Source organism: Castanea sativa, chromosome 7 (genome assembly GCF_040712315.1).
Source record: "Castanea sativa cultivar Marrone di Chiusa Pesio chromosome 7, ASM4071231v1".
In the NCBI taxonomy this organism is placed as follows: Eukaryota; Viridiplantae; Streptophyta; class Magnoliopsida; order Fagales; family Fagaceae; genus Castanea; species Castanea sativa.
In genome coordinates, this window is record NC_134019.1 from 28288240 (window position 1) to 28338872 (window position 50633).

The window sequence follows — 50633 nt, forward strand, 5'->3', positions numbered from 1 at the left end:
TTTAAAATATTTATTTGCTTGTTTTTTCATAAATGTTTTTTTTTTTCATTTTGATAAAATCAGATAAACAGGTTGACACGACTGACCCATTTAATAAATGGGTTGTGTTAGAGTTGAGGAATCTTGACCCGTTTAATAAACATTTTGGGTTAGTGTTAATTCATATAGTCGGATACGCATGAGTTGACACGAGATGAACACGAATTGCCACCCCTAGTTTGAACGATGAAGGCTTGAAGTTTAATGTGTTATGACTTAAGGTGGGTAAGAAGAGTTTTGAGAGTTGTAAGCTTCGACTAGCTTAATTGGTTTCTCCAAAAAAAAAAAAGAATAATAATAATAATAATTGATAAAGTGTCTTATCATTAAATAAAATATATAAGGTTCAATAGTTCAAACTTTTGATTCTTCAATAATTCAAACTTGTTTACAAAAATATTAACTGAAATCTTAGTTTGATGATTAAAAATAATTATCATAAAATAGACGTTATAGATTAAAATTCTATCGTATCTATCAAAAAATAATTCAAGAGTTTTTTACTTTTCAATTGTGTGTATTTTATAATTATTATAACTTTTTTATTATTGCTATAACATATAAAATCATAAACAACATAAAATTATAATTGGAGCTTAAAAAAAAGTGAAATTCAAAAAGTTATGCATAATCAAATAAAAAAAATATATAATTTTTTAGAGAAAAAAAAAGAATTAAGTTAATGCCTAATATCAGTATACTTTATATATATACCTTTTCATACTTTGAATTAATGACGTTTACTTCATAATAATTATTTTTTAACATCAAGTCAAAATATAAACTGATTTCTATTATAGACAAAATCTAATACGGACTCTATTTATGGGAGAACAAAAAAATTTATCAGTTTTTTTTTTTTTTTTTGATTGGAAAAAAAAAAATTATCAGTTGGAGTTAAGTATTATTAATACATACACAAAATTTAAATTAGAGGGAAACAAAACTTGGGCTAGGACCAGGAGGCCTAAATTTAGCAAAAAAAAAAAAAAATGGAGGCCCAGAAATAAAAGGGCCAAGGCCCTCAGACGGTGGGTGAAAGCTGCCCTAGTAGTGGTAGAGTGGCACGAGTGACATCGACGCCGCCACCGCGGCCAAGAACTTACTCGAAAAAAGCCCTATTCCATTTTCTGCAAAAATTTCAATTTACAATTTACTATTTACAACTATACTAAAATACTAGACGGTGGCCCAGATTTGGAGGACCTTCTTTCCTTCTTTCTTTTATCAAACTACTTCTCTCTTCTCTCTCTCTCTCTCTCTCAGAACTATCTATCGGTAACGCACACACAAACCATTCAAACAAAAGATCCAAACCCCTCTCTCTCTCTCTCTCTCTCTCTAACAGCGTCAGAGAATACTATGGAAGAACAGGCAAGTCTTTCAAATATATATGTATTTCTTTGTTTTTTTTTTTTCTAAAGCATTTGTTTGTTTCCCGAGAAACCGTGGAGGAAAGAGAATGAATCTTTTGCTTTTTTTTAATTTTATTTTATAATGTTTTTATGCTTTTCAAAAATCTTTAAACTTGAGATTTTTGAATCTCTAATGAACAAGTTTAGCTCAACTGGGCCAATATAATAGTTTGCAGCTGTTTCTTTTCTCTGTTTATTTGCCTACATTTTTCTCAGCAACTAAAAGGAGGTTAAATGCTTGGATTTTGAGGATTTAGTGTTTGGATAAGCTTCTGTATTTGGGAAAAAAAAGGGTGATGCTTTAATAATTTGTACATAAGATTATGGTAAAAATAAGCTTGACATTTATGCTAAAACAAAATATTACTGTCTAAAAGAGTTTGAGTCAATGCTCTAGCCTCTAGGTATGAGCATAAACTGCTTAGCTTTTCATGAATGCTCCTGGATTACCTGGCAACTGGTTTTGGCAGGTGGGGTCAGTTGCTCGTAGGTTTTACTGCTAGAGGTAAGCTTAAACTTTAAAGGGCTCTTCTTAGGTTCCCTATGTTCTAAGAAGCATGGACACGAGCAAGTTTTTAAAAATTATAACATGATATGGCTACAGCACCCCAAATGAAGTGTCAGTGCTTCCTAGCCTATGTTACCAAAAAATAATTTGAATCAATAACTATACCATGAAAGATGGATCTATGCTACCCATTGTTTAGGCCCAATCAAACAACCCTTATGATTAATGATTTCAGCTCGACTGCTGGGAGCTCAACATCATTGAATGTAATGTGTTTCTTTCTCTATCCTTTGGACTTGAGACTGACTGTGTACAAAATTTAGGACTTTATGCATTTACACGCCCCAATCAAATTGCTGCAAGAACCTCACTCTAGTTATTTTCTCTATTAGGTGCTGTGTATTACGACGAGCCATGTACCTTAAAGGATTATCCCACCTCTCCTTTTTCAAAAGATTAAAAAAAGAAGAAGCTTTTGATGCCTTTCTTTGAGCTACATAATGCTTCCTTTTGTATAACATATTTAAAAATTGGCTTGCTTTTGTTGCACATTCTTAATTTATAATTTGGTATTCCCTTTTAAATGTTAAAATTGAATGGCTTTATATCTTAAGATCAGCATTTAGTCTTTACGGGCCTGTGTATTAAATTTGAAATTGAGATTGCTACTTAGTTGTTGGCCTGTTTACAATGAATGTACAATTTAGTTGAGATAGTTGTCATATTTTGATTTCTTCTGAAGCTTAATTTAACATAGCCATATAAGAAGATTGACTGGCCTGTAATTTTGCTCAAACTTCTGTAGCATAAATTGTTGACAACTTACGTTGTCTGTTTTGTTAGGTTAAGTTTGCATTTGTCTAATCTTTTCATGTCTGCTGCAGGTTTGTGAAGTGCATATGATGCTACAACATCAAAACTGGTTATGATGTGTTTGATTCATTCTTCACCTTATCAATATTGAGCTGAAAACTGTTGAGGCATTTTTAATTTGTGAATTGTTTGTTTTGAGATTTTGGTTGTAAATACCACAAATAGCATATTGGAGTTTAATATCTTTCTGTCACTGGCCACAATAGTTAACAGAATAAAAGTTTCACCCTTTTTTGTCAGCGTTGAGTTAATTTTTCAGATTTGTTGAGGCAATCAAAACAGATAGGACGGGTGATATTTATCATTATTATCATAATACAATGAATGTAGCTGAAGTTGGGCATATGGAAGTTTCTTCACCTGCAGTTAGTCAGACTGGAAAATCTGCCTGCCCTGAACAAAGTGAATCAGGACAGATACATGGAAGTGTATTTAGTGAAGCATCAGAACTAAGACATCAACTTGGCTCTGAAACTATACGAAATGAACAAGGGGAAATCAGCTTTTCTGAAATTGTGACTGAAAGTTCTCTTACTGAACCACTAGGACCACCTCCTGAAGATGTTAGCAAAAGTGGTCAGGCTGGAGAAGATTCATCCCCTCTACAAATTACATCAGAAAATTTATATGATTCTAATTCTGCAAGCCTTAGCGAACCATCATACCTAAAACATCAGCTTGGCTCTGAACTTGTACATAAAAAACCAGTAGAAACCAGCTCTGCAGTATCCAGTTGCACTGATAAGAAAAAATTGCAACCATCTTATGAAAATGTGACCAACAGTTCTCTTGCTGGACCATTGCAGCTCCATCCTCTAGATGTGAGCGAGAGTATTGAGACTGGAAAAATTTTATCCACCCAACAAATTATTTTGGAGCAACATGATTCTGATTCTGGAGTTCTACTTGGTGAACCATCTGAAGGAAAAGATCAGCTAGCCTCTGGACCTGTGCAGACTGGATCAGTAAAAACAAGCCCTACAGTATCCAGCTGTGTTGCTGACAAACAATTGCAGTCAACTTTTGAGAATGTGCCTAAGAGTTCTCTTACTGAATACTTGGGACTGCCTTCTGAAGATGTTCTCAAGAGTAGTCATGCTCAAACAAGTTTATTTCCTGAACAAACTACATCAGAACAGATACATGAATTTGGTTCTGCAAATGATCTTGTAGAACAAAAACGTCAGCTTGGTTCTGAACTTATGCAAAGTGAACCATTAGGAGCCATTGCTGCAGTGTCTGGCTGTGTTAATAAACAAATGCAATCACTTCCTGATAGTGTGGCCAAGAATTCTGTTACTGATTCTGTGGAACTGCTTTGTGAAAATGTGAGCAGGGATAGTCAGAAGGGAAAACGTTCATGCTCTCAACCATCTATATCAGAACAGACATGTGAATATGGTTCTGGAACTGGCGAATCATCAGAACAATATCAGCTTGACTCTGAATTTGTACATAATTTACCAGTTGAAACCAACACTGTGGTACCCACTTGTGTTGTTATTGAACAATCCGAGCCACACCTTGAAGCTACAAAGAAGAGTTCTCTCAGTGAACAAACCGGCCCACCTCCTGCAGATTCCAACAAGGATCTTGGCACTGAACCACGGGGACCACCTCCTGATGATGTGGCCAACAATTCTACTCTTGAACTGTTGGAAACACCACCTAAAAAGACAATCAAGAATCCTAGGCAGTTGAGTCGCAGGGATAAAAGAACACCAAATTCCTTAAAGAAAAAATATAAGTTGAGGTCTTTGGTAGCAAGCGATAGAGTTCTTCGCTCAAGGACACCAGGGAAGCCTAAAGCTCCTGAATCAAGTAATAATTCAGCACATGTTAGCACTGTGGAGGAGAAAAAAAAGAAGATTAAGAAAAAAAGAGGGAAGAGGGTAGTAGCTGATGAATTTTCAAGAATCAAGTCACGTCTCAGATATTTACTGAATAGAATAAGCTATGAGCAAAGCCTGATTGAAGCATATTCTAGTGAAGGCTGGAGAGGAAGCAGGTGTGTACATTGTATATGCAGTTTGCTTTCTTACATTGTACTACTGTTCTGGGACACTGTTTTAGATTTTTCATGCCATTTAAGATGTTTCTTAGAAAACTTTCATGTCATTTTTTTCTTTTCCATTAAGTAGTTTCTTTGGCAGTTTTGATATGATCACCTGTGTTTTGCTTTATCTTCTAATTTACTAATGCTTCATATGGTTGGCAAGAGGTGAACGGAAAAAATATTAATGGAGTTTTAAGAATATTCAGGACTGAATGGTAGTGCTTAGGCTCATTCTCACTTACACTATAATGTCACTCTTGACATTGCTTTTATTAGACTAGCATTTCTTTCTTTCTTGAGGTCTTCTTGAGGTGTTACTCTATAATCTCATGCTCATTTCCTAGTGGTGGAGGTGGAACCAAAATTTGGTGATAATATAAGTCATTCTAACTTACACAATAATGTCCGAAAATACTTCCCTTGTCATGTCATCCTACCCCTTTTTTAATCATAAATTTGGTGATATTCTAAGTCATAAACAGAGCAAAAACCAAAATTCATGCATCACTGTGCAATGGAGAAGCAAGTGATCCAACAATTAATGGCACCTGTACATGGTAGATCGACAGATCATTTCCTCATTTTCAGTTTTCAATATTCTGCTGTTAGAATCATCCCTTATAGTTCTGTACACCTGACTTTCACTTCAGGAATTTCAGTACAGCACACACCCTTCCCAGGGAAAGCAAGGCTGCTTGAATTTAGATGAAACTAGGTCACTTCTACACCTGCAATGGTTTTATTTTCATTTTTTTTAGTTTCCTTTTGTAGTCAACCATTTCGGTGGCAGATGATTATTGTTAAGCATGTCCATATACAGTTTCTTTTCTCCAGAACGGTCCACTTAAAATTCTATAAAGTAGGACAGGATTGAGAAATTCAATCTTAGAGGTTGTCTGACAGGAGAGAGGTGGTTGGGTGGTTGTAGACACATTTTATTCAGTGATGAGGATTGAAGTATAGGGTTGGATTCACCATTGCGTATTGTGCAGCTCCTGGTAAATAGAGAGAGAAAACTTCCGTTGAAGACTTGTGGGCTAGATTAAGAACACTAGGCAACTTTAACAGTAACCACTGTTAAAGTCTTAAATTTATTTGAGTACAATGAAGCATACCCATATTATGAATAAAATTAAAAGAATGAAGCATATCTCTACCTTCCCAACTTTAAAGCTTTTCCTTATCCAAAAAAAAAAAAAAGCTTTTTAACTTTTCCTTTCCTTGCTATGACTAGCACTTTTAATATGAAAACTATTTAATAAGCGCATATAAGACAAAACTAAAGTCCATAAAAAGAGATGTCTGTGTACTATAAAACATCAGGACTATAATGACAATACTCCTAAAATACTAACTATAAAATTTTGCAATTAATTAGTTCTAATTGATGGCTTTTGGAGTATCTAATGTATACATTCCGTGAATATGGGTTGTGCCCCTTTTGTGCTTTTTAATGAATTTCTTATTTATCAAAAAATAGATAAAATAAAATTTTAAAAAATAAAATAAAATTATGCAATTGACTTATACAAATTTACAGTTCTTCCACTGAGTATAAAAGCATCTATGCACTGAAATTTTCTTTGATAATTCAATAGTTGGGGGTGGGGGAATTTGAACCATGGATGTCTCATTTGGAAACATAAGGAGGTGCCAACCATTGGAGCTACAAGACTCTTGGAAAATCTATGCACTGAAACTTGTTTTAACCTTGCACTCATAATGTCTTGACCTTTAAGTCTTTGTTCCATGAAGCAACAGCCAGTCATAACCTCCATCTAGTGTTGCATTTGGAGTTTGAACCCATGGCAAAATAGAAAATTAAACAATGGCTAAAATTTTGTTCCATGGCTGGATCATATATTGTTCTATGGTGTATTTTACAAACACATATGAGGGTGTTGGTCAAATTGGCTCAAGTTTGATGAACTAGGATTAAGTCTTTAATTGGTTGGTTGCTTATTTGAAAGAGGGTTTTTTCTTTAAATATGTTGGTCAAATGAGCTTGAACTTGTTTTAGTTTTTATCCCCAATTGTCTCTTTTTTGGGTGGATGATTTATGACTGGCTGTTGCTTCTGATTATTTTTGTAACTTTGCAGCCTAGAAAAATTAAAGCCGGAGAAGGAGCTTCAACGGGCCACGTCTGAAATATTTCGACGCAAATTGAAAATAAGAGATCTATTTCAACATATTGATTTGCTATGTGCTGAAGGAACGCTTCCAGAATCTTTATTTGATTCTGAAGGACAAATTGACAGTGAGGATGTAGGAGAATCCTTCAATTAGATACCATGTTCACTCTTTATTTAAAATCTTTCACACCTTATAATATGCCTAGTTCATGCTATTTTACTTATTGAATATATGTAGCCAGTGTCTTCTCACTGTAAATACTAAGACATGGGATCTTTCCAATGCAGATATTCTGTGCAAAATGTGGATCGAAAGACTTGTCTGCAAATAATGATATTATACTCTGTGATGGTGCTTGTGACCGTGGGTTCCACCAGCACTGTTTAGAACCGCCATTGTTAAGTGAAGACAGTAATGTCCACATCACCAATTTGATGGCAGCAATTCCAAGTTTTTCTTTAATTATTTGTCAAATGTGCTTTCCTGGTTCTGTTCTTATCTTACATTCTTTTACTCTTTTTTAAACAGTTCCCCCTGATGATGAGGGTTGGCTATGCCCTGGGTGTGATTGCAAAGATGACTGCATTGACACACTTAATGAGTTTCAAGGAACAAATCTTTCCATTACTGATAGCTGGGAGGTCTGATATATCCTCAAGTATTTGTTAGTTGACTAGAAATACATTTAACTTTTCCATTCCTTATCGTGCTTCTATCCCATGTGCAGAAGGTATATCCTGAGGCTGCTGCTGCTGCTGGACATAATCAGGATCACAACTTTGGACTTCCTTCAGATGATTCTGATGACAATGATTATAATCCCTGTGAACCAGATGATGAGAATGTTGAGGGAGATGAATCAAGTTCTGATGAATCTGAATATGCTTCTGCAGCTGAGGATTTGGAGGCTCCGGCTGAGGAATTGGAGGCTCCACCTAATGAGGAGCAGTACCTGGGGCTTCCTTCTGATGACTCAGAGGATGATGAATATGATCCTGATGCTCCAGATCTTGATGAGAAGGATATGAAGGAAAGTTCTAGTTCTGATTTTACGTCTGACTCTGAGGACTTTGCTGCTGTACTTGACGAGAACAGGCCTTCGGGAGGTTCTGGCGGAAAAAGATCAAAAACTGGTGGAAAGAAGCAGTCTTTAAATGATGAGCTGTTATCCACAATAGACACAGAACCTGGTCAAGATGGTTCTGCACCTGTTTCTGGAAGAAGACAAGTAGAAAGGCTGGACTACAAAAAGCTGCATGATGTGAGTACCCTTTCTTAGTATAATTTTTAAATAATTTTCTACAGTCCTGCATGTGCTCCAGCTGCTTCCTCTTATTTAACAGCGTGATTAACTCATTACGTAATATAATTACTATTCTAATGTCGTTGGTTTTAGTTTCTTTGTGTTTCTATTTAGAATCTCGCCTTTGAAAACATTCCGTAGGTTCTTTATATTACCTCACTATGATTAATCAAAGTAATGCTGTACTCTAGCCAAAATAAAAAATAAAAAGGAAATAAGTAATGCTATACTATCTTATGCATCTTGTCACATATTTAAGTTGTTAATACTTATCTCTCACACACACATTGATGCGGGAAATGCAAAGAAATGTTTAGTTTAATTTATTTTTATATAATTTGGAAGTCAATTTTATTATTATTGGTCAGTTATATTTTATTTCAGGTATTAGTTGTTAATTAGGTCTATTAGTATTTTTATTTAATTTCCTAGAGTCAAGGGTATTTTTGTAACTTCCCAAGTCATTAGAATTAGGTTTCCTTAGTAAATTAGAATTAGGGTTTAGTCCTATTAGTCCATATAAGCATATTATCGTTACTTATGGAGAAGATACAGTGTGATTGATAATAAAATGTTTTTTGGATTCTGCCTATGGTTTGGTGCTGACTCCAACCAACCCTAGGTGCTGACTCCTAGACAAGGTTTTGAATTCCATTCTGGATTTACTATTGGAACGGAATCTTTTGGTACAAGTGCACCGTTTCAGGATTACGAACTGTATATATATATATATATATATATAATTTTTACAACTTCATATTTCATTATATCTAATTAACCAACATAAACTTTTATATATGATATGGGAATAAAATGAGTCAAATGACAAGTTTGGGCTTCAACGTATAAAAAAAATCCAATGCAGTCCATAACAGCCAGAATTTATCCAGAATTTAGACCGATACAGAAATATGGGGGGTTATGGGGGGCAATTGAACCAAATTAAACTCCAAAACAGTTCCGGTCAGAATGAAACGGAATTTAAACCTTGCTCCTAGAGATTCGTTTTCACTTGGTGCTGACACCTAGGTTATCTATCCTTTAGTTTTCTGTACTTCAATTTTGTTGTTGCATCCTGCGTCAAATTTGGTATTAGAGGAAAATTCGATCGTGTTCTCCAGCATCTACATGGGTCACAACTAGAGCCGCAACAAAAAAAGTAAAATCCCATATCATGTCAATCCATCCTTATCGGTACTTAAGATCACTGCCAACCAAGACTCGAACTGCCATGAGTGGACCTCGCTGCCAGCCAGACCTTGATGAGGCCCCAAATAAAAGGAGTCACCCCATTGCCATGAGGACCACCATAACGACCTGTAAATCTTGCCATCAGCTTCATCAATGCATTTCCACCAACTGTTGTACCTTCTCAACACCATTTGCAAGCTCGCACTCACCAACAGTGTAAGAGTCTTAAGTTCCAGTGTCACTATCTTCACCAAGCTTCTATCGGAAGCCATGGTCCCAAGCTTGCTGTCTCCAAACCTGTGCTGCTCAATTCAAAACCCATCTTGAAGGGTGTGCTTTGGAGGTGCTTCGGCCTTGTGTACGAGAGAATAGATGGGTTAAGACATACGGGCTTGGATCCACAACCTTGACTCAGCCCATTAAACTAAAAAAAAAAAAAAGTCACCCAACCTGACCCTCGTTCTATGTAAAAAGTCAACTGCCCCGTAGCCCCGTTAAACTCCTAACTTCCTTCACTTCAAGAGTCATACGCTTGTCATACGTCCATGGCCCAGAGCACATAAGCTATTAAACTATTCGGGTTCTTGTTCCAATTGTTTGTTGAGGTTTTATTCTAGTGCACCATGGTCATATTAGAGGCATCTACTTTTTATGGTTATCAAGACATATGGGATTTTCAACCATTGGTTACTTGAGATGGACTGATTCTTCGAACAACGTTTTACCAGATAACAAAAAACGTTATGCTAAAATGAAACTTATTGGTAGAGCTATATAACTAGAACGATGTCAAGAACCTTCACTTTAGACTGTATGAACCTTAGATTGTACGAACGTGCCATTTCTGATTGGGAAAAAAATGAAAGAACTTCAAGATGAATATCTATCTGAATTCTTCTGAAAAGAATATTTACCCCCATTTCATGATGGTAATATTCTAGATCAAAGAGATAATCTGAGGCAATGGAACAGACTGTCAATTGCACAATTCAAACCAATGGAACAGCCTGTCAATTGCACAATTCGAATAAGGCAAGATTAGTGTGTGCAGTTTCAAGACCTGCACCCACTCCAGCACAGTTGCCCAGAAAAAAAATTTAAAGATCTAGTTAAAGCCTCTCAAGACATGTCTTGCAGAGATGAAACGAATGAATGTGACTTGAGTCAGTACTGAAGTCCTTCCAAAGAAAGACCAATCACTTGGAGGCAAAGCTTCACACGTGAGAAATAATAGTGTTAAGACACCAAAATAGTGTTGAAATAGAGCTACAAGTGCCAACAAACCAATAATATATATATATATATATAAGCAAAGTCCTCATGCGGGAGTGCATGAGCTCCTACCATGTGGCGCTCTAATATATCATTTAGCATTTTTAACCTCTTCTCATTAAGTTTTTTTTACTGTTATCCACAAGATCACATTAACTTTTTTTTAACTATTATCTAAAAGATGGGCTGTAGTTCAAAATTAAAATAAATTCAGACCAAACCTTATGAAAAATCCAAGTCCACTTATTACCTTACATATTATGACCCAGACCGGACCTTCCACATTAACTTTAAAAGACTCTCTCTATAATCTCCCTGATTAGACTCTTATTATTTAGTGCCACATCAATTTGCTCTTTCCTCTTCCTATTGTTGATTGTATTTTTGCACAAAAATGGATTATTTCTACACCATCTTCTTTTATATGGTGGAATCTATTATAAATAAATAAATACTCAATTTATATGATAGAAGCAATAATTCCCTCAATTTGTTTTTTTGTTTTAATTTCTAATGTAGAAGACTCTTGAAGCCAACAAATTATATGCCTAGTTGTCCACTCTCTTTCAAGGAATGTAAAAGATAATTGTACACTTTAATTAGCCAAAATAATCAAATAATTGTGAAATTCATTTAGGCTACATACATTCATATTCTTAATTATGTATATTCATAGTAATTTTGGTTCTTTTTATTTTCTTCCTCTCAATGATACGTATATTTTAATTGAACATAAGATGAGTGTTATAGGGCCATAAAGAATAGTTAGAAATTATTTGAAAATAAAAGTATAAAGTTTCCACGCATCGCGTGGGACATCGACTAGTCTTCAATGTTTGTGCTGCAAGAACTTACCATAGAGCCTAAATATCAAGGTGAAATATCTAAACCCTGTGTAGTAGATTTAATTCATCTTGTTGAAGATTCATAGATTGCTAACTACTGAGAAGGAAGTTTTCCCACTCCTTCATGAGGGGGAAGTTCACGCAATGAGCAACAAATCAAAGGGTTGACGTGAAAATTGAGCTTCATGTATGTGCTACTAGTTACAACTCTCTTCATGGTACATGAAATGGAACAGTTTGATTCAATGATTCATTCTATGGCTCAAGATAAGGTTGCACCATTTGCATGCTGATTCCACAAATTAATTTTGTAATTCCGGACAAATTTGATGATGTGGTTAATTTAAGGCTCCTTGGTTTGCGGTGCTTCCAAATAGGGGAGTATGGCGTGGGAAATGCAAAGGAATATTTATTTTAATTTAGTTTTATTTAAATCTGGATGCAGGTTGTAATTTATTGGTCAGTTGTATTTTATTAGGTATTGGAAGTTAATTAGGTTTATTAGTATTTTTATTTAATCTCCTAGAGTGAGGGGTATTCTTGTAATTCAATAATTGGGATTTCTCAGGTCATTTAAAATTAGAGTGTAGTCCTAATAGTCTTTATAAGCATATTATTGCACTGCTATGGAGAAGACAGAGTGTCCATTTGGCAACACCGTGTTTGGCTTTTTATTGATTGCTTTTTGCTAAAAGTTGATTAAAATATGAATGTACCTAGAAAAAGTTTAAAAAGTTGTACGTAAAAAATAAGCTAAAAAGCTAAATAAAAAAGCTAATGGCAACCATATTGATGATAAAAGTTTTCCTAGAATTCTTCCAACAGTCTAGCGTTGACTCTAGCCGATCGTTGGTGTTGATTCCTAGAGGTTTCCTCTTCTTTACGTTGATTCCTAGGTTATCTATACTTTAGTTTTCTGTTCAATTTTTTGTTGCATTGTTTTGGTTTTGTCCCATGTCACAAGCACGCTGCATTCAAAATGAGACATTGCTGTTTGGTTGTCCATTTTCAGTAACCAAATCAATCATATTTTTCTCTACAGTTTTCTTTTGTACTAGTTGTTTTGACTGAAATTCAATTTTGTGTACAACAAAATAATTTGATCAAACAGATTCACGTATGTAGCTTTAATTGTTGATAGTAGTATATAATGTACATACTGATATTTTGACATAGGATTACCACTGGTTTTCACTACTCAGCTGACATATATTGGACAAAAGTTAATAGACAAAATTAGGAAATGTTTTGCTCTAATTGGCTGTTTCCTGGTCAAGAAAATTTTTGTTTTGTATGATTGCACCAGGAAAAAGAGCTTTCTAAGAGAGAAACAGACCCCATAATTTGCTATCTTTCCTTGTCTAGAACCTGGGGGTTATTATCATATTCGAACAATTTAATGTGTCAATTAACTCTGATTTCTTGTCATTCTAGGTTGGTGTTGCTCTTCAAGTTTGGTATAGTGTCATGAGTTCTTGGTTAGGTTATATTTCGCAATCAAATTTACTTGCACGTTGGACACTCCATTGCACAATATGCTTAGGTTATATAAGTTCAAGGTGGAGAGTGAGGTCATGAATTCAAGACCCATTGAGTGCGCATGTAAATTACCAATAAAAAAGAAAAGAATAACTTAAGCTGATAGGAAAGTGTAATTTAATCATTTAATTATTATTCCAATACGCACCCCTTGGCATCACGTGTGAACCTAAACTCCCCTCAATAAGTGGGACCCAACATTGAGAACTTTTAAATTTAAAGAGAGGTAGAGTTCAACTTCAAGACCATTTGCTTTGATACCATAAAAAATTTCCATTAGTCCAAAAAAGTTAAGCTGATAAAAAATTGTTAAATCAGTTAATAACATTATTAACAAAAACAATTTAAAAAGAAAATTTTTGCTTTAACTAGAACTAAAATCCGTAATGCCAAGTGCATGTGAACTCTCTTTCTACTGCTTGGCAAGCACATTGTTAACCACACAACTCTATGCGAGAACTAGCTTGTTGTTTGATGGCCTTTTTTGATTGGCCTCTGTGGTCCTTTTGTTGCCTGACTTCTTAATAACATAACTTTGCTGTTAGCAAGTAATCGTGCATACTTGTGCAACTTATGCACCTGTATGAGAGAGAGAGAGAGAGAGAGAGAGAGAGAGAGAGTACTGAATCAAATTTACATGCACGTTGGACACTCCATTACACAATATGCTTAGGTTATACTGCATGTAAAGTTTCTTGATTACTGTATTACATTTTATCCACCTTGCTGGTACACTTTTGTCCTCGTCTTGTAGAGATCAATCTCTGGATTTTAATGATTCTTAATTTTTTCCTACAACAATGAGTATAGCTGTATAACTGGGTTATCATTTACTCTCTTACCATTTTCTCTGTCGATCTTGGGCATTTAATTGATTGTTGTTTCACTTTGTCTGGTTTGTTTATCTTTGTTTCCCTTGCTCTGATTTATAAAGGAGGAATATGGAAATATTTCTACTGATTCAAGTGATGATGAAGATTGGAATGGTATTGCTGCACCAAAGAAACGGAAGAGAACTACTGGGGAAGTTGCTCCGGTGTCACCAAATGGAAGGACTCCAAATGGAAAGAATAATAAGGATATAAAGCACAACCTGAAAGAGATTGATCATGCTCCTAAGAGAAATACTCGTCAGAAGGCAAATGTTAAAGATACAAATAATTCACCAATGAAATCACCAAATGGCTCTGGTAAATCTGGTTCTATTGGTAAAAGAACTACATCAGCATATAAAAAACTTGGGGAAGCTGTGACTCAGGTAATTGCAAGTTATTGTCCCTAGCTTCCAAGTTTAGATTGTGGATAAAGTTGATGTAGCATTAATATCCTTTTAACTGAATTTTGGGTTCTATGCTAGTATTTTATAGTTTTATTCTTTGAAAATGAAATGCTGTGCTGTGAAGGGGTCAGGTGTTGTTTTTTAACATCTGTAGGAAAGTAGATGTCCCAATGGCAATCAAGAGATTAAGAGAAGTAGAATAGATCCAAAATTAAGGATGAAAATATATATCACTTTATCTTGTAGATTTTTTTTTATAAATAAAATAATTATTGAAACTTTTTTGTTTAGATTTGATTCCATTATGCCAATCAAATTCTTAGTTGAGTTGGTAAGAATATGAAAGTTTTACTTAATTTTACTTATCCAAAAAAAAGAAAAGAAAAGAAAAGAAAAAGAATATGGCTTTAATTATCATCAGTCCTATACTCTTCATGGAACAGAGCAAAATTGATGCTCTCTCTCTCTCTCATATGGGTGTGCAGGTATGCACATAAAAGAAACAGTCTATCTTAGACTTAAATCATTCTATTTTTGCAGAGACTCTACAAATCATTCAAGGAAAATCAGTATCCGGAGCGAGCTACTAAAGAGAGCTTGGCACAAGAGCTAGGACTCACATTTCAAAAGGTCCTATTTTTTGATCCTACAATGAAAGCTGTTTCATTTTTCTTCTTAAAAAATCTAGTGGATATTTTTGTGTGTTTTGGTTCTCACTTTTTATTTTTTTCAATTCTCATAGGTTAGCAAATGGTTTGAGAATGCTCGGTGGAGCTTTAACCATTCATCACATATGGAAGCTCATATGGCTAATAGTGCTTCAAAGAAGGATACTCCCTTGCCTCAAAAAAACAAAAAAACACTTGAACCAGTACCGGATATGTTTACTAGAGATTCCACTTGCAATGGAGCCCCAAACAAGGCATTACCTAAGGATAATATCATCATGCCAGAACACAGTGGGAATTCGAGGGATAGTGAATTGGTGACTGAGGAAAGAAATGAACGAAAATCTACAACCCGAAGTTCTAGAAAGAGAAAGGGTAGGTCAGAATCAGATTGTCAGGCATCAGGTTTGGATTTGAGAATTGAGGAGACAAAAAAGCCTCCAGCTAAATCGCCAAAAGCAAATGAAGTGCAATCAGGTGGTGGAATGATGACAAGACGAAGGAAGTCACTTACTTGACATTTCCAATTTTAATCCTTGGTTATAATTTTGACTATTCACCTCTTGCAACAGCTGTTTTCTTATGAGAGAGCAACTGGCATATTGAAAGGTTTACTTTCTTCCCAGACAGTAATACGATTACCTATGCCATTGTTCTGTCATTTGATTATAGCTCCCTGGCCTTCCTCTCCCAACTAATTTGCCATTTTTCTGTAATTTGATTATAGTATTATGGTCTTCCTCTCCCAACTAATTCACTTGTGGTGTCCTTAACATAATAAAGCTTCTCTGTAAAATGTAGCTCACTTTCATTCGTAAATTCCTTCGATGTTTGATGTTTGCTGCATTGGTTCACAATTATCACGATATCAAACCTATGTGGCGCCTAATTAGTTATGTGAATGCAGAGCTTGTGGATTTATTTTCCGTGATTGAATGATGGAGCTGCGTAGGTGTAGCTCCGGCAGCCACCCATATACTTGTACCTTGTTTGGGTTTATGCTGAGATCTGCCGTTAATAATATTAAACTGACCTCAATAAGGCGGGTGTAGAGAGGAAAGAAAAATAAAATTTGGTTACTTTACTCGAGCTGGTTGAGGTTGTACTTGGTGGCAATAGAAAAGAAAAAATCCTTTTTTTTTTAAAGGTTTTCAGAGCGTAAGAATGCATTTTGCATTTCTTTTATTGTTGGTTTGGATTTGTTAACTCAACTTTGTTGTAGATTATGAGAATGTATTCTCTCTAACATTTACAAATGAATCAAAATGATAAAATTTTAAACTCATTATTCTCATTCTTGATAATAATAAAAAATAAATAAAAATCATTTGAATGGTTTGGTGAGGTTCTTTTTATGCGTGGACATGTATCAAGAAGATTAATGGCTACGAGCCTGCGAGTACACTTCCAAACCTACAAAAGAAACTAATCTCAGATCCAAGGAAAGGAAATTAGTACAAGAAAATTTTTTTTTTTTTTTTAAATAACCTTATTGTATGCCTTGTGTTATAGTGATTAATTGGTCTGATCCGACGATAAAAAATTAGGACAAAATGATAAACTTCCAGCAATAAGTTAAAAACATAATAACGCTCTCAAGTGGTAAAATAAATAAAAGTAAATCAGAACAGCTCCAACGACTAATATAGTTTTTCATCCAACGGTAATAGATCAATTCAAGGGGTACAAATTCAAGAGTAACAAAAACTATGAATCCAACTGTAGTAAAACTAAGAATCCAAAATAAGTTTTTCCATGATAATTTCATATGAAAAGGGCAAACTTAAAGTGTGATCGGACTAGCTATGCACAGAGGAGGGTTGGCTGAATCGCCTTTGTTGAGCACTAGCTAGATAGAATATGGATCTCTTCAATGAAAATACCTTGCTTTTAGTTAAGAGAGTTTTGGGTTAAGTGAGGTGTGGGATCATGGGTGAGAAGCTTTTCTTTTATGAAAGAAGATTTTTTTTTTTTAAAGATGTTCCTAATTTTTTTTTTTTTTTGAATTCCAGATGTTTCTAGTTTAAGTCATAAGGCGATAAGTTTAAGTAAATTTTAAAAATTAAAAATTAAATATCTATTAAATAATATTTATTTAACTTTTTAAAAACTCAACAAGATCCTAGTTTGCAAATTGTTTCAAAAGTGCCGATTACTCCCTATTGTTGTTGTCATGGGCCCTAATCGTTAATATGATGGTATCATACACTTAGGTGGCGTTTGGTACGGGGTAATATTTTAAAATTCTTAGGAATGTTTAAAGATTCTCATGTTTGGTTGCAAATTATGCTAAGGAATCAGATGCTAGTGGAATCCTTAAACCCCTCTCAGTAGAAATGTGGATTCCCTTTAAAACAGGTGGGAATCCAAATTCTCAAACTTAAAAGAAATTGTATTTTTTATAAATTGACAATTTTAACCCCTTTTCCTTATCATTTAAGAAATTAAGATAAACTATAAAACAAATTATCAATATCTTCTCTCTTGTCTTTATATTTTCCCACCAAAACAACATAAACAGGATAAATAACTCTGCTAATAGTTATTTTTGTATTATTCTTGTCATTTTGAAATGTTAGATCACAGTTTTAATGAATGTGTTGCTAATTGATAGTTTATATAATGTTTTTTTGATCTATTTAGAGTAAGATATTTTTTTAAAGGACTAATTAATAGTTTATATATATTTTTTCATTATTTATTTAAAGGAGGATTTTTTTTTAATGGGCTTGGTACTTCACATTCAAATCTAAGGACAAAATGGGAAAAACAAATAATTCATTTAAGATTCCTAGGAATACACCAAACATTATCATCTCACATTCCTGGGAATCTCCCAATAAAACCAAATATAGGAATAGCTACATTCCTAGGAATCACATTCCTGGGAATCTAGATGTCAGGAGTAATGTGGATTCCCCGTACCAAACGCCACATTATACTGTCAGGTCTTCTCATTGAATTGGACCAAAGTGGACCAAATAGGATTGAAGGGGATAGAATAGACCAAATGCATCAAATGGGACCGAATAGGACTAAAATAAAACTGTAAAAGACTGAATGGACTAAATAAGACCAAAATGGATATAATGGACCGAATAAAACTAAAGTGGACAGAATAGGACTGAAGTGGAAAAAAAGGACTGAATAGGTCAAATGTGGACCTAATAGGGCTGAGTAGGACCAAAGTAAACTGAATAAGACCAAATTGGACTGAATAGACCGAAGTGAACATAATGGACTGAATAGGACCAAAGTGGACCTAGTAAGACCAATGGACCGAATAGGACAGAATGAACTGCATGGAACAAATAGAACCAAAGTGGACCGAATAGGACCAAAGTGAATAAATTAGAAATGGATATAATGGACTGAATTGGACCAAAGTGGACCGAAGTACACAAGAAATATAAGAGAAATACGTTTGTAGTGGTAAAATGTAGTATAAAAATCAAATAAATAAGATTATGATGTTGTGAACCCTTCAAAGTGAGGTAGCAAATATAGGTATAGAATATATATATATATATATATATATATATATATATATTTATGTATGATCTTGATTTTTATTTATTTAATTCTTATTTAAACATGCAATCCATGCATCATATATAAATATAGGACATTCAATGTTTGGCACCTTGTTGTCAATTTGAGTTTCAATGTATTTAACATCATAAAAAATAGTGCGCACAGTTGTTATCGTAGTTGAATTTCTAATTTGATTGTATGGGCTCTACGCATATTTGGTATGTGAAGATTGGATGATCTTCTTGAATTTGGTCATGGTGTGTTTCTTCTTCTATATGTCTCATTAATGTTTCCACGACAGGTTTCCCATGACTTGAAACTTGAAACTACAATCACAATGTTGTTTAATTTTTTTTATGAGGGTTCTTGCTTTTATATAGATGCATGGGTTGAGTTTAGTCTAGTTCTTTCAATTATATATGAGTTTTAGAAGAGTAAGTCAGCTACACGTCCTTTACTACAAAGGAATTTGCATTGCATACAAACATGCTTTGGAAGCAAGTCAAGCCACACTAAGAAAAGCAATTCATAATGGGAGTCAAAATATAAGCTATGAAAAGCAATTCATAATGGGAGTCTAAATATAAGCTATGTATTGGGTATTAAAAGGAACGATTGACATTGGATTGGTTTTTGTCAAATAAATGAGAAATTAAAAAAATTAAAATTATTTGAAAAATTGTGAGGCTACCAAAGCTTATATGGCATAATAATGTTAGGGGTGAAAAACCCTTGGATTATTCGGTAACTAGTTCTAGTGTGTGGGATCAATTGTTCATAGGAGTTTGATTAATAATGAGGATTGTTGTATAGTATACTTTGTAACGTACAACTAATTTGAATGAAGTTCTTTTACGTCAAAAATCAAACAAAAAGTCAAACGTTTTCAGATATTATATACTAGTATTTTATAAATAAGATAATGGCAAAATTGAAAAATTGCCCATGAGGTTTTCTTTAGTATTATCAAAATTAAAAAAAAAAAAAAAAAAAAAAATTCAACTTGCCTGCACAAGCACAATTATCATTTAGCATCTTTTGAAAATTCAAGTGTTAAGTTTTGTTTGGGCTTATAGAACAACTTGAATATATCTTTTGATAGTGTTTATATTATAGATAGTAGATGATATTATTTACTATAATAATTTTTATATTTTACCCTTATTAAAAAAAATACCAAATTTTCTACCTTTAAACTTAAGCTCAAAAAGAAAAAGAAAAAGAAAAAGAAACCGCGGTCCAAGTCCAATTCCAAGCAAGCGCGGTTGAACAAAGATTTTGAAATGGTGAAAATGGCGGCATAAGCATAAATTAAATATTGCACCAACTTCTTCTTCTTCTTCTTCTTCATTTATTATTATAGAGTTCAAGCCATGCGCTCCACCAAGAAGCGAGCCTCCCCAGCCACAAGCTCTCTGCAACTTCAACTCCCCACGCCCAAAAAGCGGGTCGTTCTGAGTGACCTCACCAACTCGCCCGATGTTGGGTCGACTCGTAACTCGGAGGATTTTGCTCCCAACAAACCCAAATGCGAAAACAATGGCGCGTACCGCAATTCCAATTGTGAACTTGATGAACCCACAGAGGCGGAGACTGTGATTAGCTCCACCTCCACCTCCACGGATCTTGATCATTTCAATTCCAATTCTATACACAGTCATCTTCGTGCCCAGGAGGTTCAGCTTGCTTTTTGATTTTGATTTTTATAATTTATATGATTCCCAAGTGAAAAATAAGATTATTGAATTCATGGTTGGAGTTTGTGAGCTCAACTGCTTCTGGATTTTAGCTACTGCTTTTAATTGATGTTGTGCTTCTGGGACTTGATTTTGATTTTGATTTTGATTTTGAGTTTGTTCTGAGAAGTGGGTTTTCAATTTTACTTTTATTTGGTTTTCAAATTTTGGGATTGGTTCAGTGTTTTTTGAAGCTTAGGATTGTATTTTTGCTTGAATTTAAGTTTAAGTTCAGGCAGATGTTATTACATTCTATTTCAAAAATGGAGCTACTTTTGATATTCTGGGTTGAACTTGGGGTTTTGAGATTTCAACATGTTTTGTCGAATTGGTTATTGAGTTATTGAATTCAAATCGAAAACTAGTCTTTTGTTATTCATTTATTTGTTTTTTTTTTCTTTTTGTGAATTTTGATTTTGAGGTTGCCCGATTGATGTTAAGGCTTGTGGTTTTTATTTATTTATTAATATTTGATTTGAGACTTGAGATATGTTCACTGTTAAATTCAATTTGGAAGTTCTGTTTTCCTGTGTTAGGCTTTTATGAGTCCCTTCAGTTTGCTGTTTGTGAAAATGGAGGGAAATAAATTGTGCTTTTGTGTTGAATTGTTTGTTGCTTTATTATTGTTTCTTTCAGAAATATAAGGAAACATCAGCCTATATGGTTGAACTGGTTTTGGTTTTGGGAAAATTAGTCAATACTCCCGGATTAATGCTCTCTCGTTCCACATGAATGATGGGTCCACCATGAATTTAATTAATAAGATCTATTATTACGTGAAAGGAGAGAGCATTGTTCCCGAATAATTGATCTTTGGTTTGACTAGTCTTGTTATTTTTTTACTTTTGATTTCAAGGTTGCCAGCTTGTAGTTTTTGATTGATGTTTGATTTGAGACTTGAGATATGCTCTCTGTGTAATTCAATTTTGTGTTTATGAACTCAATTTGGATGTTTGGTTTTTCAGTTTTTGGCTTTTATGAGTATCTTCAGTTTGCTAAATGTGAAGATTGAGTGCAATAAATGTGAAGCAAATTAGGCTTTTGTGTTGAATTGTTTATTATTGTTTCTTTCAGAAATATATGGAAACATGGACCTATATGGTTGAGTTGGTTTTTTGTTGGGAAAATTATTCAATACTCCCAGAGCAATGCCCTCTCGTTTCACATGAATGATGGGTCCACCGTGAATTTAATTAATAAGACGGTCCTATTATTATGTGAGAGGAGGGAGCATTGCTACCGGAGTACTGAATAATTACTCTTTGGTTTGAGGTTAGATTTTGTTTTCTCTAGTAAAAGGACATCTAGTCTTAAATTCTAATCTGTATTTGCCTGTATTCGTCATTAGTAAGCACAATTGAACGTTAAATTGTTAATGATGATGTTGGTTGGTAATTCAGATGGAGGTGCACAGAAGGCCATTTCCTGATTACATGGAGACTGTTCAAAATGAAGTTTCTACATTTATGCGAGAAATTTTAGTGAACTGGTTGGTGGAGGTTGCAGAGGAATACAAGCTTGTCTCAGACACCATTTACCTCACAATATCATATATTGACAGATTCCTCTCTTCGAATGTTGTCAGCAAGAGCAAGATACAGCTTCTCGGTGTTTCATGCATGCTTAATGCCTCGTAAACAAATGAACCCATATTGTTCTATAATTTTTCCTAATATTTGCATGGGTTCTTATTCTTGAAATATTCACTGCTCCTGTCTTCATGGTGCAGACAGTATGAAGAGATCAGTCCTCCAAATGTTGAAGACTTTTGCTATATAACAGATAATTCATACACCAAGGAAGAGGTTTGATCTCTTTCAGACACCCTATTTTCTTCATTTACCTTGTAAAGCATGTGATTTTGTGCTCATTGTGCAGGTGATGGACATGGAGAGAGAAGTGCAAAAAATTTTGAACTTTGAGATGGGCATCCCTACAATAAAGAATTTTCTGAGGCAAGAATGCTGTAAAATGTTATTGGTCTGCCGCTTTTAGCCGGCCTTAAAATGTTATTTATTATGGCATCTTTGTTAATTGCTTACAATGTATTTGTTCTTGGTTCTTGCTTTTCCTTCCATACATGTGGCTAATATCTAGTACCTATTTGATAAACACTACATTGCTTGTTGGATTTCAGAATCTACACGAGAGCTGCTCAAGAGAATTGCAATGTAGGCTAACAACTTCACCCCAGTATTTCATTTTGTCATTTATTTCTTCAATCTTTAGTTACCAATTCTGTAATGTTTGTGCTTTCCAGTCATCAAATTTGCAATTTGAGTTATTGGGTTGTTATCTTGCGGAGCTAAGTTTGTTAGATTATAGATGTGTGCGGTTCTTACCATCAGTTGTTGCTGCATCGGCAATTTTTCTTACAAGATTCACAATCCAACCTGAGATGCATCCTTGGGTAAGAAAGTGTTTATTGTGTGCAAAGAAATGACTAACCTGAAAATCAGCAATTTTTTCTCATTGTGAATACTCTGATAAGTAAAGAGAATTTTTTTAAAAATTCAAAAAGCAAAGTAGTAACTTCATTGTTTGGTGTTTATTCTGATTTTAATTTGGGAAAAGACTTTTCAGTGAATTTAACCGGGGAGGGGGGGGGGGGGGGGAATGGTAGCATGCTAGGAATAAAAGAATAAAAGTGGGCTTAGACTATGTTATATCATAGATGATAAAATTGGTATTCTATATCATATTGAAGATTGTTTGAGACTCCAGAATTATCTGGAAAGTGTTTTCTATCAGGGATGGACAGTGAATTTGTTTTACATATTGTGCAGAGTTTGGCACTTCAGTGCTATACTGGTTATAGACCATTTGACTTGATGGAATGTGTCCTCACTCTTCATGACTTGCAAATAAATAGAAAAGGAAGCTCTTTACAAGCAGTGAGAGAGAAATACATGCAGCACAAGGTATTTTTACTTTATAAATATTAATTTAGTGATCTCATGATTGTAGCTTCCTTTGGAATTGTAGATTTTGTAATACTGTAAATGGCTGAAGTGAACTGGTTGGGTATGGGATGTGTTGGATTTCTTCCAGTGCTGTCTATATGCTATCCACAGATTCATTTGAGCTCAGTACACGAGATCACTGCTTTGTCGCAAATATTAATTTGATCATAACTGAGTGATATTTTATGATAACACTTATTTGACTTTCTTTGGCCTCATTTTCATAACAGTATAAATGCGTAGCATCATTGACTTCTCCCTCAGAAATCCCTGCATGTTATTTTGAGGTCATCAATGGATAGGCATCCCAACATTATGAATGGCGTCAACTTTGGAGCCAGAACTAGCCTTGTCATAGAATTCCTTTTACTTTCTCTTTTTGATACTTCCATTTTTGCTAAATTGGAGGGTGTAATAAAGGATAAAGCACATGCTGGTTAAGAGCTGCTCGGTTTGAAGTTGGCTTGTATTAGATTGCCTTAAGACATTGTGCTTCGAATGTTTAGCATCACAAGCAGAGCCATCATTGACTACCATCAGCCTTTTGGTTAGTACAGAGATTGATAATTCTGGGTTTGGAAAGACTTTGTACATTGTATGGAATTAAGTGATCTAGGAATATCTATGATTCAATGGGGCTTCTGCCTCCAATTGAAGCCTCAAATAGTTTTATTTTTGTATAGCCAAGTAAAAGATAACATTTTCTAAGGTGTCTTTTTGTTTAGGCTGCATTGGTAAGACTATTATAAATAGATTTTGAATTTTTACAAAATGAATGTTAATGCATTCTTCTAAGAAATAACGTTTGGCATCATGCTGAGTTTTATTAGCATCTTTAATATTATCTGTGAAATCAAATGTTCCTCTCTTTGTAGTATATTTCTTTTAAGTCAAGCCACGTTTATTCCTAAAAATTTTCACAAATTCTGTCAGACTGAAACATTCATAAATCGTTTTTGCTTACTTGGGATATAAAAAAGTGTTCATATTGTCTTTGTTTGTTAGGGAAGAAAAAAACGTTTTCAAATGTTAAGGTCATGTCAAGAAAGTTTTCCTTTTTATAATTGGGTATTTTACATGGTAAATGGTGTTTATTTTCTTAAAATGATGATTTTTTTTTTCTGCTTCAGCCTTCTAGCTTCACAGAAATCGTTGGTTTCGACGAACAAAACAATGGACTTTTCCAAGGTCTTAGAAGTTCTAGAGTTACTGTAGGCTTATAGTTGGATATCCAATACTTTTTTCTTGGATTCCAAGTTCAACCCATAAACTCAGCTGATTGGAAATTCGTTTCCAACTAAATTCTAAAAAAAAAAAAAAAAAAAAAACTTCAAAACTTTAGCTAAAATCAATGTTGACTTCATCTAGGAATGTCCTTTTGATACGATTTAAATAAATACAATTTGAAGTCTAAAAAAAAATGTGACTTTAAAAATTTGTATATAACTGAAATTTTTTTTTAAAAAAGGTAACTTAAAAACCTATGAATCAATATTAAAAATAAAAATAACTCAAAATAATCCTTCCACAAATTATATCAGAAAATCAGAGTATGTTTCTTTCTGGAAGATTAATTACAGGCAATGTCTTTGTAACTTTTGAACTTATGCACTATTTAGAACATAAGAAGGAAGGAAGGGAGGGTTTTGTGGCAATAAAGTTGGATATGAGTAAAGCATATGATAAGATGGAATGGGGTTTTATCAAACAAGTGATGGAAAAAATGGCCTTCCATGAAAAATGTGGCATTGCATTACTACTGTATCTTACTCTATCTTCATTAATGGTGTTGCTTATGGTAGTATTATTCCTACTAGGGGTCTCCGTCAAGGAGACCCAATTTTACCTTATATCTTTCTATTGTGTGCAGATGGTTTTTCCTCCCTTATTAATTATGCTGCCAAGAATCAAAGAATTAGTGGAGTATCAATATGTAGAGGTAGTCCCAAGATCACACATCTGTTTTTTGCAGATGACAGTTTATTGTTTTGTAAAGCAAATAGACAAGAATGCCAAAATCTTATTGATATTCTTCAGCTATATGAAGTTGCCTCGAGTCAGAAAATCAATGCAGATAAATCGTCAGTCTTTTCAGTACTAATTCCCCTGATGATAGAAGATGTGAAGTGTTGAATATGCTGGGTCCAATGCAAGATACCCGACATAAAAAATACCTTGGCCTACCCTTAATCATTGGCAAGTCAAAAGTTGAAATATTTGCTGAAATTAAAGAGAGGGTGGAGAAAAAAATTATCGGGGTGGAAGGAGAAAATTCTATCAGTGGGTGGCCGAGAGATCCTTATTAAAGCTGTAGCTCAAGCAATTCCAACATACACTATGAGTTGTTTCCAGATCCCAAAGAGTCTTTGTGATAAGATTGAAGGTATGATGAGGAAGTTTTGGTGGGGTCAAAGGGGTCAAGAATCAAAAATTGCTTGGGTTAGCTGGAAGAAAATGTGTAAGTCAAAGTTGAATTGAGGAATGAGTTTCAGAAATTTACAGGCTTTCAACCATGCTATGCTAGCAAAGCAAGGTTGGAGGTTGATCTCGAATCCTAACTCTCTGGTGGCCTAAATCTACAAAGCGAAATATTATCCGCAAGGTGATTTTTTAGAGCAAAACTTGGATCCAACCCTTCCTATACTTGGAAAAGCATCTTCAATGGGTTGGAAGTTGTGAAGACAGGTATACGGTGGCGAGTTGGCAATGGCAATAGGATTCATATTTGGGAGCATAAGTGGCTGCCTACTCCAACAACGTACAAAGTAATCTCCCCCCAAAGCCCTTTGATGAGTATCCTAGGGTCTCGACATTGATTGATAAAGACACGAGGGGGTGGAAAGGTGATGTAGTAAGATCTCTATTTTTTGCCTTTTGAAGCAAGAACTATTATGAATATTCCCCTCTGCCATAACCTTCCTGAAGACCAAATCATATGGGTAGGTAATAAAAAGGGAGAATTCAGTGTAAAAAGTGTTTATTATGTTGCTGTTGGGGTACTAGAGACAATGGAGGAAGGTGAAAGTTCTTCGGGTGATCCTTGGAGTCCTTTTTGGAAGAAGCTATGGCACTTAAACATCCCTCCTAAGGTGCGTATATTTGCTTGGAAAATGTGTATGAATTCTCTTCCTTCCTTTGTGAACTTGAAAAGAAGAGGAGTTAATCTATGTGAAATGTGGCTGGCTTGTGGGAAGGAGCTTGAATCAACTCTCCATGCCCTTGTCAAGTGTGAAGTGGCTAAAAGAGTGTGGAGATGTTGGGTGAATGGTCCTGTTGATTTGCTGACTGTAAATATGGATATTATAGATATTGCAATGAAATTTTTTGAATCTAGTACGTCTCAAGATTTGGAGTTATTCTTTGGAGTAGCATGGGCAATATGGTATAACAGGAATAAAATTGTGCACAAGTCCTCATGTCAGCTTCCTAATCATATTTGGAGTTTTGCTAGAAAATAAATTCTTGAATTTAAGAGTGCCTCAATAGCTTGCTCTCAACGTTTGGCTCGGACAGAAAAGAAGTGGGCAGTGCCTCCTCCAGGAGTTTTTAAGATCAATGTTGATGGTACTACATCTGAAAATGGGAGAAACTCAAGTGTGGGAGTTGTAATAAGAGATGCTACTGATACTGTTCATGTTGCTTGTTGTAAATACCTTCAGGGACAATACTCGGTGGAAGAAGTTGAAGCGTTGGCTATGGAGTGTGGTCTAATTCTTGCCAAAGAGCAGAAGCTATCTCAAATCATCTTGGAATTTGATGCATTGACTGCTGTTAATTGTGTCTCAGCAGCTGAAACAAATGGCTGTCTTGGTCATGTGTATCAAGGAATTCTTAGTTTGCTTTCTTCTTTTAGTAGCTGGAAAATCAAGCATGTAAAAAGAGATTACAACAGGCCAGCTCATGAGCTTGCACAGTATGCAAGGCAAAAGGACGAGTCTCATGTCTGGAAGGGAGTTTGTCCTCCTATGGTGGTTCACGTTGTTCAAGAAGATTGTATTTAGTTTGCATTGTGTTGAGCTTTTCTCTTTTACTTAGTTGTACTCCCTTTCCTGTTTGGCAATGAAATTTTTCCAGTTGCTTTGTCAAAATAAAAAAAATAAAAAATAAAAAAACAAAAAGGGGAATTTGATTTAGTTGCAAAAACACGTCCTAGAGTTTCAATCCTTCCTTAAAATTCCATAAGGTTTCTCTATTTGTCAAACTGACCTCTAAAACTAACTTTTGTTAGCTTTTATGAATGAAAAAAATCACGCGACCATCATATAATTACATTAAAAGAAGACTTACCAATTGATCCATGTTATTCCTTAGGTAATAGTCACGTGATTTTTAAGCTCATAAGAGCCCGAAAAAATTAGTCACTGTAGGGACACAATTTCACCTAAGCCCACAAATGGGAAGGGGATAGGCCCAAAGAGCGCAATACAATGAATTTGTAGAGAATGAGCTAGAAATATAGGTTTTAATGAGTTTAGTTAACAATAACGTTGGGCTAAAATCACAATAGGAGGAAGCTGGAATAATTTGTATAGTGAAAACTGTCCTTGGACTTAAACTGAGGAGGTTGGTTCTTATATTTCACTCTCTTAAGGACAAATTACAGATGTTGTTCTTGAGTCTATAGTATTTTCTTTTTCTACCTCCTTCCTTTAATCCCCCTTCTCCGGGACCTTCTTCTATCTTATACTTCCTTCTTTCTCTCATTTCCGCTCTCCACGTGTAAGTCTAGACAGCTAACATTGATACTTGTCCCATCATCACCTTTCTGAAGTCTTTAGGTAATAGCTGTAAGGCTGAAAATCACTGTTCAGATATCACTTTCTCATTAATGCGGCAAGAGATTTGGATACAGAGCATTCAATGCGGTGGTAACAACTTTCTCTTAGATATTTCATAACTGTTCCTACATTCTGTGCCCACATGAAACATATTTTCTTCAACAAGACCTCCCAGAAGATCATTCTGGACAACATGATGTACCATCTGATCTTTACATCGCTTAGCCGAGGAGACACCCCTCCTTGGATTACCTCCCTTAGTTTCCTTGGTCACAATTTGCTTGTGGATCTCTAGGTCTGACATCTTCATTACTATTAATCTGTCCTTGGACAAGTGAACAACCTCGGACAAAACCCATGGCCTAAAATGCATTTTGGGAATTTTATCCCTACAATAGCCCCTTAAAACTTCATTTTTCTCTCATATCCGAGGAGAAAATCGGGGTTTCGATCCAGTACAATTGCTTTTACACGCTTCCTTAACCTCCACACGTGAGAATGTCATCTCTTGCGTTCTGTAACTTTTTCTTATGCCTCAGAGCCCGTGACGCCTCATTAAATGCTCCAGGCGGCGCTCTATCCTCCGCATTCTACAATGGGATGTAGATCCTACGGTTAGAATTTCTTCTTGAATTTTGAGCGGAATAACTCCTACTCAATCCCACCTCCTATATAAAGCGGCTGGGAGATCACAATTTTCCTTTACTTTAAAAATTTGTTATCCCCTAAGAATTTTCGAACTCTCCTGCTTCCAAGAATCCTCCACTTCCCTAACTCTCAAGAAGTTCTTGAAGTGTCACCAATTCTTTTTCTCGTAAGTTTTCATGCTCCTAGGTTCTTTTCTCCTCGGCCGCTCTTCTTGACCTCCTGACCTTTATACATTTTTCAAAATCATTTTCTTTAATTTGTTCAAATGGGTAGATTCAAAGACCTAGTAGACACTCCCGCTGATATAGAGGGCTTTAAAGCCAAATACCACATCCCACAGGGAGTTGCCCTAAGGTATTGTGCCTTAAATCAGATAGTTACTGATAGGAAAGAAGGGGAGATCGTTATTCCTATGATCGCTCATAGAAGGAGGAATGATGCTTCCCATGGGCAGTGTAACTCGAGACTACCTGTACAACCATAGGGTGTGCCCTCACTAGTGCGAGCCCAATGTATTTAGAAGTTTAGGTAGCGTCAATGCTCTCAACGAGCAAATGGGTGGGACTCATATGGCACGACGTCGTCCATATGTACGAGTGTCACTCACTCATTAACTCGGGGTATTATCTCAAGTCTAGGTCCAGCATTGTTAGGCTTATATCGTGTCTTCCCAAGTCCAACAATGGCATGAAAGACGACTACCTAATCACCTCCAGAGAGTGGCACGACGGTCTTCACTGCCCAATTCGGGAGGGAAAGCCAGGTGGGGTACCCTGGGATTAGGTCCCTTAGCCCGGGATTTAGTTCTCTTAGCTTTGTTGTTCATTTTTTTTTACATTCATTTCCTTTTGATGGTGGACTTTATTGATCTGATTGTGATTTGATCCTCGGTTGTTTTTGCAAACAAAAAACACATAGTGCCTTGCTTAAGCTTGATCAACATCAAAGACCTCAACAGAGTCTTAAAGTCCGAGGTGTTCGTGAGTAAGGACGGGCAGTTGAGGGCGGTCCACCTCATCTTGGGCTTTGAATCGATATCAGACGTCTTCCAGGACGTGGGTCAAGCAATTACAGTAGGCGACCCTAGGCGCCGAAGGATAGACGTTTCCAAACCTGGATTTCTTGCCCGAGAGGACGTTGTGCTCGACAAGTTACCTCCCCCTCTTGTTCGCCCTGAAGTAGCAGCTCTAAGGGAAGAATCCATTTCTTCACGCCTTTCACTCGAGGAGGAAATAGATCAATTCCAACTCAAAAAGAAGAAGAGGTGCAAGTTGATCCCATCAACCTCTCGGATTCTGAGGGCGAGCTTGATAGATCCTCAGCAGCTCGTTTCCCTCAATTGATAATCGTCGAGGTAAACAGTGATTCTAAAGAGGAAGAATCAATGGCTTTGAATCCAAGGAAGGGCTTGAAGGACCTCATGGCTGCGAGGCACAAGAGGTCATCATCCAAAGAGGCCCCTAAACCCCAACTACCACTCACCCTCCCCCTTACCCTTCTTCTCCTACAACCACAACTGGCCTGCTTCCCATAGCCAATTTGAAGAAGAAAATGAAGGAGTAGGAAGTGGAGGAGGGTGAGATGGTCCCTCAAAAAGAGGCCAAGCAACAAAAGATGGCCAAGGATAAACGGGTCTCTCCTATGGACAATAGGGAGGACCTATCTGCAGCCGAGGTGCGACAACAATGCGTTTGGGATCCTCGACTAGAATTAGAGGGCGTTGCTATCCCATGGAATTCCTCCATTAGAGAATTCTAGAGAGGGCACTCCGCCTACATTGCTGAAGCTTTGGAGCAGCCCATCCTTCTGCCAAAAGACATGGATGCTCTGAAGCACATGAGGCAGCAAGACCTCTTCATGTCACTGAAGAGGGATCTTGCCATGGTAAATTTTACTATTGTATCTATTAGATAAATGCTAGGGCATTCTTTTCATTCTTTATTCTCTTACCTGCTCTCTTTTTCTCCTTCATGGGACACCTCTGCCATTTTTATGCAGGCAATCCAAGAAGTTTTTATAGTCGAGGAGTGGGTCAAGGACGCTCGGAAGGAGACCCAGGCTGAGGCCCAACTCCACGCTTAGACTATCGAGGCCTTGGGAGCCACGAAGTAGAACCAAGAGCTGGCCAACAAGTTGATTGCTAAGGAGAGGGCGCGACAGAGCGCAGCATCTAGCTTAAAGGGTGCTCAGGACCAGGCTGAAGATTAGTGCAAATAGCTTCATCTTAGAGAAATAGATCTGGCCACACAAAAGCAGCTGGTTCCAGACCTTAAAGATGATTTGGAGAAGGCCAAAGCTGCCACTCGGGTGGCCGCGGAAGCCGCGGAAGCCGCAAGGTAAGCATCTTACAACCTCGAGGTGGAAGAACCTGAGATTCGGTTGGCTGAGGAGCTGGCCGAGGTGTGCAGGGATTACTGCAAGGAGACGTGGGAAAAGACCTATGACCTTGCAGGGGTCCCTGCTTCCTCAGAGTGGAGGCAGGCTGGGAGTGTTTACTACCCTCCCAACATCTGAAAAGTCCCAGCTGCCCCTACTCCCTCTCTTGCCATTGCCCCTGAATCCTCTGAGCAACTCCTGACTGCGCAAGCTATTCCTCCCCTCACTGAGACTTCCAAAGGATCCAGCCAAGCTGGTGATCAAATCCAAGGGGCTGAGGTGAACAAGGATAAAGGCAAGGGCAAGGAGGTCAAACCTCCCTCAAAGGCTAAGGACGCTGCTAAGGCCAAAAATGCTGCCAAGATCCTTGATGCTGCAATTAAAGCGAAAGAGGCAGAGGCCAAATCCAAAGAGGCTGACCCCAAGGCCAAAGATGCTGCCAAGGTCCCTGATGCTGTAGCTAAAGTGAAGGAGACAGAGGCCAAATCCAAAGAGGCTGACCCCAAGGCCAAAGATGATCCTACCCTTCAAACGCGCAAGAAAGAAGACCCTCCTCCTCCAACCAAAAACTAGCTTTTAGGGTTTTATTTACTACATTTTTTTTTTTAATTGTACAAGTAGACCTTTATAAGTAAACTGCCTTTTCCCAAGGCTTAAATTAATGAAGATGACAAGTTTTTCTTTCATGTTTATGATGTTTATATCTTTTCCTTATACAGTTTCTATTTTACTTAGTACTTACTTAGCAGGACAATGAGATATGCCCCACTTTGATATCTACATAAGTGGTAATACTAAGTCAATAACAATAGTAAAACACACTTTTAACTTTGTAATCCATACATCACAACAGAGCAACCATCCACATCATTCCCCATAAGCCTAAAGATCTTGAGGAAGTAATCAGATATTGACCAGGTGATAGATATATTTGATATACTTACAAATGCTTTAAGTGATGCTCATGAACTTCCATTTGTCCAGATCACTGTTGTAGAAATCTCCAAGGTATATGATCCGAGGAGCCAAACGTAACCAAGATCAATTTCAACACTTAGAAATATGTTGAAAAATATCAATTTATCCAAGGTATGTAGTCTGAGGAGCCAGACATAACCAAGATTCTGTTTGATATTTAGAAAAGTTAACCTAAAGTATTAATTTATCCAAAGTATTAATTTACCCAAAGTAGGTGGTCCAGGGAACCAAATATAACTACGGTTCTGTTTAACATTTAGAGAAATAATGAAATATATCAATTTTTCCAAGATATGTGGTCCGAGGAGTTAGGCGTAGCCAATGTTCTGTTTGATACTTAGAAAAGTTAATCTGAAGTATTAATTTACCCAAAGTAGGTGGTCCAGGGAACTAGACATAACTAAGGTTCTGTTTAACACTTATAGAAATAATGGAAAATATCAATTTTCACAAGGTATGTGGTCCGAGGAGCCAAGCATAGCTAAGGTTTTGTTTGATACTATGAAAAGTTAACCTGAAGTATTAATTTACCTGAAGTAGGTGGTCTAGGGAACCAGACATAACTAAGGTTCTGTTTAACACTTAGAGAAATAATGGAAGATATCAATTTTCCTAAGGTATATGGTCCGAGGAGCCAAGCATAGCCAATGTTCTGTTTGATACTTAGAAAAGAAATGAATGTAACGCATGAAGTAATAGGCGATATATAATAGAAAAAACTTTCATTAATAATAATACCTTCGCAAGTTATTTACATTCCAAGGACGTGATACAACATTTTCATCTAGGTCATCAAGATAATAAGCCCCTATTCCAGCTACCAAGGTGGTGCGGTATCACCCTTCCCAGTTTGGGCCTAATTTTCCCCAAGCTGGATTTTTCGCAGTACCCAAAAACCTTCCTTAATACCAAATCCCCTGGCACCGGTGGTCTTAACTTCACAATCGAGTCATAACCTTGTTTGAGCTTGTGTTGATAATATGCTAATTGAACTACGACACTTTCCCTTCGTTTTTCAACCAAATCCAAGCTCTTTTCCAACAACCCATCATTGTTGCTCGGAGTAAAAGAGCTCGTTCTCAGCGTTGGGAAACCGATTTTGAGAGGAATTACAGCATCGACCCCATAAGTCATTGAAAAGGGGGTCTCCCCTATGAACCTACGAGGTGTAGTCCTGTATGTCCAAAGGACATGTGGCAGTTCTTCCACTCATTTTTTCTTAGCATCATCCAATCTCTTCTTGAATCCATTTACTATTACCTTATTAACAGTCTCGGCCTGTCCATTTTCTTGTAGATAAACCAGGGTGGAATATCTGTTCGTAATGCCTAGATCGCAGCAATATCTTCTGAAGGCCTCACTATCAAACTGAAGGCCATTATCTAAGATAAGGGTATGAGGAATTCCAAATTGGGTGACAATGTTTTTCCAAACAAATCTTTTTGCATCCAGGTCTCTGATATTTGACAGTGGCTTGGTTTCAACCCATTTAGTGAAATAATCCATACCGACCAACAGCCATCTCTTATTCCCACTGTCTTCAGGAAGAGTCCTACAATATCTAGGCCCCATTAAGAAAAAGGCCAAGAGCTGGATAGAGGATTGAGGACGCCTCTTGTTGATGAATGTTGGGAGCAAACCTCTAACACTGGTCACACTTCTTCACATACTCTAGTGCTTCCCTCTGCATATTGGGCCACCAGTATCCTTGGGTAAGGGCCCTAAAAGATAAGGATCTACCTCTTATGTGACTTCCACAAATCCCTTCATGTAATTCTTCTAGAAGTGGCTCTGTTGCTTCAGGGTGTATACACAGCAGGTATGGTCCAAAAAAAGAGCGCTTGTATAACTTTCAATCCTTGGACAACCAAAATCGAAGAGCTTTTCTACATACTTTGTCAGCCTCGGACTTGTCCTTAGGTACTCTTTAAGGTATAGCACAATGGGGTCCATCCAGCTAGGACCCACCCTAATCTGATGGACACAGATTGTACCCACATTAATCTTAGTAGGCTTAAACAAATCTTCCACCAAGATGACCCGAGGTAAGCTCTGTACTGAGGACGTTGCCAGGGTGGCTAGAGAATCAAAATGAGTATTTATGCTTCTGGAAATTTGCACTAAGGTGAAAGACTCAAACTTTGATTATAAACGTCTAACCTGACTTAAATACTCCTGCATCCTCGGATCTTTGGCTTCCAGCTCCCCTTCTACTTGGCCTACAACGAATCTTAAATTCGAGAACATCTCCACAGTCTTCCCTCCCATCTTCTGAACCATGGTCATTCCTACTAGTAGAGCTTCATACTCAGCTTCATTATTCATAGTCAAGAAATCCATCCTCAAAGATTTCTCAATAACAATCTTATCCGGAGATATTACAACTAGCCCCACTATTGATCCTCTTTGATTTGCCACACCATTCACGTACACCTTCCACGACAGAGATTCCTTCAGGGAGATTATGCTAACTGATTTTTCATCCATGTCCGACTTCTTAGTATTTTCTTCTAACAAGGGCTCAGCGAACTCGGCCACCAAGTCGGAGAGGACCTGGCCTTTTACAGAAGTGCGTGGCATATACTTGATATCAAAAGCCCCTAGAATTGTACCCCACTTGGCAATCCTTCCCGTATAATCAGCACTCCGAAGTAGAGACCAAAGCGGGAGTTGGGTTAAGACCACAACTATGTGGGACTAGAAGTAGTGGGGAAGCTTACGCGTAGCATGCACCTCTGCCAAAATAGCCTTTTCTAGTGGTAAGTAACGAATCTCAGCTTCATGCAATGATTTACTCACATAATAAACTGGCCTCTGTACACCATTGTCAACTCTTATTAACACCAAACTAATGGCATGGAAAGCCACAACAATGTAAGCAAACAACACCTCATCCTCATCGGGCCTGGACATAACAAGTGGCTGAGAAAGATATTCCTTAAACTATTGAAAAGCCAAAGCACACTTCTCAGTCCATTCAAATCCCTTCCCTTTATTCAGCAACTGGAAGAAAGGCCTACATCTGTCCGCAGACCGAGAGATGAATCGGTTCAAGGCAGCAGTCATTCCTGTCAATTTCTGAACTTCTTTAGGATTACAAGGTGGTTGCAAGCTGTTAATCACCTTAACTTGATCAGGATTGACTTCGATTCCACAATGTGTGACCATAAAACCCAGAAATTTAACGGACCCTACGCCAAAAGAGCATTTGGAAGCATTTAGGAGTAATTTATGTTTACTTAGTATCTCGAAGATGTTCCCAAGGTTCCCCACATGCTCGGACATCATCTTACTCTTCACCACCATGTCATCTACATAAAACCTCATTGTTTTTACCTAGTTGCGATTCGAACATCCTGGTCATCATCCTTTGGTAGGTAGCTCCCGCATTCTTTAAACCAAAATGCATTACTTTGTAGTGATAGTTTCCTATAGAAGTGACGAAGGTTGTTTTCTCTTGATCATCCAAAGCCAAAGGTATTTAGTGATAACCTTGAAAATCATCTAGAAAACTCATCCGAGGATGCTCAACAATGGCATCCACCAACTGATCAATACGGGGCATGGGAAAAGGATCTTTAGGGCACGCTTTGTTCAAATCTGTAAAGTCTACGCATACCCGCCGTTTTCCATTCTTCTTTATGACCACCACTATATTGGTCAACCATTCAGGATAAAATACTTCTTTGATAGCCCCTGCCTGCTTGAGCTTGATTACATCTTCCTTGACAGCCTCAGAATGTTCTTTAGATGATAGCCGAGGTGGGTGCTTCCTTGGTACGGCAGTTAGGTTGACATTCAAATGATGACAAATGAAGCTTGGATCTAACCCAGGGGCCTCGTAAGCATTCTAAGCAAAGACATCAATGTTCTCCTTAAGGAACTTCATCAACTCTTCCTTCTCCTAAGGAGGCAGTTGAGCCTCTACCTGAAAATACTTCTCTTTATCATTACTTATAAAAACCCTTTCCAAACCTTCACATTCTACTTCCTCCACTAGACTCTCAGATAACATCGGCTCCTTTGATTGCTACAAACCTTGCTCATTTGATGCCGAGGACTCTCCCTCAGCTTGATGTTTAATTGAGGCCACTAAGCATTGCCTAGCCGTAGATTAGCTCCCAATCAGCTCCTCAACCTGGTCACCAGAGGGATACTTCACCTTTAAATGCAATGTGGAAGGGATACTTCACCTTTAAATGCATGAAGCTAGGGCCTTGCCATTATGGCTGTGTAGGGAGAATATGCATCCACCACTATGAAGTTGACCTCTGCCACTTTTGACCCCGTTTGCACTGGTAACTTGACTTGCCCCATTAATATAACCATCTTTCCATCAAAATCTACTAGGGGTGAATCATAGCTAGTCAAATCCCTTGGTTTCAACCCCAACCCCTTATACAAGTCGGGGTACATAATCTCCGCCCCACTACCTTGATCAACTAGTACACGCCTCACATCGTACCCCTTATCCTAAGCGTGACTACTAAAGCATCATTTTGTGGCTGTATAGTTCCAAACTTGTCCTTCTCTAAGAAAATCAATGCCAGTTGGATTGCAACTTTAGCCTTCTTTGGCTTATGATTAGAGTCCTCAAATGGCGGCCGAGCTATAGTCATTACTCTAGAGGGACATGAACCCGTCCTCCCGGGAGCAGCAAAAATGACATTAATTGTGCCCAAAGGAGGCCTTGAAGAAGTGTTCTCTTGAGTCCCTGAGCCTGCATGGTCTACTTGCCCATTAGGCCGATATAAAAATTGTTTTAACCTTCTATCTCAGACCAATTGCTCTAAATGATTCCACAAAGTCTTGCAATCCTCGATAGTGTGGCCTTGTTCCTGGTGATATTGACAATGAAAATTCTGATTGGGTCTTATGGGGTCTCCCCCCATCTTATTAGGCCATTTGAAGTATGACTCATTCTTGATCTTTTCTAGAATCAAATGTACTGGCTTTCGGAACACCGTGTTGACTGCTTATGGCACAACAGTAGCCCCGGTCTTCCTAGTAAAATCTCGCTGAGGATGATTATCGTTGTACTTATCCGACCTGAAGTCCCTCCTATCCTGAGAGACCACCTTCACCTTTCCTTTACCTAATTGTTTTTCCTCCTCGACCCGTTTATACTTATTGATGCGGTCCATGAGCTGGCGTACATTGTTAACTGGTTTTCCCGTTAACGATTTCCTTAGACCATGCTCGGCAGGTAAGCCGACCTTGAAAGTTATTATGACCACATCATCAAAGTCCCCATCAATCTCATTGAAATCTCCTAGTACTTGTCTAAGTATGTTTTTAAGGTTTCACCCTCTCGCATAATCATAGACAACAGAGAATCCAAGGGCCGAGGGACTCTACTGCATGTAATAAAGCAAGATCTGAACACCCGGGTGAGTTCCTTAAAGGAATCAATAGAACCTGATCCCAGGCCGTCAAACCACCTCATCGCGACAGGCCCTAACTGGATGGGAACACTTTGCACATCAAAACCTCATTCTTGGAGCGTACAGCCATCTTTTGATTAAACTGGCTTACATGCTCCACAAGGTCAGTTCGACCATTGTACATGGTGAATGTTGGCTGAGTGAAATGCCGAGGAAGTTTTCCTCTTTCAATTCTATGCGTGAAGGGTGATTTAGAAATTTGATTCAGTGCTCTGCTCATGGCATCATTTCCCAAGCCTCTACAGGTCGAATTCCTATTCCTGCGGTTATGAGGGTTGCCATCTTCATACAAGAATGACTCACTAAGGGGAGTTCTTGACCTAGGCCTGTAGCTACCATCCCCGCCTTCATCAAAAGAAGAGTTAGAAATGGACGAAGTTCGCTTCTGTCGTTCGTGACACAACTTTCTCCTCAAATGATCAATCTCTAACTGCATGGCTTTGGCATTCTCTTTATGGGAGACTTTGCTCCCACTTTGTGACGGACTCCTGCTAGTATGGGTGGTATGTACACTTCCCTCCCAGTCTCTACCTCGTTCAAGATTGAGAAAGCAATGTTGACGCTGGGACCCCATGGACTCTGTCTGGTGTGGACCTGAATTTACCATAACTAGACGTTAAGCTCACTGAAACACAAGATTTCCCACAGACGACGCCAATTGTAGGGACACGATTTGCACCTAAGCTCACAAATAGGAAGGGGATAGGCCCAAAAAGCCCAATACAATGAATTTGTAGAGAGTGGGATAAAAATCTAGATTTTAATGAGTTTAGTTAACAATAACGTTGTGCTAAAATCACAATAGGAGGAAGCTGGAATAATTTGTATAGTGAAAATTGTCCTCGGACTTAAGCCCAGGAGGTTGATTCTTATATTTCACTCTCTTAAGGACAAATTACAGATGTTGTTCTTGAGTCTACAGTGCTTTCTTTTTCTCCCTCCTTCCTTTAATCCCCCTTCTCCGGGACCTTCTTTTATCTTATACTTCCTTCTTCCTCTCATTTTCACTCTCCACGTATAAGTCTAAACTGCTAACGTTGATACTTGTCCCATCATCATCTTCTTAAAATCTTTAGGTAATAGTTGTAAGGCTGAAAATCACTGTTCAGATATCACTTCATTAATGCGGCCAAAGATTTGGATACAGAGCATTCATTGCTGTGGTAGCAGCTTTCTTTTAGATATTTCATAACTGTTCCTGCGCTTTGTGCCCCCATGAAACATATCTTCATCAACAAGATCTCCTATAAGATTATTCTAAACAACAGGATGTACCATCTGATCCTTACTTCGCTTAGCTGAGGAGACACCCCTCCTCGGATTACCTCCCTTAGTTTCCTCGGTCACAATTTGCTTGTGGATCTCTGGGTCTGACATCTTCATTTCTATTAATCTGTCCTTGGACAAGTGAACAACCTCAGACAAAGCCCATGGCCCAAAATGCATTTTGGGCCTTTTATCCCTATAGTCACAATGCTCAATTTAGCTGGTATGGAAACTGATGATGCGATGAAAATCAGTAGGCTGGATGCTTCGGACTTGAAAGGACTACTCGCTGTCTTTTGATGGCCTGAAAAAGAAAGAAATGCGATCAAAGGTGATCGGGGTCGCCAGCCAAGAACCCTCCAATGTCAAAGTTAGTTTTCTCTCTATAATTTTGGAGTTTCAACTTTTTAGGAAATGTAAAGCGTACCTTTGTTTTGTCTGAATGGGCGTTTATATAGTGTCCTAAAGACAGTTATCAAACTTGTAACCTCCCCTGGATTCGAGGAGGTGTGAGGGTTCAAAAATAACTTCCACAACTGCTTAGGAGTTATATACTTCTTACATAACAGTCACTGGAAGTTATACGTGTAATAAAGAGTTGTAACACACACTCGGGAATTTTCCTAAATGTGAAGGTATCGTCCGAGGATCTTCCTATTAAGCGTACCACACTTAGGAACAAAGGTCATTCCCCCTATGGACAACCTTTGTTCAGGACGAGGTTTGTGGCTCTTCAGGACGAGACAATGTAGTTTTGCCCCCTGATCATATGAATCTCTTCCAAGATTCTTCCTCCATGGATGAGATAGTTATTGACGAGGTTTCCATAATCCTTGCTCTGCTGGCCTTGTCCTGGACGACCTCTATGGACAATATCGGGGTTGGTACTTCATCATACCCTATCAGAAACCTCAAAAAGTTATAAGAAATAATTAAAACCGTAGGGGGTATTTTTGCAACTAACTTAAACACCAGTTTTTTTTTTGGTGGCATTTAGACCTAAAAAATATATTGATTTTGTTTTCCAACAACAATTCATGGGCAAAAGGACAATGAAGGAATATGGCGTGGATTGTAATTGGGCTTAAATTATGGGAGGCGGGTCAGGGTCCAAAGTCAAAGAAACAACCCATTCTCTGTTCTCATGTAGACAAGACAACACCGAGACCGAGTCCGAGACCCAAATGAAATCACAATTCACAGAGGAGAAGAGAAGGGAATAAACCAAAGAGAACGTACAAAACCGAATAAAACCAAAAGAGAAAAGAAATGGAAGTAGAAGTAGACGAGAAGGAACTCAAAGCCGCCGGCGCTGAACCCTTGCCCGACGGCCGCCGCGGTCTCCGCATCCATGGCTGGGAGATCGAAACTCGCAAGCTCTCTATTCTCACCTCCTCCAACCTCCAGCTGTCAGTCTCTCTCTCTCTCTCTCTCTCTCTCTCTCTTAAAGCATGAACAGAACCATTTCATGTAATGATTTTGTTGTTGCGTTAATTTTAGCTTGTGCAAATTTAAATTTGAATTTTGCTATATTATATATATAGAGTCGAAAGAAAGTGGTGATCAGTCAGGTTCTCTTGAATGTTAGGAGAAGTTTTTGAGTAGTTAATAATGTGTAAAGTCTCTTGACAATTTGTCATATTGTATATACTAGGATCAATTGCCGCCTTCACCGGGATCAAAAACTAAACTAAACTAATGTGACAATTTAGATTATTTTATTTGGTCCAGTTCGGCATCAAAAACAAACAACAGGTCACGGGGCTTATTTGGTGGTAGTTATGGAAAATTGGAGATCTTCATGTTGCCAGAAAGAAGTTTGATTATATATATGTTAGGGGTCTATGACTATGAGTCATGATGGTTATGTTATGTGGTATACAGGTGGGAAGAAAAGCTCCAGACTTCTCACTTGCCAGAGATGGTTTTCGGGGACAGTTGTTTAATTCTTAAACATCTGGATAGTGGCACCAGAATTCATTTTAATGCATTCGATGCTCTAACTGGCTGGAAGCAGGAGGCGTTGCGGCCAGTTGAGGTCCCTGCAGCAGCACAATGGAAATTCAGAAGGTAAGTTTGGTGTGTGGACAGCCGGGTCTATAAATTTCTTCAAGTTTTAGTCTTGAAGGATTACTACATGTGGAATTGAATTTCAGTGTGTGTCCCTGATTTTGGGTCTTAAGTAGTTAAATTCCTTTTGTGAATTTGTAGCAAACCCTCTGAACAGGTGATACTGGACTATGACTATACATTCACAACACCATATTGTGGAAGTGAAACAATTGAGATAGATACTGAGAAGGTATGTGCTCCCCCTTTCTCTATCCCTGTAAACCCTTTTCTAAAATCAAGATTTCAGCTGTAGTGAGTTCTCTAGGCTCCTCTTTTAGATTTGGCTTTGCGTTTGCGATGAGTATCTGTTACATAACTTGATGGTTTAACTTTCCCTTTTACTGCATTCCTTAATTATGGGGTTGCAAATTTCAGAAATATTTTGCTGAAGACAGAAAAGTCTATTTGTGTTTTTTAATAATAGTGATATTGTGCTGTTTCATATGGCCAGCATGGAAGAGAGGAAATCTCACAGGGGGGGACATATGGTCTCCATTGGGATAACTGTGAGGAGAAAATTGACGTGGTTTCACTAGCATCGAAAGAGCCTATTCTCTTCTATGATGAGGTGGGCATCTTGATGTATAGACAAAGTCAAATTCTTTTTCAGGAATATATTTCCATGCCATGACCAAAATAACCCTTGTTACTGAACAGGTAGTCTTGTATGAAGATGAATTAGCTGATAATGGAGTATCGCTCTTAACTGTAAAAGTGGTAAATTTTCCATCTTCTGTTAGATGTCAATCTTCTTCTGCACAACTTTGAGATGGTTAAAGACTAATAATTTTTTGTTTTTTGGGGATTTTTCTAGAGAGTCATGCCAAGTTGTTGGTTTCTTCTCTTACGATTCTGGGTGAGTCAACTTTCTTTCTTCGCTATTTTTCCACAAAATTATATTAAATAAAGGAGAATTTATTACATCATACCTTATTTTTAATAACAAAGCTTACAAAGGGGATACTCTGTTCTAGTGAATCAGACAATTATATTGGAAAATATATATACTTTGGTTCTTTTGTTTGGTAAAAAACTCCCAAACCCTGTTGGATTTAAACCATTTACCTCACTCATTACTCTGTACATATTTCGGGTGGAAAGTGTCGTTAGGGCCAGAGGCCATATCTCCACCTTCTCTTTCTGTCTTTTGAACTATAAAAATTTTGTTTAGTCTCTGAATCAGTTCTTCTTATAGCTTAGAGTTGATGGAGTGCTTATGAGATTAAGGGACACTCGCATGCATTGTGTCTTTGGAGTTGGTGAAAATCCCATTATCCTTAGAGAAAGTTGCTGGAGAGAAGCCACATTTCAAGCTCTATCTTCTGTAAGTTTTTCCTCTTCATGTATGTGCATATGTGCATTTGCATGCTTGCAAAATCATGTCATTCTTTGATCAAGTTGGGATAATAATCTTGTTATTTTTGGTTCCCATTCTTTAGAAAATTTGGCACTTGTGCAAGACTTGACCTTGATGTTAGCTTGATAATGTTGTTTTGTTTTTTTGTTGATATTAGCCTGATAATGTTATTATCTAGTTGCAAATATATTAAAAAAAATTCTTATTTTGTTTGTGATTGGAGTCAAAGAGGTGCTTGTGCATTTATGGGTTTTATTACTTTGTCTCTACCAATAATGTCTACGCTCTCAACTCATTCTAAAAAAATCAGATTTCTTGTTATAAGTTTTTGATATTCAGTAACTCCTGTTAAAAAATAATCACCGAAATTCAAATATTTTTCTATCCAGCCATAAGGTAGATCAGCCACTACTCCGATACGAAAATAATTATGCATCATTATCATACCTGTAAATTTGGTTGCTTTATAATATGATGCTGCGATGAAATATTGATTTGTTATTACTTTGTGAATTCTTCTATTCAAGATATATTTTATGGGACCCACATGTGAAGCCCAAATAAAGTAAAAGTTGCGTTGTTTTAAAGTTCTAGTTATGTGTGTTTTTGGGTTAAAAACAACTTTTTTCCAAGAGCCTTGTCCAAGGTCCAAATCCCCCCCTCCCCCATCGTAACTATCGAAAAAAGGGTTAAAATAGTTTTTATTTGGTTTTTATTAAAAAAATTATCGTCAATTTTGTATTCAAGGGAAATTTGTAATTTCTGCAAATTGAGGGTATTTTATTAGTTCGGTTGAGTTTAGAATTTTCTAGGAAATGTTTAGTATCTTAGGTTATATGTTCTTATTGTCCAAATTTGTCTTTCATTAGGTTTTTAGTTTACTAGTTAAACTAAGAGTTCTGATACTACTATTACAAGAAAGTCTATATATATATATATATATATATATATATATATATATATTCATGTTCAATGTACTCAAAGGAGAGATGAAGTTGATTAATAAAAATATGGAGTGTTTTCGGCATTGAGGCAAGTTGGCCTTCATGTGTTCTTTTCTCCTTTTCTCTTTTCCTGTCTTCTGTCTTGTGGTACTGTTTATAAATCCACTGAACATCGTAACTTCTCTCTTGCCATTCTTCCATACAACTCCAAATCAAGCACTTTCTTTTACCTTCTAAAACCCTAAAAATAAAAAATAAAATACCTGAGGCTCTCGCCTTAGCTTCTTTTTCATGGCTTAAGGTGTTTTCCTTGCTCGCCTAAGCTATAAAGGCGAGCGCCTAGAAGAGCACCTAGCTTGCCTTTGACTACAATGAACTCCACATACTTTCTTCTACCAAATACCCACCAAATAACTCATTCAGCCAATTTTCAATTTCTATCACAACCCCAAACCCTTTCTTCAACAATTCTAAACCCTAGATCCACAAATTCTCCTAACTATAAAATTCCCCACAAGTACCCGTAGACAAATTCCCCATTTTTTTCTTCGTCAATATAATTTCCTCAAAGGAACTCTTGAAGAGTCATTATATACATGTGTGTGTATTTTCTAGGACTTCTTTACAAAAAATTTATTTCTTTGACAAGTAATAAATTTTATTGAAAGAGAGACTACTCTATAGAGGGGGACTTACGAGATGACCCCAACGACATACCAAGATAAGTCATTGGCGAAGACCCAACCCTACAGCCCAATATCTTTGCCAGAACATGCACATTATTCACCTCCCCTGTAGGAACCATTTCACTCTTAGATACATTAACCTTCAAGCCAGTCACAGCCTGAAAACAATTGCGTAACAATCAAACATGTAGGAGCTGCTCCACGTCTGCATCACAAAAAAGAATAGTATTATCTGCAAACAACAGGCGCGAAACACATTCCCCTCCACCCCTCCTACCATCAGCCCTAAAGCATCTGAGTAATCATGCCCCCTCCATTCTCTTCACCATCCTACTAAACACCCACATCATCACCCAAAATAACATGGGAGACAACGGATCCTCGTCTCAAACCCCTTGAACTACCAAAGAAGTCAGCTTGAGACCCATTGACCAGCATAGAAAACTGAACTGTGGTTATACAGGTGTGAATCCATTTACACCATTTCTCCCCAAAGCTCATTTTCTTCAACAAATTCAGAAGAGCCCCCCAATTCACATGGTCATAAGCTTTCTCAATATCTAGCTTACAAATCACCCTCAGAATCTTACTCTTCACCTAACTATCAACACATTCATTGGTAATAAGAACTGAATCAAGGATTTGTCTTCCTCCCACAAAACTATTATAAGATTCTGATATTAACTGGTCTAACACCACTTTCAAACGATTTGCCAAAACCTTGGCCAAGATCTTATAAATACTCCCCACTAAGCTAATAGGTCTGAAATCTCGAATATTAGAGGGGTCGTTCTCCTTAGGAATTTAGACTATAAAGGTAGCATTAAGAGATTTCTCGAATTACAGTGCTGATAGAACTCTTCAAAAACTGCTAAGACATCTCTTTCCACAACTCTCCAGCAATGATGGAAAAAGGCCATAGAGAAGCCAGATACTTGGAGCTTTATCTCCTTCCATTTCTATGACAACTAACAGTATCTCCTCCTTCTCGAACCTCCTTTCCAGCCAGCCCCTCTCCATCCCTCCAATTTGATCAAACTCCAAACCTTCCACAAAAGGCCTCCACTCCTCTGATTTCGGATACGAGGTTTTATAAAATTGAACAACCTGAGCAGTCACTTCAGCTCCCTCCTCATAAATCACCCCATCTACCTCTAAAAAACTCAAATGATTATACCTTCTATGGGAATTAGCCACCTTGTAGAAGAATTTAGTACGATTATCGATCTCCTTGATACACAACATCCTCGATTTCTGTCTCCAAGAGATTTCCTCCAAAGAAAGAAAATTCTCTACTTGAGACCTCACTCCATTTCTCTCATTGAACTCCACCTCAAAGTGTCCAAGATCCACTTCCTTAGCATCTAAATAATCTAAGGCCCCTAGTTGTTCTTTCTTTTGACGACTTACATTGCCAAACTCTCTACAGTTCCACTGAATAATATCTTCATTCAAAGCCTTCAACTTTTTAGCAAACACATAACTAGGTGCGCCCGAGAAAGAATGGCGATTCCACCATGAGTAAACTCTATCAACAAACCCATCCGTCTTCAACCACATGTCTCAAACCGAAAAGGATTCTTCCCCCTTGCCATACGCCCTGCCTCCAAAAGGTAATCAAAGACTAACTTGAACTGAATGAAAATAAATCTGTGAACACTTTGAATCTCCTAAAAAATTCTAATTTGAACTCAATTACCAAATTGTCCTTAATCCACAGAAGTTGCATAAGATATAGTTCTAACGTTGGTTATGAAAGTAACCATAATTTGTAAAATAAAGATACCTAAATTAAAAGTTATTTCACACTAAAATTCTAATGATATGACCTTCAAAACCATAGGACTTCTGCTTCAATTGGAATCACATGTGGCCTCCATAAAGTAATCTTGAATGGACAAATTTGCGAAGTACCAACAAATTAATCTTCAATTCTTGCATCACTCCAGACCATATTAATTTTTGAAATAGCATGAAAAAGTTTACAGACAACCATAAAAAGTCCTAGAACTCCTCAATGAATGACAATTTAACTCTAGCTCTAGACTCCCTGTGACACAACCGTGAAAAATATCAGACTTTTCTCCACTATCTCATTTGTGATCCACATAATAAAAGTTCAGAATGCCAGAATTGGGAGGTGAACACAGAAGCATTCTGAAACCAAAGCTTCAGTTTCATTTAGGTTTCAGATTGAGTCATGTGTTTTTGTGAATTTTAATTTTGGCAGATGATTTTTGACATGGCCTTTAATATTTTATGTTGAGTTATGGCAGTGAAAGTTTGATGTAATAAAACTTCACTGACTCTCACTGCAGAAGTGGAGTATGGTAAACATTAGTTTGAACTCTACTCTATTTAGTGAGTGCAAAGTCAGGGCATTGATATCATTGAAATTGCGTAACATAATGTTTTAAGTTTTTTGACTGCTTGTGCTAGGTGTAGATTTTGTACTATCAGTCAGTCATACCAGCTTGCATTCTCAATCTGTTCCCTTGTTCTGTTTTTCCTCTTCACATTGGCAACTCATTTAGATATTTAAGAAGATATACAGTTTTACCTTTGTATTGTCATGATTTTGAAGCTTTTCTTTTCTCAATGCATTGAATGATTAAATGTGGTGCAGAAAGGACACCCTTCGGATTCTGCTGCCTATAGTGATCCAAGTATCATCAGCCAGAGGCTTCCTGTCATCATGCACAAGACCCAAAAGCTTAAAATTCCCGGTAATTTGTAAGGTGATAATTGTCTTCATACAAAAAGGACTCAATTGTTTCCTTTGTGGTGGTTGTAGAGAATTTAAACATCCTAAACTCTGATACATATTCTTGTTGCTTATTCTCTCATGTTTTATTTATTTATTGTTATGTTCACCACATTTACACAAATTATGGCTTGAGAAATTTTACTGTGATGTTTATACCATAGCTTCAATGAAAAATTTGGGGAGCAAAAGCAATGCAATATAAGTTGATAATGCTTATGTATGTTTCGACTTCCATGGAAATTTAACCTCAAGGGGTAGCACATTGGTTGGGGACCATACCTCATGATGAATTCACTAGTTCAAATCTCCCCCTTCCCTCTCCCATTGGTGCCAAACTTGCTTATCAAAAAAAAAAATCCACATGGAAATGCCCTTGGTTCTTGTACATAACACCCAAGATGATGAAACGCAAATTGCTGAAATCTAAGCTCCCGCACTGCCAATTTAGAAAATTTGTGATGTGTGATCTTGTCTTGTAGTTCTAGATCCCTGAAATTTGTCAAGAGCTCAATTTCATATGAAGAAAGTAGCTAGAGGCGAATACATTGTATTTAGACTTCGTAACTGAGAGTGGCATATTGGCTGGTGCATTCAAGTAAACCATGTGCGCATTTTTTAACCAAAATTAAGTTGTTCGATCTGATAGATAAAATTTATCCCACAGGATTATCAGTCACAATCTTACCAATGAGTGCTCCAGCTCAACTAGAATCTCCTCCCCTTGTAAGTTGTAGGGGGGGGGGGGGGGGGGAGGTGTGGTCATTGGTTCAAGACCCATGACCCACGTGTGTAACTTACTAATAAAAAATTATTAGTCATAATCTTAGGACAAGATATGTACCGAATTCTTGCTTCTTTATTTTCCAATCATCTTTTTCTCTACTTAGTACACCTTGTAGGCTAAGTTAGGACAAGATGTGTACTGAATTCTTTATTTTCTAATCATCTTTTTCTCTACTTAGTACATCTTGTAGGCTGAGGACAAGATATGTGCTGAATTCTTTCTTTCATAATCATCTATTTCTCCACTTAGTACAGCTTATAGGTGGAGTTAGGACAAGATGTGTACTTTGTTCGTAGATCTTTTAACATTATTATTATCAGGAAAGCTGACTTTTTGCTAATTTGGATTTTTTCCCACTTCATCAGAAATGCATGGCGTCACCAATATGAATTGTAGAGTTGGTAATACTGATCACCTTAGGTACTTCATTACATTTGAATCATTATCACCATAATGCTGTTTGAACATATATAAAGCAAAATAAAATAAAAATAAAAATAAAAAAAAAAAAACTTGAAAATTGATAATTAGGATTATAGGCACTCTCTAAAAACTTTGTAATGTGTACTGCACCGGGAATTATTTTAGGCATCGACAACGTGGGATAACTTAGGGTTGCTTGTGCTACATCCGGCATAAGTGGTAGGAAATTCTTGGTTATTCTTCTAGTTTCATAAGGCAGAACCACCAACCAGTATTTGAACTTTGAACTTTGGATCCTACCTTGGTTAGTTTCTGTACTTGATGGATGAAGAAAATCAAAAGCTGTTCCAACAGAAAAGAGTGGAAAATAAACCAAACTGAGGTAGGATGGATGGGTCAGAGCCGCAGATTTAAGTCAAGCTTCTGTGGCTCTGGTAGTTGCGAATCCAAATGAAAGCTGCCTGGCCACATCGAATCCATTGCATCCTCCAGCGTGAAGGGCATCCATGCCATTCCAAAACCTGTGTTGGTATCATTAAATCTTGCTCCAATTGTAGTTACATCTCTGCTTGGCTTGTGCACAAGTGAATGGGGCCGAATGCCAAGGGATCGCGAAATGGGAGTGCTGATAGGCAATCCCATCATCGCCATCATCCTATGAGACTGGTACCTTCTGGCTGCACCTCTTTCCCTCTTGTGAGCATTCTGATGGCCCCCTAATGCTTGTGAACTAAAGAACTTTCTCATGCAGAAGTTGCATGAAAAAACCTTGGTAGCAGTTTTTGGTTGCGGTTCAGAGTCTCCTGCTGTTGAGAGCAAATTCCTCCCTAGGCTCAGGTTCAGCCACTCTCCTGGCTTATTATCTTCAGTTCCATTGTTGTTGTCATCGTCATCGATCACTATTTCACTCTGCCGTTTTTCTGCTCTTACTTCAGTTGCTTCTTCTCCCTGAAAGATCATGTCTCCAGACTCTCCAATTTCAATTAGGTGACAGGTGATGGAATGAATAGAGAGGCTTTGTGGATTGGTTATGATTGAACTCTTCAAAGAATTAGATCAAAGAAGAAGAGTAAATAAGTGGGGAGAGGTATCAGAATGTATGGGAAGTGAGATTGGAGGGTTTTATTTTATTTTATCTTATCTCCATTCAGTGACCCCACCAAGTGATGCTTGGTGCTTCAGGGGACATTGCTTATGTCATCTTTACTGTTGTTCTATAGCTTTGGATTCCCCACTTTCATCTTTTGCCTTTCTTTCTGTCCTCAAATCACTATAACTTTACATGGTTCTCTTTATAGTAACAAAAGAAATACAAGGTTGGCAATGATGAAACAAATCCTCGTTAGTCAAAACCATAATCTTACCAATTTATTTGAACTGCCTGCCATTAGTGCTTCTTACCCACCAAGCAAACAGTACAATTGGCTGAATTCTTGTGACTTCAGCATGGTGCTTGTGCATGTGTATATTGATTTTGGTAATTTCTGAAACCATAGGATCAACCCAGGTGCTTGAAAGCTGAAAATTTTTGACAGAGGAAACTGTTTATGGCTCTAGAAGGGCTGATTGTTTGGTTGATAAACCCAAATCACTAGATTGTGGAGCATGAAGTGATGCAGGGGTAAGCTACTGATGCGAACTTCAATCGACACGCTTTGAGACCCAACAAAAATATTGGAATATTTAACCCAGGAAAGCTAAAAATCAGATTTATGATAGAAACCCTGACTCAACGTTTATAATCGAAACGCGAACCAAAGGTATAAGTTGACCTTGACCCAATGATTATAAAGAATCACGAACCAAAGGTGTAAAGCTTGAACGCCACAAGGAAGAATCCTTGATAAGTTCACAGTTCTTGAAGAACCAAAAGAGAGCAAAGCCTCACCTTTTCTGAATTTTATTCAATAATTTTCTAAAAAACGTTTACAGACTTCAGGGCCTATTTAAGGACTCTACAAAACTTGACAGACAAGAAAATATATTCTAAAATAACTCCTAATTGATACCTTACCATATCAGGAATCAAGTTTGACCTAAAAAGCATTAAATGCACCTAAAAACAAGGGAAATACCTAAAAAATGTGCTAAATAATAAAACCCTAAATAAAAGTTGATTTGGTCTGAAATTAGCAGATCCAAAATAGGAAAAAATCTGCCTTAACTGATACAGAGCTGGAAAGTCAATCAGCCATTAATTCATGCTATAAATCACTCCCAATTAAGCCAGATCAGCCCTAAATAGCTTGAATTAAATTTATTACACTTTCATCTTCCTTTGGGCCAAGCTTGGAATATCCTGGGTTAGAATCAGCCCAAATCTCTTGAATCAGCCCATTAAGTGCTTCTTGAATCTTCTTGGATCTTGCTCTTGTAATAGGCCCAACTGGAACATGCAATGGATCCTTGAATGCTTGTTGATTCTCATCATTCCCCCTCTCTTCAAAAGGATTCGTCATCGAATCGTCACCTACATCAAAAGGAGAAAGATCAGAAACATTAAATGTAGCACTAATGTTATACTCACCTGGAAGATCCAACTTGTATGCATTATCATTGATTCTCTCAAGGACTTGAAATGGACCATCCCCTCTAGGATGCAGCTTAGACCGCCTACGAGCTGGAAATCTTTCTTTTCTCATATGCACCCAAACCCAATCACCCGGTTTAAAGAGGACTTGTCGACGGCCCTTGTTGGCTTTAGTCGCATATTGC

General features: G+C 37.2%; 5 protein-coding genes across 5 annotated transcripts; 3 read left to right on the plus strand and 2 right to left on the minus strand.

Annotated features, from left to right (window-relative positions):
- Positions 1-1221: 1221 nt before the first annotated feature.
- LOC142642959 (uncharacterized) lies at positions 1222-15980 on the plus strand. Its single transcript, XM_075817428.1, has 9 exons — positions 1222-1413; positions 2847-4843; positions 6992-7157; positions 7313-7436; positions 7554-7666; positions 7753-8286; positions 14110-14433; positions 14995-15084; positions 15197-15980. The coding sequence occupies exons 2-9, from the start codon at positions 3156-3158 to the stop codon at positions 15638-15640; spliced, it is 3483 nt and encodes a 1160-aa protein (XP_075673543.1). The 5' UTR covers positions 1222-1413; positions 2847-3155; the 3' UTR covers positions 15641-15980.
- Positions 15981-19942: 3962 nt separating this feature from the next.
- LOC142643637 (cyclin-A3-4-like) lies at positions 19943-24166 on the plus strand. The gene is made up of 8 exons (XM_075818337.1): positions 19943-20332; positions 21793-22025; positions 22122-22197; positions 22271-22347; positions 22530-22563; positions 22653-22802; positions 23179-23313; positions 23586-24166. Exons 1-8 carry the CDS (start codon positions 20030-20032, stop codon positions 23655-23657), a joined length of 1080 nt encoding a protein of 359 aa, XP_075674452.1. The 5' UTR covers positions 19943-20029; the 3' UTR covers positions 23658-24166.
- A 9178-nt stretch (positions 24167-33344) lies between these two features.
- Positions 33345-36150, minus strand: LOC142644264 (uncharacterized). The gene is made up of 6 exons (XM_075818913.1): positions 36064-36150; positions 35755-35985; positions 34856-35078; positions 34296-34735; positions 34030-34109; positions 33345-33687 (listed from the first exon to the last, which is right to left on the minus strand). The coding sequence occupies exons 1-6, from the start codon at positions 36148-36150 to the stop codon at positions 33345-33347; spliced, it is 1404 nt and encodes a 467-aa protein (XP_075675028.1).
- Positions 36151-39963: 3813 nt separating this feature from the next.
- Positions 39964-46903, plus strand: LOC142643401 (TIP41-like protein). Its single transcript, XM_075818014.1, has 8 exons — positions 39964-40254; positions 40730-40915; positions 41057-41147; positions 41409-41525; positions 41615-41674; positions 41772-41813; positions 42153-42281; positions 46571-46903. The coding sequence occupies exons 1-8, from the start codon at positions 40115-40117 to the stop codon at positions 46679-46681; spliced, it is 876 nt and encodes a 291-aa protein (XP_075674129.1). The 5' UTR covers positions 39964-40114; the 3' UTR covers positions 46682-46903.
- Positions 46904-47881: 978 nt separating this feature from the next.
- Positions 47882-49023, minus strand: LOC142643402 (zinc finger protein 7-like). Its single transcript, XM_075818015.1, has one exon. The coding sequence runs from the start codon at positions 48876-48878 to the stop codon at positions 48315-48317; it is 564 nt and encodes a 187-aa protein (XP_075674130.1). The 5' UTR covers positions 48879-49023; the 3' UTR covers positions 47882-48314.
- Between the last annotated feature and the right edge of the window lie 1610 nt (positions 49024-50633).

Excerpts from the sequence above, each read along its gene's own strand:
- LOC142644264 (XM_075818913.1), bottom strand. The coding sequence starts at position 36,150 with ATGTTATCTGAGAGTCTAGTGGAGGAAGTAGAATGTGAAGGTTTGGAA. Across the intron at positions 34,736-34,855 it reads GGCAGAGGTGCATGCTACGC|GGGCTTTTGATATCAAGTAT; the intron begins GTAAGCTTCCCC and ends GTACAATTCTAG. Across the intron at positions 33,688-34,029 it reads ACAAGTCCGAGGCTGACAAA|GACTCTTCCTGAAGACAGTG; the intron begins GTATGTAGAAAA and ends TAGATATTGTAG.
- LOC142643402 (XM_075818015.1), bottom strand. The coding sequence starts at position 48,878 with ATGATCTTTCAGGGAGAAGAAGCAACTGAAGTAAGAGCAGAAAAACGG.
- LOC142643637 (XM_075818337.1), top strand. The coding sequence starts at position 20,030 with ATGCGCTCCACCAAGAAGCGAGCCTCCCCAGCCACAAGCTCTCTGCAA. Across the intron at positions 22,026-22,121 it reads TCATGCATGCTTAATGCCTC|ACAGTATGAAGAGATCAGTC; the intron begins GTAAACAAATGA and ends TTCATGGTGCAG. Across the intron at positions 23,314-23,585 it reads AGAAATACATGCAGCACAAG|TATAAATGCGTAGCATCATT; the intron begins GTATTTTTACTT and ends TTTTCATAACAG.
- LOC142642959 (XM_075817428.1), top strand. The coding sequence starts at position 3,156 with ATGAATGTAGCTGAAGTTGGGCATATGGAAGTTTCTTCACCTGCAGTT. Across the intron at positions 4,844-6,991 it reads GAAGGCTGGAGAGGAAGCAG|CCTAGAAAAATTAAAGCCGG; the intron begins GTGTGTACATTG and ends GTAACTTTGCAG. Across the intron at positions 8,287-14,109 it reads ACTACAAAAAGCTGCATGAT|GAGGAATATGGAAATATTTC; the intron begins GTGAGTACCCTT and ends TGATTTATAAAG.
- LOC142643401 (XM_075818014.1), top strand. The coding sequence starts at position 40,115 with ATGGAAGTAGAAGTAGACGAGAAGGAACTCAAAGCCGCCGGCGCTGAA. Across the intron at positions 41,526-41,614 it reads CTATTCTCTTCTATGATGAG|GTAGTCTTGTATGAAGATGA; the intron begins GTGGGCATCTTG and ends GTTACTGAACAG. Across the intron at positions 41,814-42,152 it reads TTCTTCTCTTACGATTCTGG|CTTAGAGTTGATGGAGTGCT; the intron begins GTGAGTCAACTT and ends TTCTTCTTATAG.